This window comes from Spermophilus citellus (assembly GCF_964194105.1).
Source record: "Spermophilus citellus genome assembly, chromosome: 6".
Classification (NCBI taxonomy): domain Eukaryota; kingdom Metazoa; phylum Chordata; class Mammalia; order Rodentia; family Sciuridae; genus Spermophilus; species Spermophilus citellus.
Genome location: NC_138187.1, coordinates 68,206,981 through 68,279,069, shown reverse-complemented (window position 1 = coordinate 68,279,069; position 72,089 = coordinate 68,206,981). Strand labels below are relative to the sequence as shown.

The 72,089-nt window shown below is 35.6% G+C and overlaps 1 protein-coding gene and 1 long non-coding RNA gene across 3 annotated transcripts; one reads left to right on the top strand and one right to left on the bottom strand.

Moving 5' to 3' along the window:
• Nucleotides 1-1,864: 1,864 nt before the first annotated feature.
• Nucleotides 1,865-4,407, bottom strand: LOC308650898. Its single transcript, XR_014022428.1, has 3 exons — nt 4,359-4,407; nt 3,333-3,546; nt 1,865-3,012 (listed from the first exon to the last, which is right to left on the bottom strand). It is a non-coding gene; the product is annotated as an uncharacterized lncRNA (long non-coding RNA).
• Nucleotides 4,408-20,122: 15,715 nt separating this feature from the next.
• On the top strand, nt 20,123-67,843 carry ITGB1 (integrin subunit beta 1). 2 transcript variants are annotated; one of them, XM_081297396.1, is made up of 17 exons: nt 20,123-20,267; nt 38,357-38,423; nt 40,821-40,906; nt 42,456-42,678; nt 44,844-45,014; nt 46,807-47,045; nt 48,962-49,117; nt 50,172-50,267; nt 50,697-50,786; nt 52,267-52,407; nt 52,571-52,770; nt 53,860-54,098; nt 54,307-54,529; nt 56,228-56,460; nt 60,736-60,902; nt 62,000-62,080; nt 66,521-67,843. In XM_081297396.1, the coding sequence occupies exons 2-16, from the start codon at nt 38,357-38,359 to the stop codon at nt 62,072-62,074; spliced, it is 2,406 nt and encodes an 801-aa protein (XP_081153522.1). In that variant the 5' UTR covers nt 20,123-20,267; the 3' UTR covers nt 62,075-62,080; nt 66,521-67,843. The 2 variants fall into 2 exon arrangements, with proteins under 2 accessions (XP_081153522.1, XP_081153523.1); XM_081297397.1 differs by lacking the exon at nt 62,000-62,080.
• The last annotated feature ends 4,246 nt before the right edge of the window (nt 67,844-72,089 follow it).

Below are 72,089 nucleotides of genomic sequence, written 5' to 3'. Positions count from 1 at the left end.
GTTCATCTATGAGGATAACTGAACATAATGTTTAATGTCAGACTTGCATTAAACTCACACAGTTTCAGTCTGTTAACTATGTGTAATTTTGACTTTAAGTTTCTACTGTTATATGACAGAAGAGATATCTCCAGAGAAGCGTCTTAGGAGTTCCCAGAAGAAAGAGGTATTCAAATCAAGTCCAGTGGGATTCTTTGCATATAAAACAGAAAAGAATTTCAGCCTGAGCCAGACAAAGGCATAGACTTTGAGGACAGCAGATACATTCAAGGGAGAAGGCAGGCTGTTTCCAGAGTGAGAAGCAGCCCTGCCTTGGGATGGCGGTCCAATATTTATAAAAGGACTATATCAGGAACTGGACTGGAGGTGGATCCAGGTGGAGCTACACAATTTCACACAGGTTTTCCTTGCCCTTGCTTATTTCCCTCATTTTGCAAGGGCATGGGCTAAGGGCACAGGCCAAGGGCGTGTTGCTCAAGATTTACAACTGTGCCTTCTACATCTCAATGGCTTGTGAGTGCTTCCTTTAAGATTTGGTATTTCTCTCTCTTAATCCTAAATCTCTATCTCAATATCTCTTCAAAATGGAGATAATAATATCTGCTTTCAAGAATCATGTGATGATGAAAGAAGATTACATATTTGCAGAGCATAAGGCATGAAAGAAACAATAAATTTTATGAAGAAGGTCCTTTGGTTCTCCTCAATCAAATCATAAACAACAACAACAACAAAAACAAAAACAAACAATGGATCTAGAGGTCCTGACCATCACCTCTTCCTACTTAACCTCTGCATGCTCATTCTTCTAGGATTAATCCACTCCCTTTTGCTCTGGGAAGCCCACTTGCCCACCTACCATGTCACTAAGCGGAACCAGATGAGAATTCTCAATGATCTAATAACTCTCTGGGGTTGGTACTTATACCAATTATATCATGTAACCTCGGTGTTAATACCTTTCTACTTTACCCATAATAACAATATATGTTTATTATGAAAAATTTTGAAAATACAGAAAAGCCCAAAGAACATAATAATAAGAAAGAACACTTCACTTCCACAACCCCAAAATAATTTTCTTTTTCCTCTCTCTCCCATTCTAGATGTACTTTATTGGTACAGTTTCAGTTACCACTAAGAAGCAACCTGGATTTAATATTCAATTGGTTTCAACAATAGGAAATAATTAGCTCTCATAATAAGAAATAAGGTGACTTCTTGAGGACAGTTCATCAAAATCATTCTTCAATTATAGCAATAAGGAAATGGGTCAGAGACTATTTTAATATCCCTTAAATGATTTTATAAGACGAAATGAGAAACAGTAAACTATTTCTAAGTATTTCACATCTAGTAAATCAGCCTTATAGGAAATTGACTTGCACTAGGTGGATTTTTAGTGAACTGGCTTTTGGCCACCAACCTCCAGCCATTTACTTCAACATTGACTGACCAGCAGATCACAGAACAGCATCTGGGACCTCTCCATTTTTCTGCTTTCTCCTGGCATGAAGCACACAGCTGTGTAAGAGGAGGAGGAAAACCTCATCAAAATTGTGTTGTTTAGGAAGAAAGAGGGAAATAGCATGAGTAGGAAGCCTGTAGGAAATGGGTATAGACAGAAATCAAGTTTCTGCCCTCTTAGTTTTTTTTGACTTGCCATATATACAATTCCCTATGTCAGTAAGTATTTTTGAGAACATGATTTTGACTGAAAACATATTTGTATGAAAGCATCTTTATTTTATAACAGGTTCCCTGTTAGACGGTTAGGGTGATTCAATTTGTCTGTGTCATAAATCACTCAGTGTTTTGTGCTAAAACTGTCAAATTACTGTCCATAAATACATGCCTTGAATAATGCTGTTTCTTTTACTGAAATAAGCATTACCATTTACAGTTAATGGTGACCTTATATCATTAATGAATCAATAAATGATTTTTCAAGAAAATCCTGGATTCGTAATATACATATATACTTTTTCAACCTCACATCCTCCACCCTCCCCCAACACCGAAAGAGCTCTTGACCAATTCTTCTCAATAAATATTTCCAGATAATTTTGCCAGGCCCTATAAAGACCCAATCTCTGCCTATAAGAGCTTATAACTTAACTAGAGTTTTTTTCTGAATAATCACAGCAGATAAAGAGCTTGGAATACCAGAACTGTTTGATCCACACATTTGTTTAATATCTATTGACTATCCTGGAAAACAGAGGTGCAATGCTCTTGTGGAACTTGGTAGTATTAGTACTGAGAAAGAAGTCCAGTGCATAGTTTCAAGTGGTTCTTCCCATCTTTTGTTCCCCAGCCCTTTGCTACTTTGAAAGGAAACATCTGGTCTCCCTGCCTTTTTCTGAATATTTTGGAGAGAATGTTTAATGTTAATTTTCTCACCTTTGGCCTTGTCACTGATGTCATAGATAATGTAGCTATTTCAGCCAAGTCCTAGACCTAGTCAAAGAATATACTTTTACAAACTTTCTTTCCTCATGGAGTCTGTGGCTCACTAACAAGGCAGGAAATGCTGCTCGCAATGAACTTTGCTGGCTGTGCCTGTGAATAACATGGGAGCTCTGGAATATTGCTGACCCAGCCCCTGCATTCTCTCCCAGGGGACCCTGGGTCTACCAGAGTGTGACAGCCACAGAGTGTACTCGATTCTGCTTTAGGAGTGTTGTTCCTTTTGGAATTTTTCAAGATAGAAATTTATCCTTATGGATCTGCCTGCCCATCCAAGAGATAGCTGGGGATGTGGCTGAAAAAAAAAAAGAAAAGAAAGTTCCCTGGCTTCACCTGGACCAAAAGAATCAGATCCTCAAGGCATGTGGGAACTACTGGTCCAAACTTCTCATTACACAGGTGACTAAAATCTAAGCCAAAGAATTCACCCAGGCTCTCCATCGGGCATAATGCACTTTATATCTTCAAACATCAACTTCTTTCTTAGTTACCAAAAACAGGTCAGTGAAGCCATTGGAGGCACTGCTAGTCTTCGGAATCCTCCTAAGGAGATAAAGAGAGGCCAGTCAATAAAAGGAGGCGGGGAAGGAGGGAGATGAGGGGAAGAGAGTCCCGGTTGCTGCTGGCAGGAAGCATCAGCAGAGAGCCCAGGAGTTATCTGTGCAGCCACCTTACATCACGCCGGCCTTTCCTTTCCCAGGGTCCAGCTCAGGGAGCAAGGCCTTGCCCATCCTGGCCTCAGATTCCTGCTCTGCTGTAAGGCATGCTGCTCAAGTAGGAGGGCACTGGAGAATCCGGACAGCACTGAGATCTGCGGCACCGGATCTCATAAACCAGCCCAGGACAAAGAGCAGCTGACTCACTGTTAAATTTTCGATGACGCGGTGTTGGCAGAGCCCCGCTCTGCGCAGAGCTGCTGGCCCCATTCTTCCCTGAAGGCCAGGAAAAGGTGCAGGCACGGCCGGAAAGACGCACCTACAGATGAAGCTCAGCCAAGTAGCCCAGGGCTGCTCTTTTCTACTTAATGCAGATAAATACAGAATGTCCCCAATCCTTCCCTTGGTCCACCTCCAGTGCCTACAGATGGTTTTGTTGGTGGAAAGACAACAAAGAATAATTAAAAATAAATAAATAAATAAATAAAAATAAACTCTTTTCTCCCCCCTTTTTTTTTTGCAGTATTGAGTAAAAAATAAAATAAAATAAAATGAAATAAAAACAAATCCCTGAGGCCTCACTCATGCTAGGCAAGTGCTTTACCAACTGAGCTACTTTCTCAACCCTAAGTGACTTATTTTTAACAGTCGACCTTGAATTCAAGTGAAAGGAGGCCAAATTGCTGGGCTGAATTACCCAATAAGATGCATTTATTCAACAGATATCTTTTGAGTCCTTGTTATTGAGAAACAAAACCAGCAAGCATTCTTGCTTTCTGTAACTTACATTCTTAGAATGAAAATCTAAATCTCTAGGTAATTAATGAAATATATGCAAGAATGATGGTTTCTTTCCCTGACATAAGAGCTTCTTCATATTTATTAAGATCTTCATATTTTAACATTTAAAGAGTGGCAATTTAATCAAATGAAAGTAACTGAAATAAATATTGTGGCATCCTAGCCAATAAGAAAAACTAATTGGGTTACTTTCACTCTTGCATAGTGCAATAAAACTCCTCAAAAACACACATTACCATGAAAAGCAAAATTTAGAAAAGTTCATGATTAAGAATCAAAATCTATAAATCATCATATTCAACTTTTTTTACTCCCATATTAACCTAAAATCTATTGGTTTACGATTTTAATAATATCCTAATAACTATAATCTGTTGAACACTGTGTGCCAAGTATCATGTTAATATGCATTAAAAAAAATTTAATCCTCACCATAAGCCTTTGAGTCAGGTCTTGTTATCTCCATTTTGTAGATTTGGTCCAGCACAGAGAGGTTAAGTAACTTGTTCAAGATCACACAGTTCTGCATCCAAAATCAAACCCAATTTGCCCCGCAAGTCTCTGTTATTAACTAGTAAGTTCTAGTGTCTCCCCAAATATCCCTATGGATCAGTCATAGATTATTGGTGGGAAAAGTATCACATAGTGGTTAAATGCATGGATTTTGGTGTCAAGCATTCTTGATTTGCATACTGATCCTACTGCTATATAGTCAAACAGCACTCACCTCACTGAGTTGTACCAGGGATTATAGGATAATCTGTGTAAAACTCACAGGACAATTGTTAGCTCTTAACTCTCAATTAATGTTAACTATAAAATTGGGACCCTAATATTTTCATCATATGGTTGTCATGGAAATTAAAATGAAATAATAGATAGAGTGCTTAGCACACCATGTGCCTGGTGTGTTATAAACACCAAAGAATAGAAGCAGGCAGGCCTATGCCAGACACAGGAACAGACATAGACAATACTACAAGTAGTAGATACCTCAAGTATTCATAGATGGTTCTCATGTGGGTTAATTTTTTTCTTCACTCTGTACCCATTCTGGCAACTCAGTTGTTCCCTGGAACACATATCCCAAAACTCCAGTTTTTTTTTTTTTTTCAATAATATTTTAAAAGGACTAAGGGACTAGCCTGGGCCAAGCTGTGAGTCATGACAAAAGCATGTACATTCTGGGATCTCAGCCTGCTGTTCTATTTTGCTCTGCAAAAGCATGACCCTAGAACACCACTAAAAATAAGCAGTATAGACATTAATATGCCCTACTAAAAGAAGTGAGTACATTATGATCAGGATTTCATTGTGGCTCAGAATTGTAACTCTCCTTGTAATACCTGGTCAAATTAAACTGAGAAAACACACCTTAAGTAACCTATTTAATCACGGTGTTATTAATCCATTGTTGGCGTCATCCATTTTTCTTCAGAAGTGGGATGAATCCAGGTTCCCAAAAGGGCTGGAGGAGGGGGTGATGATGCACTCTAATAACACCCAGCAGTATGAGTCATATAATACTCAGTGATGGGGCTGTCAGGATGTGCCGCTGAATCACAGTGATAGCAGTCAGCACCCTTCAGGCAACACCCAAAGGCTCTGAGAGCATCTAAGTATTCAAATCATGGTGCTAACATGAAACACAAAGAGGTTCCACTGCTCAAGAGATTTCACTGACTCTGGCACAGGCCACAATGGAAGCACCAATAAAACAAAACAGCAAGATGAGATACCATCAAGATTTTTCTGATGACTATAGCCCTAATATCCTCAGAATGATGAAAAAAAAGTGGCCCCATGAAGCCATCACCTGAGGCCTGCCTAAAATCTCAGAGTAAAAGCTGTCAGAATCCAGATTTATATCAATTTTAAATTTATATCAAACCATCCAATGATAAGTATTAGGGATTATTTTAATTTAGATAATAGCAATGACTATGCTTTGAGGTATCATTTCTTTTATTTGTTTGTTTGTTTATTTTGTAATTGTAAATGGACAGAATACCTTTATTTGTTTATTTTTATGTGGTGCTGAGGACGGAACCCAGTGCCTCACACATGTTCGTCAAACACTCTGCCACTGAGCTACAGCCCCAACCCTGGGTATCATTTCTTTATTTCACTATTAGATCAGATAACAACAAGTCCTGATGTAAATATTTTTAACCTTTCAACTGTGATATGGAAAGCCAAAGTGCTAGAAAAGCATCTGAAACATAATATCTCCATTATAAATATGAAGTATAGCCCCTGAAATGAGGGGAAGTCTTAGATGGAAAATAAACCAGGTAGATGAAAGATGTGAAAGTCATATTAAAAACCCAAATTGGTTGATTCAGTGAGAAGAAAAAGATGGGTGCACTGGCATCTCTAAACCAATGAGAAGTGCCCTGGAATTTACCATTTTCCACTAGTTGGACTAGCATTGTCTAAGCATCTCACTGTCAGTTTCATTGTCACAGAGTGCAGAGAGGTAATGGTGCAGAGCCTTCAGGGGGGAGAAGGAAAGTGCTAGCTTCTAAAACAACTGGGAGAGGGGAGAAGAACACTAAAGGGACAATATGGAAGATAGGACAAGAACAGTAAAGCAGCAAGCAGGGAAGCAAGTAAGTGATGAGGTTTCAGGGGGCTGGCGCTGTTGCTCAGTGGTAGAGCACCTAACCAGCATGTGCAAGGCCCTACGTTCCATCTCCAGCACCAAATCAAACAGACAAAACACCCCCAAACAAAGCAAAAACAAAAAAATAAAAGACTATAGGCTTTCTGTCACACGAATCTGGCTTGAAATATTTCTATAAAACAGGACTGACCGTGTGTATCTTGAACATTTAATGAGATAATATACAAAAAATATCTAGCAAGTTCTTAACTACACAACATACACTCCAGGTTAAAGAAATGAGAGCTGTTAGTATGAGCAATAAGAAAGCAAGAATGATAATTCAGGGCTAGTTTCAACGTGCCAGTCCACTAGAGTCTGAACATTTTCTAAAACCTAATGATAACAATGAAGCACATTTCTACATCTGGATTGCTCTCTTAAAGGGCAAATCTTATTATAAGGGGAAAGTGGAGGTTAATTTGGCAAATTCACAAGGGGCCTATTTTTTATTATTTCATTTGTAAATTGGGATGAAATAAATACTCTAAGGGTTAATTTCATCGGAAGTAATAAAAAATCCCCGAAGGTCTTTAATTATATATTTGGTAAGATTCCAAATACTTTCTGAGCTACTGTATTATTTAAGCCTTTAAACTACATACTTAAAATAAACATTTCTACAGGATAAACTGACATAGCTTTTCAGTAACCTGGTAGCTTGAGGGAAAAAAGAAATGTTGAGTTACTGTTATAGATATTACAGACATAAAGGACCTAACAACCATTGGTGGTATTATGGCTGCTTTCTGGTTCTGGTTTGGATTTGGGGGTATTTATTTACTTTGGGTTCTGATTTGAACAAACTAACTGCAAAAAAAATTTTTTTAGATAATCAGTAAAATATGATTATGGATTTGATATTATATATTAAGGGGGGAAATGTTAAGTTTTTTGTTGTGATGATATTATGGCTATAAAAATGCTCATCTTTTCAAAAATTTGTGCTGAAGAGTGTAAGTGTAAAGTGTACTCTCACAGACTGTTTTTTTCTTCCAAATACTTCAAAAATGGAGGGAAAAAACCCTCAAGGACCTGATAAAGCAAAGATGGCAAAATCCTGATAACTAGGAAGTCTGATGATGAATCCATGATACTTTATTGTATTCTTCTCTTTAATTTAAATGTTTTATATCTTAATATGGTAAACTATATGAAAAGCATTTGAAAACAAGGCAGTTGATTTTATCCCGATATTTTCATTTATTACTAGGAAATAAAAATTCAATTTATTCATATTTACTTTTTTCCCCAAGAAGTTAGATTACACCTTGTCTTTATATTCTGTCAGAAGAAATATGATGTCATGATCTGAAATTTACAGTACTTACAATTTCAAAACCTCTACACTTTTTTTCATTTGAAAGATGGAGACTTTTGATGTCATTAGAAAATCTGGCTCTTACTGAGGAAGTTTATGTACTATGAGAAGTTCTACTAAGATTTTAAAAGTATTCACTTCAAAATAACATAGATAACCAGTAAAGCATATTTTCTATTTCAAGTAGAATAAGACAGACTATTATATCTATTCTTAAACTGATAAATTTATTCTTCAATGTATGTAAAATGCAAAGAAGTTAAAAACCAGGATCCTAAAAGTTCATTTCTGATTTTTAAATTTGGGAGACAGGCCTCTCCTGATCTTTAGAACAAACCTATGTTTTTATTTCAACACTTATTTCTAATGTTCCTTTTTGGGGACAGAAAAAAATCATCAATAGCCTATTAGAAATGTGCAAAATAGCCAGGTGCAGTGGTACACACCTATAATCCCAGCAATTCTGGGGATGAGGCAAGAGAATCTCCAGTTCAACACCAGCCTCCACTATTTAGTGAGGCCCTAAACAAATTAGTGAGACACTGTCTTTAAATAAAATATAAAAAAGGACTGGCGATGTGGCTCAGTGGTTAAGTACTCCTGGGTTCAATCCCTGGTACCAAAAAAAAAAAAAAAAAAAAGGAAAAAGAAATATGCAAAATATGCCTTTTTTGTTTGTTTTGTGTATGTAGTGTGTGTGTGTGTGTGTGTGTGTGTGTGTTAGTATGTGATATTTGCTTCTAATCTGAACCTAGTTTAGTTTCTTCTTTCTGTTCCTTTATCATGACTGAACTATTTGGGATAATTCTGCAGTCATGACTAAATATTTATAAAAGTTCATTGCTTTTTCCTGGGTTCTTTCATGTGGAATCACCCTTCTTTACCTTCTAGCTTATCTTTTGAGCCATCCTCTGTGTCTTTTCTGCCTATGGCTTCATTTCCTTTTTTTTAATCACTCACATACTGTTTCCACCTCTCAGCTTCATTTTAGGATAACTTCTCTGCCCATAGTTTGGCAAGAGAAGAGTGATCAGTACATATTTCTAGTCTGTGAAAGAAAATGCTGTCAGAAAACCTGTTGAGGAAAAAAAATAATGACTAGAATAATACTTAGAATTGCATTTTCCAAGTGAACACATAATAATAGCCATACAAAATTAAGATTAAAATTTAAAAAACAATTTTTCTTAACTAAAAATGCTCTAAGCTGATATAAGCTGAAACAGTTTAAATTGCATATGAATGTTTACTAGGAAAACATTACCCCACAATAAAAGATTTTTATACTGAAATTTGGAGTTCTCTTAATATAAGAGCTGTCAGTATACTCATTGTTCTGGAATTCCATCTCCAGCACTGCAAAAAAATAATTATTTTTCTTTTAATTCTACACTGTAATGTAGCAAGCTCAAAACCAAACTACAGATCTACTTGAAATAGTGCCAATATCGTTCTGTTTGTAAGTAACATTAAGATATAGATTCATGGAAAAGATATATATATTTATTTTCAATGTATTATAAAAGTATCAAAATATAAGAGCAGATATTCAAACGCTCCTCATATCAAAATATAATCAAAATGGAATAGCTGTAAAAGCTATTTCCTTTCCACCTATTTTTGCATAACATCCTGATTGACCAGCTGCAAAACTTTTGATATGCTTGAGATGGTAATGCTAATTTACATGGCAGGCCTGTTTTGGATTAGTCATTCTGTACAGAAAAAAAAAATGTGTCCTCAAATGTAGGCAATATTTTATGCCAATAATTTCATTAAGTATTTTTGTTTTTTTGGTAATATCTGACACAAGCTGACTTCTGCTTTTCTGTCCTAGGGCCAGTCAAAATATTCCTCTTTAATAACCCAAGGAATAGAGCATACCTAATTCTGCAAATCAAAAAGTCTAAGAAGGGATGAGAAATCACTTATCATGTTCCTCCATCTTAAAGTTTGAATTAGTGGTAAATAAAAATATAGCCTGTTTACAAAGATCATCAAAGATGAATGTTCTGTAACTTCAGTGACTAATTCCTCCTTAACAATTATTTTCTTCAACCTGAATCCAAGGCATGAGTTTATTCTAATTTCCTTCACTGCTAAGCAGAAGAGTCACACCCCACCTTTGTCATCACTGGGGTAGACTTGACATTCTCAGGGCGAACGTCCTGAGTTGATCTGAATGCTCCAGTGCTGCTAAAGCATTTATTCTTCTAGAGTCTCAAGGTGCTTTCTGTGTACAAAATCTTAACTTGTTCAACCTCCCTACAGCTGTAGCTCTGGCCTGAGCACTAACCTGCCTTGATTCCCTGCAGAACTCCCTCCCCTCTTACACACTATTCACAGTTTTACATTCTGATATTTAATATGTGGAGAACTTTCATTTTCTGTCTCAGAGCCTTCATCTTTGCGATCTCTTCATTCTCATTATAGGCAAAAATTTCCTACAGGCCGGGGATTTTTCACATGGAAATACCGTTTTATTTTGTTTCTTTTTTTCTTTTATTCCAGTGACTGTTTTCAAGAAAAAAAGGAGAACATTCAGGCCCTTCTGATCTGTGACTGCTGACTGTAACTCAGTCCTGAACACTGTAGGAATCCCAATCATGCCTTGGCTGAGGGTACCAAGTACTTCGTATCCACTCCAGTTGCTTAATGTTGAGAATTGTACATGTTCATCTGTGAATGCCAGCCCGTGGCTTTGAGTTCTTCTGAAATCAAATTCCCCTCACAACTTAGGCTGGCTCCAAACAGCAGAGATTACTCTCTTAGCACCTTAATTTAATGTACTCTTCTTTTTCTCTCCTTTCTCCTATTTTAAGCCTCTTGGTTCATTGAAGTATAATTTCTTTTAAAGTCTTGCCTCTCCCATGCCAATTTTGGTCAGTAGGGTGTGGGTCCTTGGGTGCACCAGGGCATATTTAACATTTGTCAGAGTTCCAGAGAGAAAACACTTGATGTGTTTTCTGCTCTGCTTTACATAATAGGGCAGCCCAGCAGCATTTGGAGGCTGTGATCAGTAACCGGCCCTGGCTCCTCCTGGTTCAGAAATTACTTTTACTCTCCTGTCCTTTGATCTCTGAGGGTCTTTGAATACTCACCAAGTTAAACACTCCCACTGCTTTGAAGAGATTAGCACTATACCCAGCATTCTTAAAAAGCTCTAACTAGTCCACTCACATAATGACATAACAGAGAAAAATAAAAACGTCTTGAGTAGGAAAGGTACTGAACAAGGCCCCAGGGGAATTTCCACTGTCCTGCTGCGCCAATGAGACTGGCCCTGGGGTACCCTAAGTTGTTTTAAAGGAAAGGAGTTAAAATACGTTCCAGCATTATCATTTTCATTACATGTGGCATTTCTGTAAGTTCTTATATCACATATATTGTCTCATTTAATTCACTATCCATAAGAACCCGGAGAAAGAGGTCATTGCTATCTTCCTTTAAGAGATGAAAGAGATAAGGCTCACAGAGGAGGTGTGTAGCTCAATGGTAGAGCCTTTGCCTGGTATGCTAGCTCAAATAAGCTAGGACATTAAGGCACTGAGGCTGGTGAAGGAAGGAGTACTGCTCCATTCATGGCAACAAGAAGTAGAGAGTTGGGGGGGGGTGGATTACAGGGGAGGTGAATTCTTCCAAGGCAGCCCCCAGTGCTCCACCTCCTCCAGCCATGCCCCACCTGCCTGTGGCTAACACCCAGTTAATCCATTCACATTAAGATGGACTGGTTAAGTTACAGTTTTCACAATCCAATAGTTCTACCTCTGAATATTCCTGTGTTCACACAAGACCTTTTGGGGGACACTTCATGTCCGAACCATTACAAATTTTAATTCAATTTCTTTTTGCATAAATATTTCACAGGAGTAGTTTGAATGTCATAATGCATCACATTAAGAAGCACAGATCTGCTGATAGAATTATAGTGATGCTGAGATTGATCTTTGAGTGCAGGTAGAAGGAGCCCAATCCTTCTATTGTAAAGTTTCCAGCAAATTTTATCCTGATGATTTTTAGAACCAATTATCTCAATAGTAATTTTGTACTTTTATCATTTCTACATTTTTTTTTTTGTATCAGGGATTAAACCCAGGGGTACTTCACTACTGAGTAACATCCCCAGGCTTTATTATTTTTTATTTTGAGACAGGTCTGGCTAAGTTGTCTAGGGCCTTACTATTGCTGAGGCTAGCCTGGAACTTGTGATGCTCCTGCCTCAGCCTTCAGAGCCATTGATATTGCCGGGACCACCAAAGGCAACCTATTACTTTATTCTTATGTAAAGAAGAATTTTGCTTAGTCAAATACTGTTACTTAGATATTTGCTAAACAATTTGTATCAGAGATGCAGGATTTGTTTTAATTGCATAATTCCTTCCCTCTAATTACCAATTTCCAGAGCAAGAAGTTAGTCTTCTGGCTGCTTCTAGAGTGACCAAAGGTTTTTGTTTTTAATTGTTTTTCTTTTAAAAAATTCCTGTTTAGTCACTTGGATTTTTTAACCTTTTCTATGTTCTTTTTCCTTTTGAAAAAATAACTCATTCGATCTGTTTGAATAAATTGTAGACATTTTCTTCTTCTGATGTGCAAATTGTCCCAGCATGGACAATAGAAGTCTTTTTCAAGCTGACTGTTGTGTCCTTTTCATGTAAACAAATTAATCTATTTTCCTTTTTTTCCTGGTGTGTACACAACACACACACACACACACACACACACACACACCAATCTGTCAGTCTGTCAGTCCCATTTCAGGTTGGAATTAGCCATTTTTCAAGCATCTGATTGATGGAGGTTAATATTTCCAATGAACCATAATTTCAATACTGTCTGTGCTCATTGCTTTGGGGTTATCACTATTTCTAATTCTTTTCAGTATTCCAAACCCAGGAAATGTGTAATTCTTAAAAATGTGATTAAATATACATAACATTTATCATCATAACCAATCTCCAGAATGCTTTTCAGCTTGTAAAACTGAAGCTTGTATCCCAGAAAATAACAATTCCTTAATCCCTGAGGTCCTCAGCCCATGACAACCATACTTGTTATTTTCTGTTTCTATGAATTTTCTATTCCAAGTAACTCACAAAGGCAATTGTATAGAATTTGTCTTTTGGGGGACTATTTCATTTAGCATAATATCCTCAGGTTCATCCATGTTGTAACATACATCATAATTTTATTCTCTTGTAAAACTGAATACTATTCCAATACTATTTTATTTATCCATTCATCCACTGGTGGATACTTGAGGTACTTTCACCATGTAGCGTTGCATATAATGCTGCTATGAACATGGGTGAAAAATATCTCTTGGAGACCTTGCTTCAAATTTTTTTCAGTTATTTGAAGAACCTCCACATTGTTTTCCATAGCCATTGTGCCATTTTATACCCCTATGAAATGCATAAGTGTTCCAATTTCTCTGCATCCTTGTCAATACTCGTTATATTTTAGGAATTTTGTTTTAAAAGCAGCCATCTTAATGGGTAATAGTTTAAGAGGAAGAGGGGTGGGTGATTTTACTTTAAATGTAAAGAGAAGTAATGTCATCGTGTGTGTGTGTGTGTGTGTGTGTGTGTGTGTGTGTGTATATATATATATAAATAATATTGTGTTAGTCATACAAACACCTAAGATATGGTCACTGCCCTTAAGAAAAAAATCTTTAAGGTGTCTGATGAAAAATATGTAACTGACAAACTTTGATTTGATTGAACAACTTTATGCCCACACACCTGGTATATAACAATTATAATCTGATGTCATCCTTTGTATGTATATAGATGTATATGATTGCTTAGAAAAAAAGAGTACCTAATAGCAATCTCATGCCCATCCAGTTCTGTGTCAACTAAGATGACAGACAAGGAGTAACATACAGACGAAAATGTCACTTAATTACTTTCATAAATGCTGATATGGAAAGCATGGCTTACAGATTACTTATTTTTCTTAAACACCAGGATCAGATCAGTCTGCCATAGTGGAGCTCAATCAGAGCAGACACTATCTTTGCCAGCGCTGACCTCAATTCTTGTGGCCTCAGTTTCAATCTGTGTTCTATAACTTAATGCAGCATGTAGTTACTATTGCATATAGTTATGCAGTGTAGCTGCTCCTGTCTCAGTTTCCTTGGCTATAAAATGTGGATAATACTATAATACTTCACATCAGGGATTATAGCCCAACATATCTTGTATAGCTTATTTTTATTTAAATCTTTTAACTATTTTAGTCCATGGATATATTCAAATTTATTTAATCAATTACAGACAAATTTCTTAAAAGTAATAATTCAGTTTCCCATATTCCATGTACTAGGTATTATAAATCAGCAACATTTATGCATTTATGGGTAAAAAATATATGCATATATATATATATGTGTATATATACATATATATATATATGTATATATGTATATATACATATATATATATATATATATATATATATATATATATTTTCCCAGTGCTGGGGATTGAACGCAGGGCCTTGCATATTCTAGGCAAGAATTCTACCACTAAACTACATCCCCCTGCCTTCTTTTATTCTGAGATAGGGTTTCTTTAAATTACACAGGCTGTGCTTGACTTTCCATCTTCCTACGTCATTCTCCCAACTATCTAGGATTATAGGCAAGCTCCACCATACCACGCTACTGATAAAATTTTGATTGAAGTGTTTCATTTCCAAGAACAATATTCTGATGTCAGAAAAAAAACAGTATAGCTGACATTTTAGGCATATGGAAGTTTTTGGAGAATTTATAACTAAGAATTTATTTTATAATAAAAGAGAAATGGGTAGTTTAGAAATATGGTATAAACTTAGATAAATAAAGGAGAATCAGGCATACAAAGATATTAAAGAGCTAAACCATCAAACCTTTCAGACTAAGATTATTTCATTCTAATTACAATAGAATAACACAATATGCAAAATTCTTTCAGTTTAAAACATTACCCAGCTGGCAGCTACAAGCAGTTCTAAATAGGGAATTCTTGTGATCCTAGAAGGAAAAACCTATGACATCAGCCAACAACCATGTAGAAATCTTAAAGCAGAGTGTCACAAGGCTTGTTTTTCCAAATGCTCTGAGAATATTGTTAGAAAATATGTTTATTTAGAATTCTCAATTCATTAAAAATTTACAACAGCTTTTAATTGATTTTTAGATATAATATAAAGGTATTTGAGTCTCAGTGTATTAACTGGAAATTAATTTGTGTTGATTTGATTTTGGGGGAATGAACCCAGGCCTTACACATGCTAAGCATGCAGTTTACCACTGAACTAAATCCCCAGCCCCTAAATTGGAATTTGGGAATTAAAAAAAAAAATTCTAATTTCTCTTTGAAACTTACTTTACTTTGAAAAGCAAACAAAAACAGCAATCTGTAGTTGCATGATTTGGTTACTTTTCCTGTTCTTCCACCTACAGGTTCAACAACATGCTGTGAAAATCTTATTATAACAAAATACTTGGAAGTACAAACTGATGTTTTGAAACTTGTTTCAAGTAAGACTAATCAACATATGACTTAAAATTTCAGGATAATAACAAAGACATTTGTTTAGGCATTTAGTCCAAAAAAGGGACTGATCATGTATGTGTTTAAAATAGTGGTTTCTAATGTTTTGGGGTTAAGATCCCATTAAACCCATGTATCTATCTATAAATGAAATTTTGTTTACAATTTTAGGGGTTTGTAATATCCCATTTATAAGCATGGAACAAGATCTGGGTGGGGCAAGAACTCTGTCTTAGATAATATACTATGAGGATTAAACTGAACGGTGGGGGGGGGGTGAGTGCAGGGAAGATGGTCTTGCTTACCTATGTTTCCTACTCTTTAATGAAACTGGCCTAAATCAAGCTGTTCCTAATTCAAAATGCCACTGCTGATTTTTCTCTAGATACTCAAGTACTTAAATTAGGAAAGAAATGTTGTTTCATAGTCACTAGCTATAACCCGTTGGTACTCATTTCCTGTACTAAATGACCCTGGTTCCCCAAAATAACTGCAGTGCTATTTAACTGCTTATATTTGGCATATTCTTTATTCTTATTTGGGAAGGCACATTCCCTTCTACAGCTGAAGAAACTCAGTGTTTGAAAAGAGCTGCCCCCAAACACTCTTCCCTCAGGCACTTAAAAATGTTCAGCATCTGAATGTTGGCAAGGAATGCTCACACCCAGTGGAGGCTGCGCTGTGTGGACTGAACAAGAGAAAAAATGGGACACTATATATGGAAAACAGGAAGCTGAGCCAGTGGAGGCAGCCTTACTCATTAGTGACCCACATTCAAAGCTATAATCCAGCCACTGTTAACTATCTAGAAAAGGAAAAGACTTAATGGCTAGCCTAAACTATAAAGGACACATTACAAATCCGGTCAGAATGTTCTGCCATTTTCCACCTTACTTTTAAATAAGTTGAGAAATGAAGCACTAGTTAAGCCCTGTACTTTTCAGGCTGGTCAAGTGCACTGAAATACTATACATACTCAGTTGGTGGCTGCCTTGTAGCAAAATTAATTTTCCACGGGTTTTTAGGCAGAGTATTGAGGGGTGGCACTAAAGGGAAGCCCTGAAACCCAAAACAAAAAGTTGCAAAATAAACAAACTTCCAGTTTCTCTGCATTATATGACTATTTGAACATTATACATTTGGAGACAGAAAAAGGAAGAACTTTAAGTACCGTCACCCTTTCTTGGTATTTTAAAAGGTCAACAATTCCCAGGGCTGCTTTTTACAAGGCATATACATTTATGTTTTAAAAGCAAAGTTTTAGTATCTTAGGAAATGGAATGGAGATACGATTCTGAAGAACTTCTATATTAGTATCATCAGAACCATCTATCCTTGTTCCTTTATTTCCTCTTCCTCCCCCTCCCCTTTCTTCTTTCCATTCTCCTCCTCCTCCTCCTTTTTTAATGTTTAAGAAGTTATATTCTAAGTAGCTGGATGTGACCAATGAGAAAAATGTATCTAGGTCACTCTGTAGACATGGTTCTTGGAAAAGTAGCCAAAGACTCACCTAGTCACCATCAATCAATTTGCTCTAACCATAATCATATTCATTTATAATGGTATTTAAAATCCAAGTTCTGTTGTTTAGCCAGGCTACTTTCAAGATTTTTTCCCCCTAATTAAATCCACCAGTAGGGTCTCTTCATCTACAGGAACTGCCTAATTCTGCACACTCACCCCCATGCACTTTTACTTTTACTATTATCAGTTGAAATTGATCTTTAGCTATAAACCTAGAACCTGATTTGTAATATGTCCCTTCGAATTACCTTGAATTTCTAGTTACTCCTTGCTCTTCATAGTCTGAACATCCTTATTCATAGGGTGACCATATAATTTATCATTCATACCAGAATATAACTTTGAGAACGAAAAGGGGAACTATTAATAATTATGCTTCAGTAACAAACTGGTACTATCTTGGGATACCAGAACACAAGGTTACTCTGCTTATTTAAAAATGGAATTGTGTTATGCCAATCAATGGAAAAAATTTGTTCTTGGGTATGCATCTATTCTCACAATGCAGGTATTCATCCTTTGTTCTAACCCTGGGGTGGGGAGATGGTCTTACCTTCTGAATGTTATTGTGCTTGAAAAATGATTTATAAATGGATGTGCACTCAACTATTGGCTCATAAAAATTTATACTGTTTAAGGAGGTTTCTACTCTCAAAGATTGAAAAGCCTTCAAGTTACCATGGGATGATTTGTGGCTCACTGAAGGGAATAGTATTTGAGAACCTAAATTCCAAGAGTGCTCAGTCCACAAGAGAGAGATAGCTGTCCATTCCTGAAGACAACATTGACTCACTTATACTTCAAATCCAGTGCTGCATAATCACGATTAAATTCAATTTACTAAATTTAAGCTCAGTAATCCACTGTGGTCCCACTGTTGCAAGGAGAAAATAAGGTTTCCAGAGAAGCCTTTAGCTTCTTTTGCATCTTAATAATAAAGGTTTCTTTTATTTGTGGAAGCCTTTTTATAATTTTATGTAGAAATAGGAATAAAAGGCTAATTGAAATAAACCTAGGCATGGCAACATTTTCACTGAACAACTTTGAAACTTAATTTTGGAAAATAGCAGGTTTGAAGAACCTTCTATATTTTGAAGAGCAAGTAATATGATGCCAAAACTAAAGAAAAGGACAACTCTAGTTATTTAACATAATGATGACACATGAGACAGTAGAAAACAATTTATGACAATTGGGAAATTTTGTGGGTAAGGTATGGATTTATCTTGAATTTTATGGTCTATCAAGGTGTGACCTAGCAATGTAATCAGCACTGTATCTACTTAATAGGATTTCCCCTTAAGCATTATAAGGCATATCAACTTTCTATGGAGTATTCATAAATTTCAGTTAACTATGCACTTGTCAATATTTGAATGAGATCACAAGTAGTCATATGCCTGACCAACTACTACTTTTCTTAAAGAATATATTTCTTTAATTTCATTTTTCCTCATAGCTCATGCATTCTGCATGTAAATTGCTATTCACAATTCAGTTTAGGCAAATGCTCTAGATTGATCTCTGGGGAACAAGAGAATCTATTCATTCATTTATCAAATATTAGCTGAAACCCGATTATGTGTCTTGGAACTTTGCTTGATACTTTGAGAGACTAATTTAGAGTTGTGTAAATGTGGACATCATTAAGGTTTTTGTGGCAAAAATTGTTAATAACTCACCAAATCACACATAGGGAAGAAATTCTGGGAAATACAGATCCTTGCAAGTCAAATATGGATAGATTGTGCTTTATCTCAAACTATACAATTTCCTATGCTAAGAATGGACCAATTTTGAACAGTGGTGAAGCCAATACCTTTAAATTCAAGAACGTTGAGTTCTAACAGGGTTGTTAATATAGAAACATCATTTAGCCTCTTAAGCTTGCCAAACATTAGTTAGGAGAAATAATGCTCATTTCTTAAAGGTCTTCAGAGACTGGCTAAACAATAGATTTGATTTTGCTAGTGAGCAACGTGCAGATTTTCCATAGATGGGATCACTTCATCTTCTATTTAATATTGACGGCCAAATGAGCATCCCAGTCTCTAATCTCTTAACAACAGAAACACTACTTCGCAGGTTCATAAATCTGGTAATTTGAGCTCTCTCTGTTCCCAACAGGGTGCTACAGTTCCCCAGGTGGCAACCCACATTTTCTGCTAACCTGATGGCAGCTTGCCAGCCACATAGTCTGTATTACCAGGTTTCAGTATGATGTTGGTTGGTACAGATTTCAATCCTCTATAATCAAAATGTGCCCAGTCAATCTCATAATGAGTGTTTCCCTTTTCTTCTAAATGTTCTTTTTCCAGCCCCCAACTCCACCTAAAGAGGGGAAAAAATGAGGAGAAACGAGAATATGTACTCTTAAATTTGAGAATTTTCCTTCTCATCCTTATTTCCCCACACATGGACTTCCAGATAAATCTACCAAAAGCATCTTCTCAACTCATCAGTTTTTCCTCTAAAAGTTCCTCATCCCTCCCCGCCCCGCCCCTCCCCGCCCCCTCCCCTTTCTTGCCACTCAGCTCTTTTCTAAATCTTCAAGTTTCTTTAGACAAGTAAGGCACACTATTACACCGGAAAAACACTGCTTCTAGCTAATTCCCTTTTGAGAGGACAGTGTCGTTTTTTGTCCACAAGAGGCCCTGCAGGGTGGAGGACTAACCCTCTCATTTGCCCCGGGGGAGCTCCCAGGACTTTCAGGGATCAAATCCCGGAGGTGCGACTTTGAGGAAGCACAACTCAGGGCCTAACAGGAAAGTAGGTCCAGTCTCAGGGAGGCTGTTACAGCTCACCAAGGGCCTGCGGAGCGCTGGGTCACTCCCCAACACCTCCCTCCCTTGGCAGAGAAGGCTATAGAGGCACAGCCAAGGTTTCGACAGGGTCCCTCCCCCGGCCTCCGCCGCCTCCCCAGGCCCACTCTTGTCCAGGCCCGCTCCTTTGTCTAGGCCCGGGTCTCCCAGCCTCCTTCTCCTCCTCGCCTCGGGCTTGGCTGACACAGCCCGGGAGGAATGCGTTTCCGGAGGGAGAGGGCGGCGGCGACTGCCTCAGGAGCAGGAGCCGCCGCGCGGAGGAGGCGGTGCCGCAAGGGTCGCTTCCTGCCGGGAGGCGGCTCGGGTGGCAGAGTCTCCTCCTCCCGCCCCTGAGAAGGAGGAGCCGCCACCGCCCGCCGCGCCCGAGACCGGGAGGCCGCAACAGCCCGCGGGAGAGGCCGAGCGCGAGCGGCGGAGCAGCAGGCCCGAGCCGACCGTGCCGGGACCCGACGCCGCCCGGAGAAGGTAGGGGCTGAGGCCTGCGGGAGGGCGCGCGGCCTCCGGGCTGCCGGGCCGGCAGAGCCTGGCTCGGACCTCTCTGCGGGGCCGGGCAGGGCCGGGCAGGGCCGTGGGGCGGAGGGGGTAGGGCGGGATTCCAGCCTTCAGGCACCAGAGGAAGTCGAAGCCGGCGCTCGCCGCCCGCCCCCCGCCCGGTTCCCGGCCCTTCCTGCCTTTCCCGGCCCCGTCTCGCCGTCCCTTCCCCTGCTCAGGCGGACTCTGAAAGTAGAGCCGGCCCTAGCCCGGGTCCGAGTGGGAGGGTCGCGGGCCTGGGCGCTGTCACGTCGGGGGGCGGTGGTGGCGGAGGACGGGGGCCCCCCCACCTGCCCCTTCTAGCGACCCTTGCGGCGGTCTTGCGGCCCTGAGCTCCGCTGTTAAGGTGTTGGAAACCCCGCATCGTGTGGGAATTGGGACCGCGGGCTTTGGTCCGTGCTGGCGAGAGCGGGTCGCAGCCTCCGAGGACTTGTCTTTGAATGGTTCTGGACGCTTTCTACCCCTTTCTCTCTGTTTCTGTCACTGGCCGCTTTTTCTGTGAGCAACGTGGAGCCTGGTCTTTTGCTCCCGGGATCGGAATTGCTCCCGCCTCCCAACTTTCAGAAGCGGTGAGGCACCTCCGAGCGCCCGCGGCGTGGGAGGGTGCGGGCTAGGCCCGGGCAGAAGTTGGCATCCGCAGCCGCTAGGGAAGGAAGGCGCAGAGCGGGCATGTGTTCTTCTCTTCTGTGTTTAGAAGTACAAAGGACACAAACCAATCAGTCGCCAGCCCCACCGCGGGGTGGCCCCGGGCCCCGGGACCAGGACCAGGACCAGACCAGGACACAGGGCCAAGGCCGACCCTCCTGGCAGGTGTCCACTTGTCCGCAAGACTTAAAACCCTACCTGTTCCTCGTATCACTTCACTGCATGCCCTTTCTTATGCTTCGAAACAAGTTGGATTTCTGAGAATTCTCATATTTAAAACCTGAAGACTTTTTATTTCATCAACTTTGTACTTTGAATGGGAAATCTAACACCAATTACATTGCTTCTGTTTCCTCATCTGTAAAATAGGAACAAGAATAATAATTATTGTAATGACAGTGAGGACCATGATTACCTCTAGGCATTTTGCACATATTATCTCCTTGAATTCTAGAATGGCTCTTCTGAGGCTTAGGTATTGCTCTTATACCTGTTTTACAAATGAAGCAACAGAGGTACGGGAAACATAAGTAAATTGCCTGTGATCATTCAGGAGACCCTGGAGAACCCATGGGATCTAGCTCCAGAGCCTATGTTTGAACCATGTGTAACCACCTTAACTGCAGGATGATTGTGAAAATCAAATGTAAAATGTAAAAAAACACCTACCTGAGAGTAGATGCTCAATAAATATATTGACTCCTCTTCAATTCTCCTTGGTTGTAAAAATGTCTCAATGTAATTGATAGCACCATTAGTAAGGTTTTTTGAGGTCTGTATTCCATATGTTTAGGTGAGTAGAATTACTAGGAAGTTATTTTTTTATTGTTGTTTTGATGGTACAAAAGTAAGTACTAGGTGAATTTTTATTAGACTTTTTTTCTTATACGACACACACCTTTTACAGTAGGTTATATATTAGAACATGATAATAAACTATTAAGAACTATTAGTTGAAAGTTATCTATTTTACATTTGTGGACATCAAAGACTTAAGTCCCCAAGAGGGACTTAAAGAGATTCATGGTGATGTTCATGTTTTTAAGTAATTTTGGAATATTGATCAATATTAAATAAGCAACTGAAGATGATGAAGTGAGAAATAGAAAAGAGATGAAGCAGGATTCATGATGTTCATGTTTTTAAGTAATTTGGGAATATTGATCAATATTAAATAAGCAACTGAAGATGATGAAGTGAGAAATAGAAAAGAGATGAAGCAGATCAGTATTTTTTTTTTTTTGTTTACAGACATTTGTAGAGAGTAATGTTACTAGAAAGACTTATGTAACTAGAAAACACATAAATTCCAATTTAACTCATGTGTGTTGACCTCCCAGGCCAACAATTTTAAGTATTTGGTATATTGGTTTTCTTTTTTAAAGACTGAAATTCTACATTAAGATTTTCTTAATCCTCTCAATTTTCTATGCATGATAGGATGGAATCAACAATTTAAAAAAATCATTGCATTTAGTAATTTCAACCTTCAGGCAGCTTTCTTAGTTTTCTGGTTAGTATAACTTAAATTTGCCCCCAGTTATCATCACTGAATGAAAATGTAGTTTAACTTGATATTTCTAAATTCTTAACTCCAAGAGGGACACTGGGGACCTCTCTTCACTTTATCTTAATGAAAATTAAACTTTTTAAAAAAATGTTTATTCTTAAGCTTTAGGTGGACACAGTATCTTTATTTTATATTTATGTGGTGCTGAGGATCGAACCTCGTTCCTTGTGCATGCTAGGCGAGCACTCCACCACTAAGCCACAATCGCAGCTCCGAAAATTAAACGTTTTTGACCAGTTGCTATTTTTCTCGAGAATGCTTGCCAATTAATGTAATATCTATTTGGCTTCTTGATAAATAAATTGTGACTGTTGGGATGAGGGGAGTGTAGTATTCTCTCTGAAGAAAATGTTCTTTTCACTATATTCTGAAGCACACTTGTTCTTAACTGTTCTGCCATACTGATGCGATAAACAGCTTGTAACTGGCCAAAGTTTCAGAGAACTTTTGAGTTCTGAGATTTTATATTTAGAATTCTGGATGTGTAACAAGCTGAATTTATCTGAGTGAATTTGGATGGACTTGTTAATTTTAGATTTCCCCACTGTTCGTGGGGGTTAGGCTCTGTCAAGTTGTAGGTGGAATCCTAGAGAATTATATTGTGTAAATATGCAGAACTTTGTATTTATTCTGTTCCTGATTATATGTTCTCCTGAGATTTTCATCTGTCCTTTCATATTGTTGCTGCAGAGGTGGGAATCCAGGGGAAGGGAGGGTAAGAGTAGGAAAGAAAGAATGCCTTAGTCTTCTGGATTCTGAAATAATAGCAGTATCTGCAGCTGTAGCATGCTGAAATGTATTGAGGTTAAAGAAGGTGCAAGTCATAAAACTCATAATATTGGTATATCTTAAGATAGTTCAGTAGAGGTCAAAAACGGACCCTTTTCAGGAGCTATATGTAAAAGGAGCCAAGCTATACTTATACTTTGTTAATTTCTCATTGTTTTAAAAATGCTTATTTGTAAGATTTTAAGGACTGATGTTTTGCTAATAATGTATGAGAGAGGAAAAAAGCTGCTTTAAATATATGTACATTCATATATAAACACACAAACATATTTCTTTTTTTTTAATATTTTGGTTTTTAGTTGTAGTTGGAGACAATATCTTTATTTTATTTTTATGTGGTGCTGAGGATCGAACCCAGTACCCTGCACTTGCTAGGCAAGCGCTGTACCACTGAGCCACAATCCCAGCCCCACACATAGACATTTCTTACATGACCAGTCTCCTTATGTGAGTCTCCAAAGTGCAGTTTTCTGATCCTTAGGGATATGTAAAATGACTCACAAGAGTATTAGGAAGAAAATTTTAGGCTTACTATTATGTATGTTTTTAAATTGTATCATTTTAAAATCCAAAAATTTATTATGGTTTACAATATCTTACACTGTTGCCATAAAGCTCTGTGTATTTTACATGCATATTCCAAATTTTTTTAGTGATAAAGGTGAAAAACCAACAGATTTGGCAATCCTGGGTATAGCAGATGGTCTGGGTGGGTACACAAGAACTACAATGTTTAGAAGGCAGAACTGATAAGCTTTGGTGTCTGAGGTTAGAGAAATGAAGCAGCCTAGTGTGACACAGGGTACTGGCTATGTGGTGCCATTCACCAAGGTAGGATTTGTGACCACAAGAGGTAGTCCTGGTTGGCTGGAGGAGGGGAAATGATGATGAATTTATAATGTTGAGGCTTTGTTTTTGTTTTTGTTTTTAAGGTGACCACAGGGCATAGGCAGAGATGTCTAGAGTGTAGCTGAACATAGAGATCAGAAAATAAAAAAGATGTCTGGTTGAGAGATTTAGATTTGGGAATTCTTAGCCTGCAAGTGCTAATTGAAGCTGTACCATGAGGGTGAAAATACCAAAGGAGTGAAAAGGGCCAGAACCTGGGCAGTATTTACCAGTGGAAGGGTAAGTGGAGGAAGAGGGATCTAGAAAAGTATTTCCCTTCCCTCTTTCTTGTCTGAACTTGTGGTTCCTTTGAGTGACATTTTAGTGACTGGGATTTGTGGGGTTTTCCCACAAAATGTTTAATGTAAAGTCGGAGAAACTTAATAATTTATGTCCCTCTTTGGTAATTTATTTAAAGACTAACAGAGGGTAGGAAACCTGGGCATGCTCTGCCACTGAATTTTTTGTGACCTTTGTCAAAATACTCCACCTTCTGGATTTTTTTTTTTTTTTACACCACACTATAAAGTATCTGCTACATTTCTCATTCTGTCATTCTGTGAGTTGAATAGTTACTGTCTGATCTGAGTACTGTAGAGTGCACTTCTTTTTCTTTCCATGAGCAACCATTTTTTTTTTGTATCATCAGAGAGCATAGGTGCTGTGCCAAATTACCACTCTAATATTTGCCAGTGCTGACGGATGAAATTGTTGCTATCAGCTCTTTGTTGGGGCGTAGCTCAGTTGTACATTACATTTTAGTGTATCAGTATATTATCACTTATCCAGAGACAAAAATGGTGTACTGAGTGAGCATGGATCAAGAAGTTGGTGTGGTCTTTGATATTGAGTGAATTATCTAGCTGGGACAAGTAGTTTTCAGCTCAGGATAACAGAACACATACTGAAGAATATTTTACACAACGTACCGAAACAGATAATATTTGCTAATAGTTTTTGAGAAAAACATCATATTGGATTAAGTGGTTTTGAAAGACTTATTAGAGGAGAAGAGGCCTGAGTTTGGAATGGTAAGAGCAAAGATATATACATATTTTGGTACCAGGGATTGAACTGTGTGCCTCGCTGAGCCAAGATATAGATGACAGATGTGTGGCATACTCAAAGGACAGTACAGTTAAAGGGAGAATCCTAACTACTTAGCAAGTATAACTTGGCCACTTTGTTACCCATGGAAAAAATGTGTACCCATATATACAAAATTACATATGAAATATAACATGAAGGCTTGAATTTTTATTCTAGACTGGCATGAATGCATTTAGTTGCAATTTTGAATAAAAATAACACTATGTCACAGTAAAATAACACTGTAATTATTGAACATCATTGAAAGTTCGTCATTCACTGTGCTAGGCAGCATCAGGAGTATGTTTTAAGACCACAGCAGAAGGAGTATTAATTCTGTTTATTGTGGTTGTTGAAGACTCAGAGAGCTAATGAAGACCAACCAAAATAAGTCAGAAAGGTAGAAGACTAATTACTATTCTGTTTTGCTTAAGGACTATATTTTTAGTCTACTAAAAATGGGATCAGAAAAATATATACATGCATAACCAGATATGTACCACTTGAAGTATAGAAGTCATATTTCAGTGTATAATAATTGTTTATTGAATGAATATATAAATAAGCTTTCATGCTCTTTATTAATGATTTATTAGTTTCCCCTCCACATCCAGTATTTTATGATTTATGTATGATTCATATCACATTATTTCTTTGCGTCTCTTAACAAGGAAGTGGTATGGTCTTGTTTGGTTATTGGGGAAGGAGACTTTAGTTTGAGAAAGCACATTTAGTATATTTTATGTTATAGTATAATGTTATGTCAGGAAAATGTAAGAAAAATACAATAGTGAATTTTTTTTTTTTTTTAAATTAAAGAAGCATGGGTTGCATGGGTTAGGGTCTAATCTGGTAGAGTGTAAAGGTTACCATGTACAAGGCCCTGGATTCAGTCCACAGCGCCTCCCTGACCCCTAAAGAAATTGACAGTTATTAAATAGTCGCTCAGAATCTTATTTTAGAAGCTCATGACCACAGTGAATGACTGCAAGCAAAAACAAAAAAAAAATTCAGTAATCTAATAAATTATAACTATAAAGATAATTTTTGGTAAGAGCTTTTATATTTATGATTATATTTTATTCTTCCAACAATTCTGAAGTAGATATTATTCCCAGCTAGTAAAATAAAAAATTGATTTTTCCCTATTTAGTTTGGTTTTAAAACATTTATATATTTAAAATATGCCCAGTGCTTTGCTTATTCCATGCTGGGAGATAAAACAAAATATGTAGTCAAAATTAATGTGATCAAGGAAGAATTTTAGGATAATCTATTTATAAAGTGGACAAAGTTATGCATTTGGGGAACATAGTTTAAAGATTCTCCTTAACTAAAATTATGTAGTGCAAAAGTACTTTTGATTAATCAGAATGGTTAGCTTTTGCTTCCTCTATTCGTAATTACCTTTGTAAATTTCCCCAAAGCAAGTTTTCTTACCCCTAAGTTGCTAACTCAGAAGAATTAAGTTCAGACAATTTTTCATGGTCATCAGTTTGGATTAGCCCTGCCTATTATGGCTTAACAGTTTGCTTACAGTGTTGTTGTTGTTCCCCCCCCCCCCCCCACTTTGGACCTTTAAGTCTATCCATCTGCAGTCTTTGAATTTATTTTGTACCCTACCTCCTTTTGGATTTTTTTTTGGGGGGGGGGAGGGTTACTGGGGATTGAACTCCAGGGCACTTAACCACTGAGCCACATCCCCAGCTTGTTTTTATATTTTATTTAGAGACAGGATCTTGTTTAGTTGCTTAGGGCCTTGCTCAATTGCTGAGACTGGCTTTGAAATTGTGATCCTTCTGCCTCAGCCTTCCAAGTCCATCCACCTCTGTTATCTGATCAGCTTGAATTATTAATTTGAGTTCTGTGTGATTTTTCTTGTTATGTTAATTCTGTTCCTCAACATTTGTCAGTTCTGAAGGAGTCCAATCTAAATTAATCCTTCTTTATCTCTCTATACTTTTCTTCTAGTTTTGAAGTCTTATTGTTTTATGATACTGGGTCTTGAACCCAGGACCTCCAGCATGCTAACCAGGAGCTCCACCACTGAGCTATATTCCCCAGAAAGTCTTACTTTTTTGGAGGTGGTGGTGGTGGTGCTGAGGATTGAACCCTGGGCCTTGTGCATGCAAGGCAAGCACTCTACCAACTGAGCTATATCCCCAGCCCCAAGCCTTAACTATTTTTAATCACTGTAAGACCTACTTGGGGTTTTCTAAATTCCTTGATGAGTATAATAAGTTCATCTATATATTTTTTTAAAATTTATTCATTTATTTTTATTTATTTTTTAATATTTATTTTTTAGTTTTCGGTGGACACAACATCTTTGTTTGTATGTGGTGCTGAGGATCGAACCTGGGCCGCACGCATGCCAGGCGAGCGCGCTACCGCTTGAGCCATATTCCCAGCCCCTTCATCTATATTTTATTATATTTTCATACAAGATTCTTCACTTACTTTCACTTTTTGTCTGTATAAGATTTTCTTAGGTGCTGTCATCCCAACCTTTATTCCTTTCTTCCCCAAGACATTTATCTTTTACGATTTTTTATTCCCCCTAACCTGGAGTATGTCCATTCTGCATAGTTCCTTTGCCCTTTTATTCTGTGTAGTGATGATGATTGATCTCTATCTTCATATTTCTGGAGATGGTGAGTAGAGTAGTTGTTAGTGATGAAGTTTATCTTTATTCTTTTATACTTGTCTTAAAGTATGTCTGACCATATTGTAAGCCGTTTTCAGTTGTTTTCTGAACTTGTCTCTTTGGAGCAACCAAACGTTGTTATTGGAAGTTAGTAGCCTCATTATCATTAGGGAAAAAGGGCTTCAGGTGCCTTAAAATGCCATTTTTCTGCTGAGTGGGAGTAGTGATATTTAGGATGTTTTCTGGTTCAGACTATTTTTGTATTTATCTATAGGGGATTGGAGAAAACACTTCAAATTAAATGTTACTTACATTTTTGTCTTAGATTATTTATCCTCTTCTCTTTTCTAACCCCTTCTATTTACTTTTCTTCTCTATTCTTTCTACTAAATTGTATTAATCATTAATTCTTGAATATTATTTGGTCCATAAACACCTTTGTAGTCACCACCACACCTCTTCCTGCCAGACAGAAGAGATTTAAAGTATACCTTGATAGAGGTATCAGATCTTCACCACCATTGAGGTGAAAAGATTTTAAAATGGTATGATGACAAAAGGGAAGTATTTGAATGGTGAGAACATTTAGCTTTTTGCATTAGATACCTAATTACATTGAAAGCTTGGGCTTTCAAGTAAGGCCTGGGTTCACATCATAGTTCTGTCACTTACATGTCTGACACATGGTAGGTATGCAATATATCTTTGTTGGCTTGGATGTAATTGTAGTGAATACAAATGTGCCCTTGTATAAAGAAAGGAAGAAATCTGGTATATACTTCTTTTTTATATGAGTTTGCTTTTATGAGAGTTGGCTTATTTTAAAACTGAAATAAACACAACTTACTACTTTTTGTAAAAAATTATTTTTTCTCTGAAGTGTAATGTTCCTTCAAAGATAGTATAGATTGAGCATCTCTAATCTAAAATTCTGAAATGCTCCAAAATTCTAAATTTTTTGAGCACCAACATGGCACAAATGGAAGATTCTACAACTGAACTCATGTCACAGATGACAGTCATTTTCAGACACACTAAAAATATTGCATAAAATTACTGTGAGACTATGTGTATACGTTGTATATGAACAATTGTACCATGAAAATTAGCTTATTTGTAGAATATTCTTAAGAACATTTACTGCTCAAGGAATGAATTATGACTCCTTAGATAAAACTAAACGTGATAAAAAATGATCCTAGCATGAAATGCTTCTGTATGAGCAAGACACAAGTCCTGTGTCTATACTTGTGAAATGTGACAATTAAAATAACTTTTGTTGGCCTTCTCACTTTGAATGTCCAGCGAACAAACTCATAGAATATTATAAGCCTGTTCCATTTCTATGTCCTGAGTCAGTTCTAACACTTAGTGTTCTTTCTTTTAAAATAGTGATGAAGTAGGCCTTCAAAAAAAAAAAAAATAACACTTTAGTGAAGCACAAAGTCATCTTTGAGTTACAACTTCTGATTTCAGGTGTCAAGTTTCAATTCTTGAAACTTTTGATTCTGAAAAAATTCTGTGAATTTTTTTTTTTTTTTTTTACTTTTCTGCATTGATTTCCTCATCTGTAAAATGTAAAACAAAGATGATATTGTTCTCTATCTCATACAGTTCTTTGGAGGAGATAGTTAGATGCTATTATTTTTATCATTATTGTTCTAGTCATTGTGTTGAAATATAAATCTATTTTTTAAAAGTAAATGAAATATCTTTTGTTATAAATTACCTTAAATCATTTAATGCCTAGTGTGACCCTCTCATTTGCCAAATAGATCTTCCTTTTTTTAGTAGTCCACAATGGGGAGTAGTCCCTGAATGAAATCAGGCCAGTAATTTTTTTCACTCGATGGGAGTTGAACCCAGGAAGTCTCTCCCACTAGGCTATATTCACTGACCTTTTTTAATTTTTGATTTTGAGACAGGGTCTCAGTGAGTTGCAGAGTCTGGCATCAGACTTGTGATCCTCCTGCCTCAGCCTCTGAGTCACTGGGATTACCCGCATACTCCACTGCTCGAAGCCCAGGCAGGCTAATAGATTTGTCTGAGTAATATGCCACAGAATTTTGATTCAGGCTTCTACTAGTAAACTGTCTTTTCAAGGGTGATTTTCTTCTTTCTTTTAGACTCTGCTAAGTTTGCTTTCCCATGATCTAACAATCCTTAATTATTCTTCCTTATTTCTGTTTTTGATCTTTTTTAAAAGATAGTCTGTGATATTAGCTTTCAGAAATAACTGTTTTGTTTAATACTAAACACTTACTTGGACTTTGTTGCTTTTATTGTTTTACATACAAATTGTTAGGAAGGTAAGTGTGAGAAAGCACATTAAATAGAATAATCCCACTGAAGATGTGGTACCTAAGAACAGCATAATACTTAGGTTTTGATATTGAAGTCATCAGGTTCAAAATGAATAACTGAATGGTTATAATTGACATAAGTTTATCTTTTTGTAGTAGCTTTATTTCTAACCCTTTCACTGTCCTTCTGTATTGTGTCTTCCCAAAAGTGGAACCATCCAAAGTTTTCTATACTTTCAGTTGAAAAAAGCAAAATGTTCAAACATAGTTACTTTATTTAATCTAGTTGTTTTGGAGCTCTTGTGTAATGTTTCTTAATAATTGTAACAAGTAACACCTAGTACTTATAATATGCCAGATATTGTTTTATATGTATCAACTTATTTAAACTTAGGAATCCCTATAAAGTAAATACTACTATCTCTATTTTAGAGATGAGGAAACTGAGATACAGATTAGATCATGTGCTAGTACCAGCACCACCTCTGTTTGAGGCTATGCATCCTGGTTTCAGAGTCCACACACTCATTTCTGTGCTGTCCATCATTATGTAATGGTTGGTACAACACATTGCCTGCTCTTCTGAAATTTCCTGTTTTGTTATGTTTTTTGGTACCTCAGGAAATCTTTGTCTTTATTTTGTTTCTTCACTTGTTAACTATTAAGACATTGTGCTACAGAGGGCATAAAACGACTTTTAGATGATGACAGTTCTTCAGGCAAGTCAACGGTACACATTTACAGAAGATGAGTGCGAGTTCCATACATCTTTATGTTTGTTTTAATATATGTATGTGTGGCTACATTTGAATCACCACCTTATTCATTCTTTCCTTTCCAGTTCTTGCCATCATTAGGATCTTCAAGAATTCGTGCTGATAAAACTTCTCACTATTCTAACAATTATTTTATTTTTAATTCTTTCAACTCCATTGACCTTCATTCACTATATTAGGAATCTCTCCTGCTCTTCTCGCATCTTCTTATCTCCCCTCTAGTTCCAGCCTCTGCTACTGGGAATAGTCCTATGACTCATTTCTGGCTGACTTCATCTTGCCCCAGTCTTGTTTTTCTCCCCTGGGCCTCTCGTCTGTCCTTGTGAGAAGGGGATGGCAACCCTCTGGGCACATGAGCTGCAGTTCTGGGAAATGTGGGGAGTATGGACAGCTTTTTCACCTGTGGAGACTAGAGGTGATGAATTTACTTCTCCTTGTTGACCCTCCCTGGGTCTTTATGCATGATCAAGTTCCTAGGTATCCACTGTGATAAATTAAGTGTCTTTATATTGACCTTTTCTTTGTCTTAGTTCTTCTCTTCAAAGAACCTCTTTCCCTGGAGTCACCTTCCAGATTAAACTGCCTGTACGCAGTCCTTGTTTCGGGCCCTGTTGAAACAATCACTGATATATGTACTTAAGACTTTTCACCTAAGACTTCCTTTCTCTGAAATGTCCAGTTATTCCAGATGTGGAGCACCTATAAAAAAAAAATGAGCAAAAGATATGCCACTTAGGATAACTTCAAAATACTACCTGAATGTTTATTATGTTTCCAGACTTGAACACTTGGGACTTAAACTCTAGCTGGCTCACTTTCCATTTCCTTGTTTTTTAGTGATTCCCTCAGTGTTACCTTCCCATTGTCATTTCTAGTCCTTTAACTTTTTCCCTCTTTGTTGTCAACTTGTTGTCAGCACACTATTTCTTTTTTGTTAACTTTTTTATTTGTTGTTTTTAGATATTCATGAGAGTGGAGCGTATTTTGACATACATGGAGTATAACTTATTCTAATTAGGATCCCATTCTGTGGTTGTACATGATGTGGAGTTACAGTGATGGTGTATTCATATAAGTACGTAGGAAAATTATGTCCGATTCATTTGACTGTGTTTTGTATTCCCATTCCCTCCCCCCTTCCCTTCAATCCTCTTTGTCTAATCCACTGAACAACGTCTATTCTTCCCTTCTTCTCCTCTTGTGTGTTAGCACCCAGACAACAGAGAGAAGATATGACCTTTGATAGCACCACTATTTTTTTGTCCCCTTTTCTTCCTCCTGTGCTTGCCCTGCAAACTGGTGAGATAATTCACTGATTTCAGATTTAGTGTCTTAGGACCCATGGAGATATCCTCAGAGATTTAAACATTTCTACAGGATATTCCTCTGTATTATCTGGTTGGCTACCTTAGAACTAATTATTGTTTTAGTGTTGTTTTTATTTGTTAATAATTTTTTGCTTCATAATGTCTAAGAACCATGAGCATGACACATTTTTATAGCTAGCTTTAAGATGGCTTAAAAATTTGAAAATTATCATCACTAGGGTATCTACAGTAACTCTTTTTATTTAGAAAGGGTTGGCACATTAACTAATTCAGAAGAATTATTCTTACTTCCTGAGTGATATTAGACAAAGTATATATAATTTAATATAGTTCAGTAAAAAATTTGAGCATTGACTTTGTGCCAAGTGATTCTAAGTGCTAGAGCTGTGAATAAGGCACACTGAGGCCATGTTCTCTTGGAGCCGTGACTCCATCAGGGAAGACAAATATTAAAGATAGGTACAAGTGAGATGAGTTTTATAAATGTACTTTTTGTAAGTTAGGGTGTGCAATACCTGCCAGGCCCTCAGCATTGCTCTCTAGGCCTATTATTCTTTTCTAATTTTCTTCACCTGGCTCTTTTTCAGCCCCACATCCTTTTCTCCCAGCAGTTATCCTGAGTGAACTCTTCTCCACCTTGGAAAAAATGTACTGCTCCTGTATTCAGGGTATTATACTTCCCTGGATCTGGATGCCTGGCTCCTTTTCTTCCCTCATTCCTGTATTTTCACCCTTCAAGTCTGCCACCAGCTCTCCTTTCTTCCTGAGCATTCTTCACAAAATTTCTCTCATTTTTCTAATTTCAGTTACCACCTCAGTAATGACACTTCCAATGTCTATATTTCTAACTTTGACCTATCTCTAGAGATCCTGAGCCATGTATCTTTTCCTCTCAGGAGGTGCCTTCACTTCCTTGGGGGTATTTTCCCTAGACTACAAGCAGACATTTCACATTCCACATTTCTCAAGAAAAATACATCATTTTTCTTCCCTAGCTCCATTCCCTTTCCCGTGTTCTTTATTTACAATGCAAGTTTTTAACTATGACAGAGAAAAACAGAACACCATAAATTAGACTGTTGTTTGTTCTAGATTTCTTTCTTTTGCCCCCTTCCTTATTCAAGCAAATTATTAGAGCCCACGTAGCTAGCTACCTCTAGTCACTCCCTTGTCATTTCATTTACTACTGTTGTCTGGATTCACCTCTTAATCAAACCTTTGCGTTAACTGCTATGTCTATCTTCTAGCACCTGTCTCCCACCCATCCTCTTTCATGCTAATTTCCTACCATGTATATGCAGTTATGGTGCTATCCTGCCCAAGTTTTTTTAAATTTTTTGTTTTATTTTATTTTTTAGTTTCCCTACTGTTTATACAATAGAATCTAAACTCTTTCAGCATAGATAGCATTTAAAGCTCTCAGTCATATACCTCCATCTGCCTGCCTGCTCTCCATTTCTGCTGTTTCTAACTCATGTTTTAAGTCTTGGAGTGATTTAAGCACTTCAAGATTCTTTTTGTCCTTTTTAGTGTTTTAAAATAATATAATTTGTACTTATAGCAAAATGATAAGGATAAAGTAATAGCTCATTATTTCATCAACAAGATATAACTACAAAAACACATAATTTTTTTTCTGATCTTTTTCCATAAAGAGAAAAGATGAAACAAAAAATTCTAACTTGGGAATGGACACCTAAACATGTACTTTTGGCAATCAGATTAGAAAGGAGTTGCTATAATCCCTTTAGGACCCACACTGTGCATGCACAGATTTTGGCTTGGAATATCATCTCTCCATTTATCTTCCTACTTGCCTCTTATGTGCCTTCAATTCTGTCTGAAATCCTGCCTCTCTGTGAAGCCTTTACACCTGTTGGGATTTCAGTATCCTCAATGTGCTGTCCTATCTTCATTACAGAAATCATCACATCATACTGTAATTATTTGTATTTTTGTCTTTGAACTGAACTCAAAAGTTCCTTGAGGCAGCAATATTTGTATTTCCAGATATAGCACAAAACCTGAGGAGTGACCTCTAGTGTCGCAGAGTGGAATAACAAGTAGAATCCAAGAAAATAGATTAAGGGTGCCTCAGTACATGTTATAGCCAGTCAAGAATTTATGAATGAAGGGATTCAGGTAGATGAGGCCAAGAAAGAGTTCTTTTATATGGTGAGTTTCATACACATGGTAGGGAGTTGTAGTAGGTTGAGGAGAGGAGAAATGATTAAGAAATGGGGACCAGTGTAGACAAGAAGTTTAGACCTTTGACTATGAAAAAGAGACCCAAATAGAATAAGGACAGCGTCTCAATGGCATTTTTTTCCTGTTGTCTCCTCACAGGCTGTCTTGTGTGGAATGCCATTGGTAGGAAATATTTTAGTACCTTTTCTGAACATAAGAATCACCTGGTGAAAAGGTCCTTCTCCACAAAGACTGTGGTTTTGGGCCTGGGGAGGGTATCCAGGTGAGTCTTATGGGGTTGTTCCCAAGCTACTATGGGAAGTGCTCCGTAAAGAGGTTTTGAAATAAAAGACGCTTGGTGTGTCTTCTTTCCATTTCTCCACACACATACAAGAAGATTTCCCAGTACCTTCCAAAGACTGTTAGGCTTGATAAGTGGAGGCTGTGGCTCTTTACATTAGGATTGATAAGGGGAAGCTGTGGCTCTTTACATAAAATGCTCTACTGCTTGCTTCCCCGGTGGCCTCTCCTAATTACAAGCTCTTCTAATTGTCCTCATAGCACATATTCTTCTTGTGTGTATGTAGGGGTTGGGTACTGGGGATTGAACCAAGGGCACTTTACTACTGAGCTATAGCCACAGCCCTTTTAATTTTTTATTTTGAGACAGTATCTCACTGAGTTACTTAAGCCTTGCTAAGTTGCTGAGATCAACCTCGAATTTGGTGATCCTCCTGCTTCAACCTCCTGAGTCACTAAGATTATAGGTGTGCCTCACTGCAGCCTGGCCATTTTCTTATTCACTATCCTCTTCTTTGTCTTCATAGATCTTTATTCTTAATTACTGTCATCTTCTGCTGCTTCTTCATTTCCCTGAAAGCCTGACCTTGCCTTTTACAGACACCAACAGCCAGTGTCAACTCCTCTCTGTTTGTTCCAGTGTGCTGAATAGTCAGGAGAGTTGGCATTTGTCCTCAAGCTGTTTGCAGCCATCATCCTTGTTCTCTCAGCTGTTTTTTTGTTTGTTTGTTTGTTTTTTTTTAAACCACTGGGGCCTTGAGCCACATTTTTGCTTGCTTTTGGGCTTGGAGCTCTTCCAGCAGTGCCAGGGTTGTGTTGAGTTGTTGTTTGACTTGTCAAGGTTCTTAGAAGGAAAGGAACTATGGCAGATAAAGCAATATTCTAAAGGGATATAGCCTCAGAATATTAAGAAACATTTTATGTTACCTAATAGTTTTATCTCAGTATTATTCTCTGAATTATATATTAGTTTGAAAGATTTCTCAAAACTCTCCAGTGGTCTTTAAAGTAGCCCGAGTAAATATACATTCATCCTTATATGGGACAAATATTTATTCCAACTTTTATAGAAACTGCCCATATATTCTTTACCATAGTGGTGCATTTCCTCAGAAATCTTCATGTTCCAAATTATTTTCATTTTGGCTTTGGAATTGATTACATTATTTGAATTCTTCAGCATTGTAGACTGTATGGATTTACTACACATTAAGCTTTTAAGGCAGGTCCTAAAAGGTGAATTGTGATGCTTAGGTTTTGTCAGTCACTTGGATGTAGTTGCATGTAAGCACAACTGCCAACTTAAGATATAACAGAACTTTCTGGTCTGAGTCCACTTGTGAAGTATGTGACTACACAAGTTGTTCTTATCTGCAGTTTCTGTGATGCCAACATTGAGTGCAAGAATCCTAGGGGTGCTCGGACTAGAGCTTAGAGCCCTCTGTCTGAGCTATCAGACTAACATCATGAAATGTAGGCCCGTGAAGGTGAGGGTCTTTAAAATTTCTCTTCAGTGTTAATGTGGAATTCGATGAACTTTTTCTTATCCAAGGAAATTTACTAAGAAAAAAATTTCACACAGTTAATGTGTGTTTTTATAAGAGAGCAAAAAGAAGAGAAGGAAACACTATAGGAGTTTAGAAAAACAAAGTCCCTATTACCTTTATATTATGCATATAATTCTTTGTCATTCCAGATCTCTTTGGTTACTCTCATATGTTTAGTTATTGGTATTTTGCGTTCCTTTGATATTGGTACATACTTTGCACACAATATCCTGTAAACCTTCTAATATTGCAGCATGTTATTATTTTTATGATTGTCAAATAGTGCAAAAATTTGATGCAATTAGAGTTCACTATTGTCCTATTATATGTTTCCATTTTGCCTAGTATAAATGTACTAGAGTACTATACTGAAAACATATGCATGTGTGTCATCTTTTATCTCTTTGGAGATTTCTCTTCATATTTTAAATTATTTATTCACCATAGGATGAACTCTCCAGTAGCTGATTTGCTAAGTTGGGAGAAATTTTTTTTATGCTTTTTTATTTTTACACATTTTGCGACACATTTTTTACACATTTTGTATTTTTTCCTCAAAATTACACCAATTTACAGAGCTACCACTTTCTTACAGCTATCTGAAATAGGTTTTGGGGAGGTTAAAAAAAAAAAGACTTTTTTCCCCCTCACTAGTTCTCCTTATATTGTGTGTGTGTGTGTGTGTGTGTGTGTGTGTGTGTGTGTGTCTGTGTGTATGAATGTGAATGTTGATAATTAGTAAAGCTAAACTTTTTTGGAGGGTATACATTTGCTTTTTTTCATATTCTTGTGGCAGGGCAGATACTTATGCATAACTATTAGACTGGGTGCTGGTCTAGTAAGTATTTAAAGGGTAGAAAGGTTTAGGAACCTTTAACTGTATCCATCTTTGAGCATCTGGTAAGGTATAGATTGTGAAACTCTGAAAACGTTGATTCAGAGAAAATAGTTATATAGCTAATGATTGGATGGTGAGGTAGTCTATTTAATATACAGAATGTTACCTGATTTTTTTCTGTAGTAATTTTAAGACACTCAAGACTTTTCCTGAGTCTTTTTACTCTCCTTCTTTTTCTTTTTCTTTTTTTTTTTAGTCTAGTTTGTAGATCTAGAAAGTGTAGGGAATTAAACTGAATATTTTACTAATTCCATGCATTTTTTTTTTCTTAACAAAGAGAAAAAGTAACAGGAAAACAAAGTGAAAATTGAGTTAGGGCCTTTACAGGATATTGGTTTTTACCTGAGGAGAAATGAGGACTATTGAAGAGTTGTAAGTAGAGGGATGACTAGAACAGGTTTTGAAAAGTTCATTGAAATTGATGTATAGTAGTCAGGTATCTGAGGCATCTGAATGTACATGTTTTTGCTCCTGAGAGACACAGGAGACCATGGAGATGGGAATTATATGAGACAAAGAAAGACTTTTCATAGTTTTCTGGTGTTGGGGAGTACTTGATCATCTTCTTCTTCTTCTTCTTCTTCTTCTTCTTCTTCTTCTTCTTCTTCTTCTTCTTTCTTCTTTCTTCTTCTTTCTTCTTCTTCGCTAGTTCAATATTAAAACATTTATTTAGGGCTGGGGTTGTGGCTCAGAGGTAGAGCACTTGCCTACCATGTGTGAGGCACTGAGTTCGATCCTCAGCACCACATAAAAATAAGATAAAGATATTGTGTCCACCTATAATTAAAAAATAAATATTTTAAAAAACATTTATTTAGAGAAGAATGAATTATGGGGATCTGGTGTGCAAGTTATTTGAGTAGTGTAAGTAAAAGGTGAGAGCTAGTTAGTGGAGAGAAACGATGGGGATGTGGAGAGGATTAGAGAGGAATGATTTGAGAGGTATTTTGTTTATAAAATCAACCTCAACCAAAGATAAGGAGCTTGGCACCTGTTATGTTTAATATATTTTTTATTATTTTCTTAATATAACGTTACACATTTTTTATATTTCAGATGAATTTACAACTGGTTTTCTGGATTGGACTGATCAGTTCAATTTGCTGCGTGTTTGGTCAAACAGGTAAAAAAACAAAAAAAGGTTTTCTAATTATCTTTTTATCGTATGCCACTCTTTGATCAGTTGGATCCTTGGAAAACCTGAGTCAGACCATGCTGCTCCTTCTAAAAGCCCTGCAGTGGTCACATCTCATCATGAGTGAAGAGCAGGGTCCTTCCAAGGGCCTGCAGTTCCTTCATGGTCAGACTTGACTCTGACCTGCTGCCTGATAGGCAGGTTGACTAGTGAAATGCTGAAATGATAGAGGAACAGGATAGATGACACAAAAATCGTTTGAAAGTATAAAGTGTTTGAGTGAGCAGAGAGAAGGCAAAAGCATGTAATATATTCAGAAATAAATAAAGTAAATCTGTAGAATGCTGACTTATGAACTGCCCATTATTACCTAAAAATGTTAACTTTCTAAATGTTCTTACCCTTGGATGAAAAAGTTTTCCAAAATGTTGGCATCATGTAGAAGAGCAGTGAAACTAAAGCTAAAGATACATTTAATCCTGTGAAGCATGGTGTGTCCACATCTGGAATAGTAGATACCCAATTCTAGTCTCCAAATCTCAAAAAAGTACATTGAATAGAAAAAAGTAGAATTGTTTGCTCTCAGAATCAGAAAGACTTACTACATGTAAAAGTGAAGGAAAACTCCTTTATAAAAGAAACTTGATAAATTTGAGTTATTAAAAATCATTAGTCCAATATCTGTATGTTAGAACACCATAAATGAAAAACTAAACAAAGGCTTAGCTTCTTTAATATGTATGGAAAGCCACTAAAAATCATGAACATGATAATAGAAAAACTTGCAAAAAGACCTAACAGAAAATTTACAAAAAGAAATGATCAGTAAATACAAACAACAAATGTGATCCATTAAATAATTGATAATTGAGTTAATATTCTAATGTATACCTGTTAAATGAATTAAAGTTTTTGATATTTAAGTACTTGGTATAATTGGAATTGTGGCAAAATAATATGTGTATATTGCATGGTGGAATAGAAATTAGTATGTTTCTTCTGTACAAAAATTAGTGTGTATTGAGGATTTCAGATATGTTAATTTACTCTTCAACTTGGTAGTCCTTTTTTTTGGACACTTGTTATAAGAAAGTTATTAGATCTGTACTGAGGTTTATATGTAAGAATGGTCATCAAAGTGCATGTGTATATGGGCATGTGTGTGTATTTGGAGTGTTTGTGTGTGTGAGCAAGCTATTGTGAGCTGTGCACACACGTACTTGGAAACTGTCTCCTTTTGCCCAACACTACCTAGATTATATTCATATAATAAAATATTATATAGTCATTGAAAGCCACATTTTTGAAGTATTTCTAACAACATGAATAAAACACTAGGAATAATGTTTAAAAAGCAGTATATAAAACTGTATGTATGAAGTATATTATCAATTGCTTTAAAATAATGTCTGTATGTGCTTATTTGCTTTCTATTTCTTTATATGTCTGTACAGTAAAAAAGACTACAAAGAAATATACAAAAAATGTGGTTATCTCTCAGTGAGCACATTGTGAATGATTATTTTTGTTATGCTTTCATGTGTTTTCCAATTTTCTATATAGAATATTAGGTTTATAATAAGAAAAGTTACAGTGAATGCAGTTCTTATTTGTGTTTGCCACATGAAAGGCATGTGAGTTCTTAGGTGGAATAAGAAATATTTAAGACTTATTTTGAACACAGAGACTAAAAATTCATGGGATTTTGGATTGGATAAGTGTGGATTTTTCAGTTATTTAACATACTAAAAATGAAAATTACTAAAACATTTGTGGGAGTATGGGTGTGGTATCCTGAATCACATGAAAAGAAGTAATACTTTACCCATTTGTAAGAAAACTCATGTTGTTTATGACCATCCAAATTAATAGATTCTGAAATTATACCTCTGAAAAGAATGATAAATGTATAGTTAGATTAATAGTACCTAGTCTTTGGTATAAAATACAAGAAAGAGATAACTGTGTTCTTTGGGTTTTTTTTTTTTTTTTGGTACCAGGGATTAAGATCAGTGATACTTAACCAACCACTGAGCCATATAGTCAGCCCTTTTTATTTTAAGACAAGGTCTCCCTAAATCGCTGAGAGCCTCACTGAATTGCTAAGGCTGGCTTTGAATTTGTAATCCTCCTGCTTCACCTTCCCAAGCTGCGGGGGTTACAGGCATAGGCCAGCATTCCTTGCTCATAGCTATGTTCTTATATGGCTTCCATTGCCAACATGCATAGTCTCTTGTGGATAGTTCTCTTTTAGTTTGGTAACTAGTTTAGAGTTTTCATATTTAACATATGTATAAATTGCATCATTTGTCATTATAATCTGATTTTTCTTTTTTTTTTCTCTGAAACTTCATATAAATTGGCTTTCTTTCCTTTTTTGGACAGATAAAAATAGATGTTTGAAAGCAAATGCCAAATCATGTGGAGAATGTATACAAGCTGGGCCAAATTGTGGGTGGTGCACAAATTCAGTAAGTAAAGTTGCACTATTGAGTGCTGCCCAATGCTATGTCCTAGTGAAGTACTAGATATGAATTTTCACTTAAGTCAGTGTTTATTGAATAATGTGTGATGGTCTAGAACCGTGTTGTTAAGTACAGTAGCCACTTGAGCACTTGTGATGTGGGTGGTACAAATTAGTTGCTCTAAGTCTCAAATACAGATTTGAAGACAGTATAAAAAAATCAGTGTTGAAATAATTATTTTATATAAACATGTAATAAGTGTTAAAATAAATTTCTCATTTCTTTTTTATTAGTGCGGCTACTAGACAGCTATTAGCTCATCTTTGTGGCACATGTTTCTATTGGGTAACTTTCCAGAAAAAAGCCTAGCTATTTAGTTTGACTATTGTAGATTTTTTTTTCCCCCTTGTTTCAGTGGGGAGGTATAGATTAATCTTAGAAATCTCTATACTGGGCTGGGGATATGGCTCAAGCGGTAACATGCTCACCTGGCATGCACGGGGCACTGGATTCGATCCTCAGCACCACATAAAAAAAATAAAATAAAGATGTTGTGTCCACCGAAAACTAAAAAAGAAAAAAAAAAAAAGAAATCTTTATACCTTACCTAACATGATGCCTTCTACAAAGCCTACAAATTTCATTGAGTAAATAAATGAATATGTAAGAACAAGAAGTAAGGAGAGGTTATTTTGAGGTTATATAATTTATTCAAATAATGAATAAATAATAATAGAGTCAAAGGATTATTGATTATGTCTTCACCTAGGCATTTGGACCCAAATTGCAAATGCCTCACTGTAGGCTTAACTGGTCAAATGTAAAGCATGTCAGATGGTTTGACCATATCAAAGAGAGGTTTTTGTTTTATATCAAACTATTTCTTATGGCTCTTTTCTGTTACCCTTTTTAAAATGGTAAGCTGGTATTAATTTGGAAACAGTGGAATAAAGAGTGCTGTGAGTTTATCTTAGGCAAGGCTTACTTAACTGCACCTCTTTGCTTTCTTCTCTGGAAAATGAGAATTTTGCCCCCTTTATCTGAAGCTTCAATTATAATTGATGACCTTTAGTAGTGTTTCTTTGATGGTTCTATATAAGTAGTAGCTGCTATTATCATCAACATCCATTTCATAAAGGCCATAGTTTATTTGTAGTTGAGGATTATTCTAGCCAAACTATTCCTTAGATAATTTAGTCTTTGAGCTCTGGACGTAACTACTGTTTGATATTTGGATTTATACATGATTAATAGTTGTCAACCATACTGAATAAGTGATTTCACTGAAAGAAATGTAGTTTGATTTGATTTAAATTTGAAGTTTATTATTTAAAATAATACACTGAGATAAGAACTGGGAAATTTATTACTTTCTTATAATTGATTTTACTATTTTAAACAAGAGGACTTATGGTTTGTACAAAGGGAGCTTTTTGTTGTAAAAGCCCAAAAGGAAATGTGTTGGGTGTCATTTATTTTTTGTAATTTGTGTGTTTGCAATTATATTATGTAAAAAGGTTTGCTTATTTATACTAGTATTTTATGTATCTTTTAGACATTTTTACAAGAAGGAATGCCTACTTCTGCACGATGTGATGATTTAGAAGCCTTAAAAAAGAAGGGTTGCCATCCAGATGACATAGAAAATCCCAGAGGCTCCAAAACTATAAAGAAAAATAAAAATGTAACAAACCGGAGCAAAGGAACAGCAGAGAAGCTCCAGCCAGAAGATATTACTCAGATCCAGCCACAGCAGTTGGTTTTGCAATTACGATCAGGTATAGAATCTAACTCTATAGAATCTAACTCTCTTCCTTTTTACTTGGGTATTTTGTTTGTTTGTTTTTATAGTGCTGAGAATGGAACCTAAGACCACTGAGATACACCTTCAACTTTCTACTTGAGTTTTTGACACCATCTTTATACAAGCCTCTTAATTAGTTCTGTGGAAGGCTCCTTTTCACATGTGAACTGGCACTCCAAGATGTGGAATAGGCTTAAGTTTAGGATTTTTTTTTTCCAATGTTAAAAAATATATGTGCAGTGTGTGTGTGTGTGTGTGTGTGTGTGTCTGTATACTTTGAATATTATTAAATGTCTAATGTCAGTAGCAAGTTTTGTTTAATATTCAGAAGGTATTAAATAGACTAAATTAATTTTAAAAATAATTATGTCTATCCTCTGCTATAATTTCATAATATAAAATCAAATTTTTAACAATTTCCTTTGTATTTATTTAGCACTGCAATCCCACAATTAAAAACAAAGAAACGGCAAGCATTCTTCATATCCTTTCTCATTTCTATCCTTTCAGAAAGAATGGTACACATTCCTGTCCCATGACTCTTGTTCTTTCGGCTCTCCAACCTGTACAGTCAGGCCTTAACTTCCACACCTGGTCTTTAAAGTGCCATTATCACCTTGAACTTTCAGGGATCCTTGTCAGAGTCATTCATTTATATATTTATCTAATTTATTTATTATTATTACTTTTAAGCCTTTCTGCACTAAGTGATGCTTTGAACATCTTGGGATGCTTAGCTCTTTAGCTTTTGTGATGTAACTCCTAGTTCTTATCTCACCGTTGCTTTCTAGTCTCTTTTTGTGTCTTATTTTTTTCTTCTGAAGTTCTCTTAAAATTTGTTTTTCCTCCATGGCTTTAAAACCATTCATATGCTGAAACAACACAGAATTTTCTCTTGAGCTCTGTACCATTTCATACAGAAAAATCAACATAATAAAAACCAATAAGTTTTCATCCAGACCTTTATTTTTCTCCTGTAGTGTCTGAGTGAGAGTGTGTGTGCGTGAGTGTATTTTAGGTGCTGAGGATCAAACCCCCACGGTATGGCAAGTGCTAGACACGTGTGTTATCTCTGAGCTACGTCTCCAGCCCCTATATTTTCTGAGTGAATACATTTATCATGTCGTGTGTTTCTCTCCTCTTCTCCTTCCTCATTGTTCAGAGCTTCATTTCTCGTGAATTTTTCTATAGTTTCTTAGCTGGAATCTTTGTATAATTTCTCTTAAAAACTCTTTTTTTGCCATGTTTTCTGAAGTAAAAATCATATTATTCACTCAACATATAGTGGTATCCTATTAGACAGAGATTTGTCACAGCTTCAGTCTCTAAATGTTAGTTGTACCCTGCTTTGTCCTCCCCGGTCTAATAGATGTTATTTTGTTTGTTTTTTCTCTCATAGTTAAAAACTTGTGTTAGTTGGCTTTTTTATTACTATAACAACTACTGGGGATAATTAGCTTATAAGGAAAAAGGGTTTATTTGGGTTCTTAGATTTGGAGATTTCAGTCCATGGTTGAGTGGTCCTGTTACTCTGGGCCTGTAGCAAGGTGGAACAGGATCCCACTGACCCCTTTAAGGGTACAGCCCCCAGAGACCTAACACATGAACCATTGGGGGACATTCCAGATCCAAACTATAGAAAGATTGATTGTGTTGCTGACAGTCAATTTTTGGGAATGTTGTCTTTTTCATTTTTGTTTCTCTAAGATCTGGTGTTTTAAGTATTTGTTGAACAAAATTTAGTATGGTACACATTGAGTTACTTATAGAATTCTCAGGTTTTGTGAAAAGTATATACTTAATATATTTCATTTTATAATGTTTACCATGTAAGTCAGATTTATTTGTTTTTGTTTTGTTTTTTCATTTGCTTTTTTGGTACCGAGGATTTAACCCAGGGACCCAGGGGCTCTTAATCACTGAGTCACATTACCAGCCCTTTTTTTATTTTTTATTTTGAGACAGGGTCATGCTAAGTTTCTCAGGGTGTTGCTAAATTGCTGAAGCTGGCTTTGAACTTGTGATTCTCCTACTTCAGTCTCCCAGCCACTGGGATTACAAGTGTATACCACTGCACCCAGCTTATTTACTTTGGAGTATTGGTGAGCTAATTTCATTTTCTAATCTCTTTTTAATCAGGAGAGCCACAGATGTTTACATTAAAATTCAAGAGAGCTGAAGACTATCCCATTGATCTTTATTACCTTATGGACCTCTCTTACTCAATGAAAGATGATTTGGAGAATGTAAAAAGTCTTGGAACAGATCTGATGAATGAAATGAGGAGGATTACTTCAGACTTCCGAATTGGTAGGACTATTGGGAAAATTAATAATTTTCATATATATATATATATATATATATATATGTCTTGACACTTGTCAAAGTCTTTTTGTTTTCCTCTTATATTCTTTTTTTTTTTTTTTTCTGGGCAGCAGTAGTGGTGATGGTACTGGGGATTGAACTCAGGGGCACTCGACCGCTGAGCCACATCCCCAACTCTGTTTATTTAAAGACGAGGTCTCTCTGAGTTGCTTAGTGCCTGGCTTTTTGCTGAGGCTGGCTTTGAACTTTCCATCTTCCTGCCTCAGCCTCCTGAGCCGCTGGTATAACAGGCGCGCGCCACCACCCCAGCCAGTTTTCCTCCTTTATTCTTGATAACATTCTTGTGAGATAAATTTGCCAGTTTGTAGCTTTTTCTTTCTGAGAGGAAACTGATATTCTTGACATACATCTAATGCTCTTTCTGCTTTCTCATTCTTCTGTTATTTTTTGATACTATGTAATTTGACACAGATTATTCCTTATAGGTAATGAAATCTATGCTTGTTTTCACTGGAATTTATCCATTCATCTGTTGATTTATTTTATAGACATGTGTTGAGTACCCCAGGTTCTATTTCATTATTAACTAGTGTGAGCACACTTGCTTGTATATCATGTCCTAATTTCATTTTATACCTAGATTTTATATTATAGTGATCTCAGTGTATCCCCAAGTGAACCTCTTTCTTCCTGCCACTTTTCACCACTCATCTAGCAGAAGTTTAGAAACAGAACATTAGAAAGACTTGACTATCTTCTTGAGGCTAAAAATGCCTTTCAAAAATTAACTCTGTGTGGAAACATTAAAAAAAAATAGCACTTGGTTAAAATATGCTTTCATTCAGTAAAAATAATTGACCATGGAGATTGGAAGCTTTTATCAAGTTAGTCTTTTGTGATGTGGTCCAAAATCTAGAATATTTTTCCATCATCATGCTGTTACTGAGAGTTGGTACACTAAGAAAATGAATCTGAGTTACTTTCAAAGTGGGTAGACTTACATATTAGTCTCTTTGGGCTGCTGTAACAAAATGCTGTAAACCGAGTAGCTTATAAATAAAGAACTTTTTTTCTCACAGTTACAGAGTGAGAATTCAACATCAAATCAGATTCTGTGTCCAGCGAGGATCTACCATTTGGTTCACAGATGGTCCTTCTAGCTGTATCCTCTTTCTGGGGACTCTTTTTTGTTTTTAAATATTTATTTTTTAGTTATGGTTGAACACAATACCTTAATTTTATTTATTTATTTTTATGTGGTGCTGAGGATCAAACCCAGGGCATTGCATGTGCTAGGCAAGTGCTCTACTGCTGAGCCACAACCCCAGCCCCTCTGGGATCACTTTTTATGAGACTAATCCCAGTCATGCAGGCTCCACCTTCATAATTTAATCACCTCCCAAAGGCTTTATTTTCTAATATTAATTACATTGGGGATTAGGTTTTCAACATGTGAATTTTGGGGGTGGGGCTCACATATATTCATTTCATAGAAACTTATATGTGATAACATTTGTTTTTTTTTTTTTTAATTTTTTTTGAGAGAGGGAGAGAGAGAGAATTTTAATATTTATTTTTTAGTATTTGGTGGACACAACATCTTTGTTTGTATGTGGTGCTGAGGATCGAACCCGGGCCGCACCCATGCCAGGCGAGTGCGCTACCAAATGAGCCACATCCCCAGCCCTGTGATAACATATTTGACTTTTAGAAAAAAATACAAGCTTATCTGTATCTCTGCATCAATTTATGTACATGTGCATTTTTTTTCTCCCAGGATTTGGCTCATTTGTGGAGAAAACTGTGATGCCTTACATTAGTACAACACCAGCGAAGCTCAGGAACCCTTGCACAAGTGAACAGAACTGTACCAGTCCATTTAGCTACAAAAATGTACTCAGTCTTACTGATAAAGGGGAAATATTTAACGAACTTGTGGGTAAACAACGTATATCTGGAAATTTGGATTCTCCAGAAGGTGGTTTTGATGCAATCATGCAAGTTGCAGTTTGTGGAGTAAGTGCATTTATTTTCTACAAGGGGATATCATTTGTATTATTTGTGTGCATTTTAGTGTTACATCAAAAATTACCTTAATTACCATGTCATTAAATTACTCCAGAGAAGTACAGGCAGTAATCTCTTAAATTGCCTCCAACTGCAGGTGGAGGGAAATCATGTTTAATCATTATGTCTCTATTTAAAAACAGGCATAGAGAGTTTTAAAAGCTAGAATTCTGACCATTAATTGAAGTTCTGCATTTTTGGAAGAGGCTCAGTTGTCTCGACTTTCAGACTTTCTACTGGAGATGGAATTATTGTTATCTGAGGCTTCACCAAAAATCCTGAACATGCTCAGAGGGAATAGCATTTCATATCATTTTCTCTGGTCAATTGTCTTCCACTCATTGTCTTTGAAAAACAAATATTTCTTCTGTGTCTTGGTAATTCAAAAGGAAAGAACTTTTAAAGCTTTAGATTATAAGCTACATTTATGGTTTTAGTGGCAAGGTTATAAGTAGTAGCAACTTCATCTCTGATTGGCCAGTGATTAGCATTTTGTGACCCATGTACCAGCCTAGTATTTTGCAATAAACTTTTTTTTAATATGTATTTTTTCACTGTAGTTGGACACAATATCTTTGTTTTATTTATTTATTTTTATGTGGTGCTGAGCAAGCACTCTACCACAGAACCACAACCCCAGTCCCTGCAGTAAACTTTTAATGATAGAATTGAGGCTGAAAGTAGAAAATATTGTAAATACAAGTTTGTCTGGAGGACCTACTATTGTCGCATTTTTTTCTGCTAAGGTGCTAATGGATATTCAAGATAATAAGTGAAACAATATGGTAATTAGTGCAGTAGTTAAGAATTTTCCTATCCTCTCCATCCTAGGCAGTTTACTTAGCCTCTCTAGGATTGTTTCCTTCTTTCTCTTTCTCCCTTCCCCCCTTTTTCTTTTCAGGACTGGGGATTGAACTTGTACATGGTAGGTAGGCACTGTAGCACTGAGCTATATCCCCAGCTCTTTAAAATTTTTGAGACAGGTTCTTGCTAAGGTAGCCCATGCTATCTTCAAACTTGCAATCCTCCTGCCTCAGCCTCCCGAATCTCTGGGATTACAGCAGCATACCACTGCACATAGCTGTTTTCTTTTGAAAGGATAATAATAGTATACTCATGGGGCTATGAAATTCTAGTGCAGTAATCCATTTAATGTACCAGTATGCACTTAGCAAATATTAACTACTGTCTTGGTAATTTTGACTTCTCACTAGAGTGTTTATAACTTAAGATTGGTCTCAAGCTTTTAAAGCTGAAGAAAGTAGTTTCCAGGTAGTATCTGGCCTGCTACCTCTTTTCATTCTGGCTATTTATTTCAATTGTTGTAGGAACAGTATTCTCTGGGCTGCCTTTATCCACCTCTTAACCAGAGGGATCAAACCAATCATAGCATTCATGGTCATGATGGCTATCTTTCTGTGTTTGTCATGCTCTACTTCTTTAGATGTGAAAAAGACAACGTTCTACTTTTAAAAAGATTGTTAACAGTAATAAACTTAATTCCTTTTGACAAGGAGTTTAGACTTGAAGGATATAAACAGTTGTATTGGGTTAATTTAAATTTAGACACAATTATGAAATAGAATATTACTTTACTGCTACTTTAAATTCTTTGTTGACTAGGTACAATAATAAAATAAATGAGCAAATAAATAGTATTGATCTGTGAGTTAAGATGAGTAGAATTAAACAGCAATTGGATAACTTTTTCAGTGGTCTCTCTGCGTTTATCAACAAGATTATTACCATTGTTGAAAGAGAAAGATACAGAATTAGGTTAGTAGTCTGCGTCAAATAAAGATTTATGTCAAAGTATTGTGAGTAGCGTTTTAAAATTGAAATCCTTTTATTTTCATTTGTTTAAGTCATCAATTGGCTGGAGGAATGTTACACGGCTACTGGTATTTTCCACGGATGCTGGGTTTCACTTTGCTGGAGATGGGAAACTTGGTGGCATTGTTTTACCAAATGATGGACAGTGTCACCTAGAAAATAATGTGTACACAATGAGCCATTATTATGTAAGTGCTCAAGTTTTTACATGGTGAATGAATTTATGTTGAGTTTTAGTATTTATAGTGTTCAGTATTGAGGGTGACTGGCTTGTGGGTTTTTCAGCCTTTGGAATAGTGTTTTTTAGGTAAGTATGGGTCCTACCCTGGTGTCCAGGAAAGGTAGTGTTCCTGTTTGTGAAGATGTAGTGCTGTGTTTACTTCCTTGCACGTAGGCAAGGACCTCATTGGGTAAAAGGAGACATAAGAGACTACTTGGACTCTTTGCCTTAATCCATAGCTGTCTCCTCTCACTTGCCAACAACTTATGGTAGCAAAATTGATATTGTTTCAAAATAATTTATCACTTTATCACTGAGCTACATTCCCATCCCTTTTTATATTTTATGTTTAGACAACAGGATCTTGCTAAGTTGCCTAGCCTGACATTAAACTTGCAATTGATCCTTCTGCCTCAGCTTGCCGAGTAGCTGGGATTACAGGCGTGTATCACTAGCCCAGCTAGCTTTACTTTCATTTTCTTCCTTTATATGATTTTTAAAAACAGGCAAATTGTCTTTATTGAAAATAAAGATGGGTGAATGGACTCAAGATTCAAAAGAAATTTAAATGTTGGTGATTCTTGGTCTTAAGTGATAGATGATAGAACCTTTTATTTAATTGTCCTTATAGTTAATGAACATGGATTATCTTACTATTTAAGACATTTTAATATGAAAATTAAAAAAAAATTTTAGTTGTAGATAAACACAATATCTTTATTTTGTTGATTTTTTTATGTGGTGCTGAAGATTGAATCCAGTGCCTCCAAACACTAGGCGAATGCTCTACCACTGAGCCACAACCCCAGCCCTAATATGAAAATTCTTATATAAACAAAAGTAGGATGAAGATTAGAAACCCACATTTACATATAACCCACTTCAGCAATTATATGCATTTGATACTCTTATTTGAAAGTACTTTTGTGTAAGCAGTTATATATGCAAATAATTATTATTTTTAAAAAGTATTAAAAAATTGGAACATATTGGAATATTAAATTTTGTTATTAATTTCTTAGGATTATCCCTCTATTGCTCACCTTGTCCAGAAACTCAGTGAAAATAATATTCAGACAATTTTTGCAGTGACTGAAGAATTTCAGCCCGTTTACAAGGTAAATATGTGTGAGATAGAAAAAAGTTCTAGACTTTTTTTCTGTTTCATTTGTTTAATCATTAGAGGCAAAATTATATTTGAATTGAAATGTATGGACTAGTCCACTGATACGTGGACTAATTTTACAGAGATTTATATTAATTTTTAATTACATATTATAAAACAATTGTCTTTTTCTCAAGTTTGATTCCTAAAAATGTTTACGACATTTGTAGGGAACTAATATTTCTTTATTTAATTTTTTTAGATACACATGACAGTAGAGTGTATTTTGACATATTTTTACATAGGTGAAATATAACATTCTAATTAGGACTCCATTCTTGTAGGGAACTGATATTCAAAGATAACTGTTACTTGCTCAATGGACTCTAATTGTTTAAATGAATAATATTTGTATTTTACCTGTTTTATTTCTTAATTTCAGGAACTGAAAAATTTGATCCCTAAGTCAGCAGTCGGGACATTGTCTGCAAATTCTAGCAATGTGATACAGTTGATCATTGATGCTTACAATGTGAGTACATTAAGTAGATTAAATTTGAACAAAACCCTACTGAGAATACTTGGCTCAAAGAAAGTAAAACTTCCTTTATGAACAATTTAGCAAGCCAGGAAGTCAACAAAAAAACTTAAATTCTATATCTAAAAGAAAATTTTTATATTATCTTATCAGAACGTGGCCTAAGTCAAGAAAAAAATATGATAAAGGCTTGTGGGGAAATTTTTGAGTATCTGTTTGTATGTCATTAAGCAGTAAATGTATGTGTTAGCAAGCAAGTATAACTCACATTTAAATTTACAGGTTGCCCCTAATCTTTTTCTTCCCCAAAGTATCCTTTATAGATTCATCTATTTTGATGAACTATGCTGGAAAATTTTATTACCATTTCTCCTCTTGTCTCATATATTCAGAGGATATAGTTTTTTATTTTTAATAGGTACACACACTCACCCATTTATATATACAGCTATATATATATGCACACATGACATAAAATACATAAAAATGTAAATATATATGTGACTTGCTTAAAAAGATTTATAGGATTGTTCTTGCCTCACATGGGAGTTGATTCTAAAGACAAATTGTTTTTCCCTTTTAGATCTTAGTTCACTACTGAGCATTTGTTAATAATCATTTAAAATAATCTGAAGGCTTTTGTAATACTTTGTAATATTGTACATTGCATTCACTTTCATATATTCCTCCATAACCCTTTGGTAGGTTGAATTTTAGATATTTTTTACATTGTGCAATGGGTATTCCCAAATGTTTTGGAAAGAACTATCTGAGAAGGTTTTTGCAGATTTTCAAGATTCCAGTCATTCTATGTCTTCCCCATAGTTGGTCTCTCTGTGTCTAAACAGAACATTTTCCTAGTTCCTAGTCTAGTAGTGATATGAGCAGGAGGTAGCTTGCCACTGCAACCTCCTTAATTTGAGAGCTGATATTTTAAATAAAGATTCACTTGAATTCACCTCAGGACCTCAGGACCTCACACATGCTAGGCAAGCACTCTGCCACTGTGCAGTGTGATCATTAATATTTTAACTGAAAAATTAAAACAAATGCCCTTTTCAATTGTGTATATTAGTTTGAAGATTGGACCTTTTATTAATTAGAACCTGTTTCTCTAGGTTCTGTGTTTTCTAGTCATTTGGATTTGGTTTCAAAATATTTTACTGAAATGACATTTTTAGCTGGGCATGGTGGCATGCATCTGTAATCAGGAGATTGAGGGAGGAGGATTGTCGGTCCAAAGTCAGCCACAGCTACTTAGTGAGGACCTAAAGCAACTCAGTGAGACCTGTCTCTAAATAAAATACAAGAAGAGGCTAGAGAATGTGGCTTAGTGGTTAAGTGCCCCTGGGTTCAATCCCCAATACCAAAAAAAAAAAAAAAGATTTTTTTTTTTCTTTTTAACAATTCATCTTATATGCATTCAGCTAGCATTTTATTTGACTTCCCTATTTATAATTCATTTTTCTTTTAGTCTCTTTCCTCAGAAGTCATTTTGGAAAACAGCAAGTTGCCAGAAGGAGTAACAATAAATTACAAATCCTACTGCAAGAATGGGGTGAATGGAACTGGGGAAAATGGGAGAAAATGTTCCAATATTTCCATTGGAGATGAGGTATTTTCTAAAAATGTTTTCTATATAAAAGAAAAAAAATTACTTGTTTATAGAAAAGCAAATTTAGTTTCTAATTTTAGAAATATTAAATCAGTGATTTTTTGAAATACTTGTGATATTCATTGCTAATTTGCTAACTCAATCTAGTTTTTCTTTCTTCAAGGTTCAATTTGAAATTAGCATAACTGCAAATAAATGTCCAAATAAGAAATCTGAAACCATTAAAATTAAGCCTCTGGGCTTCACTGAGGAAGTAGAGATTATGCTTGAGTTCATCTGTGAATGTGAATGCCAAAGTGAAGGTATCCCTAAAAGTCCAAAGTGTCATGAAGGAAATGGAACATTTGAGTGTGGAGCTTGTAGGTAAGCTGGGAGTTGTTGAGTGAAAATTATATGAATTTAGAAAGTTATAGGCAGGCTGTATTTGGGATTCCATAGAAAATCTCTGTTTGGAACAAATGAATTATTTGTTCCAACCACTGTTCAAAACTAAAGGATCATTTTGATGGCCTTTTGTGCTGGTTTTTGAAGAGTACTCATAAGTTACTACTAAATTGAAATGCTAAAATCAATGCTTTCATAGCTCTGCAAGAAGTTTACCCAATACACTGTTAAGGTAGTATCTGGATTTTTCTCTTATGATAACATTTGCACTTTTCTAGAGCAAAAAGAGCCTACGTAAAATATGTTTTAGAAAAACATACCAAACTGATAATGATGATTTTTATCTAAGAAGGAAGATTAGGGGGCATTGAAGGATGTTTACCCAGAAAATGATATTTTTAGAATTTAGAATCTACCAGCTTAAAATATATACGTATTTTCATAATGTGGTTACCTTTTTAAATTAAAATATAAAGCTGAATGTACTCCTTAAAAGAACAGGAGAATAAGATATTTTGATTTAAATGTCAGCCTTAGATGACTATGCTTAGAAGAGTTATTGGTCATGAGGAAAATACATGGTTATAATTCACCATCAGTTTTCTTTTTTTTTTTTTTTTTCAGTACTGGGGATGAACCCAAAGGTGCTCCACTATTAAAATAGATCCCACCCCTTTTTATTTTCAATTTTAAGATAGGGTCTTGCTAAGTTGCCCAAACTGGCCTCAAATTTGTGATCTTCTTGCCTAAGCCCTCTAAGTTGCTGGGATTATGGATGTGCACCACTGTGCGTGGCTTACCATCAATTAATTGCCTGTTCTAAGTAACAGTGTGAATGTTATAGTTTTATTTTCATGTTGTACATCTCCTGTTTGAGTCATGAAGATCTATTTTTAATAAAATCTCATTTAACCAAAAATTTTACCTTGAAAATTCTTTGCATAATGTATTCCCACCTAATACATTGGTAGTTTGAAAGGCTTGTTCATAGTTTTGTTTTCTCTCTCATGAATTGTTATTTTAAGTTATTTTTATTCTATCTGATTGCAATTTTGAACTCTTCTTCAGGTGCAACGAGGGACGTGTTGGTAGACACTGTGAATGTAGTACAGATGAAGTTAACAGTGAGGACATGGATGCATACTGCAGGAAAGAAAACAGTTCAGAAATCTGTAGTAACAATGGAGAGTGCGTCTGTGGACAGTGTGTTTGTAGGAAGAGGGATAATACAAATGAAATTTATTCTGGCAAATTCTGCGAGTGTGATAATTTCAACTGTGATAGATCCAATGGCTTAATTTGTGGAGGTGAGAAAAGCACCTGAAATAGTTATAAAATATGACCCCTCTCACATGATAAAACATCTTAGGACTTTACATGTTCAGTAACTAGAAAAGGGTGGCATTCAGGGTCAGTCCATCATTTAGATACACTTTGTTCTCTTCTTATTTTTAAATAAATGATATGGTTTTATATTTTTACCACTATTTTGAGAAATTATATTTTTAATTGCAGGCAATGGTGTTTGCAGGTGTCGTGTGTGTGAATGCTACCCCAACTACACTGGCAGTGCGTGTGACTGTTCTTTGGATACTACGCCATGTATGGCCGTAAATGGACAGATCTGCAATGGCCGGGGCATCTGTGAGTGTGGTGTCTGTAAATGTACAGATCCAAAGTTTCAAGGACAAACTTGTGAAACATGTCAGACCTGCCTTGGCGTCTGTGCTGAGCATAAGTAAGTATTTCCTAATTCTTGAAATAGTTAACATTTACTTTCTGCTGACCTAAATATGTATTGTCATTATCCACAGAACTATAACAGGTGCCAATATGTTATAAATAAAATGTTGACTGCAAAGAAACCAACTTTTTTCTTAAATATTGTTTCTTAATAGGCAGTGTGTATTGCATGATATTGAAGTGTATGTCACATGAGAGCTACATTATTACTTTGATCTGAATTTATTCTATAATTGAATTTGTGTGGTTACCTTTGTTAAATTAGCATTATTATCTTTTTGTTGTTGCTGTTTCTGGGAGTGAAACTATAGCCTTGTGTGTGCTAGGCACGTGCTTTACCTCTAAGCTATACTCCTGAGTCCAATTACTGTTTGTTAACTGTAAAATTAAAGTTTTTTTCCTTTTTCAGGATTCTTATAATAATAGTAGTAAATTGTTTAACTTAAGTTATATGCGCGCGAGTGCGCGCGCGCACACACACACGCACACATTATGTGATAGGGTTAACTTTATTACCTGTATTTCATCTTAAACCCTTATGAAATTATAATTGATTTGGAAAGCTAGCATTTTTTTAATTTGATGGGTTTTATAAAAAATAGCTTTAATGGGATATAACTGACATACAAAAACTTGACATATTTAAAGTATAGAATTTAACAAAACTTTTTTTTGTTTTGTTTTTAACTAACATCTGTTTTTGATCATCAATAAGAAATTATTTGTTTTAAAACACCCAGATGCTGGTATTGTTCAGCAAAGTCTGTTAGAGTTATTTATAATTGTTATAAAATTGAACTGCTAACATTTGTTCATTGAAACATTTTGAATTGCATTAATGCTTTACATCCCTGCATTTATATTAAAAATCCATACATGAATGAAAATGAGAAAACTTGGAATACTTGATTTCTGTCCCTTAGTTTTCCACTCCTAGGCATATTTTTGGGTACTTTTTGACTCCATGGGATGAAAAGTCTTACATTCATAACTACCTACAGCAGGGAGAAGAGAAAATATTTGGTCACTTTGATAATGAAATGCTTCTCATCTTAAGTGGATTTTTAAGCATGTTTTCCATGTATGCCACATGCTAGCTGGATGTCTTTTGGCATAATTATTACACATTTGACATGAATAGCACACAAGTTTATCTTTGTAAAAAGGCTAACCGGATAGGCCTCACTTGCCTCCTGCAAAGCCCCAGATCTGTTTTGAAGTCCTGAACAATTTCTCTTACCAGTCACAGGAAGTGGGAAGTTTTTGAATCAGTACAGTGGGCTTCTGATAGTGCCTGGCCTCTAACAGTGAGTTTTCTTCACCCTACAATAATGGGTACAATCCTATAAGCAAGTTTTGTAGCTAGTTGCTTCCTGGGTGCTTTGCCACTACTTGGTTTGCTGATAGGTTTGCTAGCAATTGGCTTTTTACAAGCCATGTAATACAGGTTTCTTTCTTACTCTGTTCTCCTTCAGCTGGGACTTGGAGAGCCAGGGGTGGTGCTGGGGTTAGCCACTGACAGCAGTGGGGTCATAGCTGCTTGAAACTAGCATTTCTTTTATTAATTTACCATTCAAATCCTTCTTCATTATTTTTGGTTGAATTTGGACACGAGTTTGGCACAGAAAATTATCTTTAAGGAAAATTTATCTTAATACTACATTTTAAATTTAACAATTTATATTTTAAACAGGGAATGTGTTCAGTGCAGAGCATTCAACAAAGGAGAAAAGAAAGACAGATGTGCACAAGAATGTTCACATTTCAACCTGACCAAGGTAGAAAGTCGGGACAAATTACCCCAGCCAGTACAGGTTGATCCCCTGTCCCACTGTAAGGAGAAAGATGTTGATGACTGCTGGTTCTACTTCACATATTCAGTGAATGGGAACAACGAAGCCATTGTTCATGTTGTGGAGACTCCAGGTAAAAAATTTCATAAGGTCAAAAATTCTTTTCATTTTCTTTTATCCCTTACTTTTCAGGTCTGTTGTAGGTTTCCTAAGACCCAGAAACAGCCTTCAGCAGCTCTATTATTTCAGGTTCAATTGGGAATTTTTCCTTTTCGCAAATTTTAAAATTTAACTAAGAAATAAGAAGAAGAGAAATCAAATTTTAAGTTTTCTGAGGGGAGTGTTTAAAGATGAAATGGCAATAATCAGAACATGGAACCATGCCTGACAGGAGATACTCAGTAAGAATGTTGTCACAGGTGATATTTAAATTTGAGCTTGACTGAACCTTGGATAGTGGAAATATAATTTGTTAAAATATATTATTAAGTGTTGAACTTGTTCACCTTCTCAGAAGTTGAAGCATTTTTTTTTTTAATCTTTGTTTTTCTTGTAGCCTTTTTGGTAGATTCTTTGGAATATTCTACAGCAGTGTATAGTTTTTTGTGTGAACATATTTTGGAAGATACGATAAACATGTTTAACTTTATAGGAAACTGACAAACTCTTTAAGTTTCAGTGCTATTTTATATTATCAGGTGGGTGTTTGGCAGATATTGTTTCCTAGTCTACCTCCTTGTCTTCTCATTTTCTTAGCATTGTCTTCTGGATATCAGAAGTTTTATTTATTTGTATGTATTTTGGAGGATAGAACTCAAACTCACTAGGCAAGCTCTCTACTACTGAGCTATACTCCTAGCCCTGGAAGTTTTAATTTTGACAAAATACAGTTTACTGAGTTTTTCATTTTTTAAAAAAACATTTTTTTTTGGTTGTAGATGGACAAAATACCTTTATTTCATTTGTTTATTTTAATGTGGTGCTGGGGATTGAACCTAGCATCTCGCCCATGCTAGGCAAGTGCTCTACCACTGAGTCACAACTCTGGCCCCCAAGTTTTCTTTTATTGACCTTGATTTTACTATTGTATCTAAGAATTCTTTTGCATAACCCAAGATTTTAAAGGGTTTTCTCCTGTGATTTCTTCTAGAAATTTCATAACTTATGGTTTTACATGTAGGCCTATAACCCATTTTCAGTTAATCTTAGTATATGGAGTAAGGGACAGCTTTTTGCGTGATTGTCTAATAAGTCCTGCATCTTTTGTTGAAGATTGTCCTTTCTCCAGTTATGTTGAAAATTTGGTGAACTTAATGTTTGTAGGTGTGTTTCTGACTCCCTTCTCTATTCTCTTCCATTAATCTATGTGTCGGTCCTTTAGCTGTACTATACTGTCTCATAGCTTTATGATTAGTCTCTTTTTTTCCGTTTAAATTCATTTCTTAACTGATACATAAAATATAAAAATGTCTTTAAGTGGGGTAAACATAGAATGTTTGGGGTACATGTATTCGTTTTGTAATGTTTAAATCCAGTTCAACATATCTACTCAAATATTTATCATTTCTTTATAGTGTAAACTTTGAATATATGTTCTTGTAGCTTTTTGAAAAAACACAGGTCATTGTTGTCTGTAGCTGTGCGATAGCATACCAAAACTTCTTGTTCTCACTTTGCTGTAAGTTAATACACATTCTACTCTCCACTTTGATGATCTCAACTTTTTTAGATTTTACATATGTGTGAGATCATGTTAATAGGACACAGACAGATGCAAATGGTGGGAACATAGGTTAAGGGAATAATTCTATTAAATGGGCCCACTGTGCTGACCCCCACATGCTTTCTGTTTTAAGAATCAATTTACCTGTATCCATGACTGACTTACATGGACAGGATATGTCACATTCCTCTATTTCCTTCAGGAAAAATGCAGGCCTGAAATGTCAATAAAAGAAACCCAAGTAACTCTGAAGGGGGAGACTTTTGTGGCCCTTTTCACAGACCAAATCCTGAAACTCAGGGGGATAAGGATAATTCCTCTTTACCAAAAAGTCTGTAAGGACTTACAGTTAAGAATACTATCAGAAAAAGAAAGAAAAGAAAAAAGGAATGATGTTAAAAAAAAAAAAAGAATACAATTAGAACCCATCAGCATGGTCCAAAGTGACCTAGAGTTGTCTTGGTAGTGGGGAATTGAAGGTCTGAAGTCATCTGCTGTTAGTCAAAAGTCTAGAGGTAAACCTGGATGGGACTATGGGACCTTCTCTCTGGGATTCCCAATAAAACTGGAGTGCAGGAGAGGCAACTCTTCCTCTCCTCTCTGAGAGGATGCACTTTTTCCCTTACGAGTGTTTCCTTTTCCTTTTCCTGTCCCTTTAAAAAACTAAACTCATGGCTGTTAGTCTGAGTGACATGTCTGAAATCTTTCTGATTTGATGGCAAGGATTCGGGGTTTAGCTGCAGGGTTGGGGTTGTGTTTGTGCTGTCTCAATTTCCTGGAAGGCCCAAACCCTGTAACAGTGTGACACTTGTATTTCTGTACATGGCTTATTTGATTTAACATAATAAACTTCACTTCCATTTATATTGTTGCAAATGACAGAATTTCATTCTTCTTCATGCCTGAATAGTATTCTGTTTGAGCATATGTATCATACTTTCTTTATGCACTCATTTATTGATAGATACTTAGGTTGTTTCCATTTCTTGACTGTTGTGAATAGTGCTGCAATAAAAATGAGAATGCAGATGTCTCTACCATACTGGTTTTATTTCTTTTGAGTATTTACCGAAGAATGGGGTTGTTGGAATGGTTGTTAGTAGTTCTGTCTTTAATTTTTGAGAAACCTCCATATTGTTTTCCATAATTATTGTACTAATTTAAATTCCTACCAACAGGTTCAAGGGTTGTCATTTTTCTATATCCTTGGCAGCACTTTGTATCTTTTAATAGTAGCTGTTCTTACTGGATTGGAGTGATAATCCTATTGTGGTTTGATTTGTATTACTGTGATGACTGGTGATATTAAACATTTTTTTCATATACCTGTTGTGCAATTTTTATGTCTTCTATTGAGAAATGTCTGTTTAGGTCTATGCTCATTTTTAAATTGGTGTGTTTCTTTTTTTGCTATTTAATTTTTTGAGTTGCTTATATGTTCTGGATATTGATTCCTTGTCAGGTGTATAATTTGCAAACATTCTTTTTCCATTCTCTAGTTTGTCTCTGAATGTTAAAGATTGTCTCCTGTGCAGAAGTTTGATACAGTCTTATTTGTCAGTTTTTGCTTTTGTTTTCTATGCTTTTGGAGCAAAAATCTTTGCCCATTCTAATGTCCTGAAGCTTTTCCCTTCTGTTTTCTTCAAGAAGTTTCACTTTTAGATCTTACATTTAAGTCTTTAACCCATTTTAAGGTGATTTTTGTCACTGGTTCAAAGATAGAATTCTAGCTTCATTCTTCTGCATGAGGATATTCAGTTTTTCCCGGCACAATTTATTGAAAAGACTTTCCTTTCTGCAATGTATGTTTTTAACATCTTTGTCAAAAATGACTTGGCATAGATGTGTGGGTTTACTTTTAGGCTCTCTATCCTGTTTCATTGGTCTGTCTATTTTTAAGCCAAATCTATTTTTCTGCCTTCCATGTAATTTTTAGAATTAGCTTGCTGAGTGATACCTATAAAAATCTTGCCAGAATTTTGATGGAATTGCACTGAGTTTATAGATCAAATGAGGGAGAATTAACATCTTGGCAGTATTAGATCTTCTAATTCGTGAACATGGAATATCTCTTAATTTAGTCAGGTTTTCTCTGATTCTTTTATCATTATTTAGTAATTTTAATGTACAAATCTTGCACATATTTTATCAGAGTTATATGTAAGTTTTTGATGATTTTTGATGTTATTATAAGTGATTTTTTAAAAATTTCAATTTCTTGTAGAAATATATGTGTTGAAAAATACATGATCTTTGATTATTAATCATGTCCGTACCTTGTAAACTACCTGTTCTGTCTTTTTTTTTTTTTTTTTTTTAAGTTTTTGGGGGATAGCATCCTTTCACTTACCGTGTTTTTTTTGCTGGGGGCTGGGTACAGAGAATTGAACTCAAGGGCACTTGATCACTGAGCCACATCCCCATCCCTGGTTTGTATTTTTTATTTAGATACAGTCTCACTGAGTTGTGTAGAGCCTAACTTTTGCTGAGGCTGGCTTTGAACTCGTGATCCTTCTGCCTCAGCCTCCCAAGCTGCTGCAATTATAAGTGTATGCCACCTTGCCCGGCATCTTGGGTTTTTAGTCTTATTTATTTTATAAGATACTGCCCAGCTCTTTGTGGTCATGATTAGACTTTGTACATTTTAGTCCCTGTATGCTCATTATTAACCTTCTGATTTTCCAGACTGTCCCACTGGTCCAGACATCATTCCAATTGTAGCTGGTGTGGTTGCTGGAATTGTTCTCATTGGCCTTGCATTACTGCTGATTTGGAAGCTTTTAATGATAATTCATGACAGAAGGGAATTTGCTAAATTCGAAAAGGAGAAAATGAATGCCAAGTGGGACACGGTAAGTTGTAAAACATCTAAAAAGTAAAATAAATGTAACACTATTTTATTAACTGAAAGACTGATTATTAAAGTCTTCTTTAAATATTTCTTTTTCCCAAATGTTCATTATTCAGAGAGGATTTACATTTAGTGAAAAACAGAAGGTATTGTAAATATGTCCCTTTGAAACAAAACATTATAATAATATGTTTTAGTTACAGAGGCCAGTATTTTTAGTTCTTTAATAGTTTTAATCCTAAGTTTGCTTTTTTGCTTTGTCTATGAAAAACAGAATCCTAAATAATGCTCTCTGTGCAGTAAGCTATTCAGTGGAACCATTCATACGCTCTGTCTTTTTGTGGTACTGGGAATTGAACCCAGGGGCACTGTATCATTGAACTACATCCCCTGCCCTTTTTGTTTTTTTATTTTGAGATAGGTCATCCCTAAGTTGCTATGGCTGGCCTCAAATTTGCAGTCTTTCTGCCTCAGCCTCCCAAGTTACTGGGATTATAGGTGTTTGCTACTGTGCCTGTCGCCCACCACCCTCTTTTTTTTTTAACAAAGAACAAGAAGTGAAGAGCAGCCAAATTCAAAAGATTATCAATATCAATTCCATTTATATGACATTCTGGAAAAGACACATTTATAGAGGCAGAGATCATAATAGTAATTGCTGGTGGTTAGAGTTGAGGAAAAGGTTGACCAGAGCATTTTGGGATGATCTCGATTATAGGTGTTTATGTATTTGAAAATTCATGGACCTCTGCCTGAAAAAAGTATAATTTATATAAAATAAATCTCGATAGAACTTGCTTCATGAGAAAATTTAAAAACTACAGGTGACTGAAAATTTTTGCTTAACATTTAGTGCTTTTGGATAAAGAATCAGAGGGTGGGGTGGCTAAATGATCAGCCCTCATAGATTTGTCTTTTGATACAAGAAGGCAATGACAATCTTAAGTATTTTTAAATTATAAATGAATTTTAGTCATTTGCATTTTACTACTATTTGTTTTTTTTAATATGAATTTCAGAGGGGTAGAAATAGTAAAAATTCTCTTTTGTAGTGTCATTTTCTGGTGAAGTCATTAGAAACTATTTCTTTTACTTTAGCAAGAAAATCCGATTTACAAGAGTCCTATTAATAATTTCAAGAATCCAAACTATGGACGTAAAGCTGGTCTCTAAGTTGCCGTTCGTATTTCCTTTCACTTTCTGTCTTTGCATGTGAACGTTTATCTTTTATTTTTTAATTTTTTAATTTTTTTAAATTTACTGCACTGTGTGTCCTTTTTCACCATTGCTATTCTTTTTAATTCTGGCTTTTTTATATGGCTATCTTCTGGCTTTTCATTTTGTGTGTTAACATCATTTAGAAGCATTTTAAAATAAACTGTATGGTATAGAAGCAACGACTATGTCATAGTGAAAAGAAAATGTTCTTTCCAATCAGATGGACCTAGGTTCAATCCCAGCTCTTCCACTTAGCACTGAGTCACTTCACCACACAGAGATTCAATTTCTCATATTAGTAGTAAGGGATAGGTAATATCTATTCATTGGGGTGGTGGTTCTTGGCAAATGATCTTCATTATAGTCGTATGCCTTTGGTGGTGTTATCTTGAAATAACACATTACTATGTGTAACTTTTAGGGTTGAGTAGTGAAAATTGGGTGTAAAGTCCAAATTATAAAATAGGAAGATCAAGGTAAAATGGAATAATTTTTTTTATGTGGATTACATCTATAATACCATTATTGAGTCTAGAAATATTTTGACATCTTTGGGTTTTGATCATAACTTGAAATTCCAATAAGAGTCATAAGACTGTGTATGTGTATTTCTCTTTAGTTATTAAATGATTCAAAATTTCTAACATTCAATACTAAGATTGAATATTTTTATAACAAATATTTTAGAAAAATCTTTTTACATTTTTAAATAAAAACTTTATTGAAAAATTTACAGTTGTAATAAGACTTGCTTATCCTGTTCTCCATACCTGGGGGACTTGTTTTGGTGAGTTTATGTTTTATAGATGACATGGTTTTTTGGTTTGTTCTGTTTTTTATCATTTTCTCTTATATCAGCAGTGGATAGAATTCTTCCTTATACAAAGTGTTCATATATGGATTTTTATGAAATGCTTCCAGCATTATTATAATTGTGTAAGCCCTAAAACTCTCTAATAAAAAGGTTAATTGAATTTAGAACCAAATTCTCCTGATAATGCAAAATGCTTTTTTCACCAATTGAATGTAATACAGCCTGGAAGAATTTAGTTTTTCTCACTTCCTACTTTGTTGTGTAGGTAATGATGGTGTTGGTAATAATTTTAGTAATAATAGAAAATACATGATAATCCTATGTCTCAGACACACTTTTCAATACTTAATCTATATTTATTTACTAGTAAAAACAGTAGGAACTATTTTTATGTCTGTTTCACACATGAGGAAACTGGGGCATAGAAGGGTTAGGTAACTTGACCAAGTTCACAAGTTAATGGGAGAACTGAGATCCAAACCCAGGTAGCTAGACTCCAGGGCCTAGTTCTAGTCCTCTACATGGTACTGGTTAGCAGCCACTTATCTATGGAAAACTATGTTATCTGATTAGGAAGAGGTAGATCACTATAAAGAATTGTAGCTTTGTGATGATTGTAAATCAGGGTAACTCTGTGCTATAGCAAATGTAATAGGAAAATTACTTAGTTACATGGAATCCGTTCAATGTAGTTTATTTGCTCTGTTGAGAATATATATATATATTTTGGTACTGGGAATCGAACCCTAGGGCACATTACCATTGTTTTATTTTTCTGGCATGTTGGAACTTCAGTGATACTAGGGATCCTGACTTGTTGGATTTGGGGGATTTTTTTCTAAGCAGATTATATTTAAAGTTAATTTTGTTTGCAGAAAATTATAGTCAAATTCATATGTGGGAAAATTGGTATATTTTTGTGTTAGTCTGAGACATGACACTTTTTTTTTTAAATTTATAGGTCAAAAAAGTCATACATTGACCATTTCATGTGTTTTTTTAAATCACATTGAGAAACAATTTCTACTTGTATTAGTAAGATGAAATTTTCACCCTTACTATGTTTAATTTTACCTCGAAATAAATTAGCAACATATAATTTTTATTTATACCTAATGTTTTATTGTTTACTTAATTTCTTAGCTGTAATGTTCAGTGTTTTAACCAAAATTAACATTTCGCATAATTCAAGAAGTAAATGTTTGATAAAAATTTCTGTATGTACTGGTAAATTCTAGGCAAATTTATTGCTAGAGAATATCCTGAAGTGTTTTCTATAAAAAAATTAAAGTAGAAATTCATAATAGAAATTAGTAAATAAGCATTGAGAAATTAAAACAAATCATAGATTGTAACACACTTTTCTGGTATGGGACAGAGGTTTACAGGTCAACTAGTTTACATTATTAGCAGGCACTGTAATTATTTTAGCATGACTACCATGTTGGAGCATTAGGAAAAACCATTAAGTTATCAACTTATAACCATTAAAGTGGGTTAAAAATTAGTTTAGCTTCCTCTGCTGTTTTGCAGATTTAAATGTGGATTTCATATCTCACATAGTTATGCACTGCATGCCTAATGTATTATGGAAAGGATTTTGCAGCCCCACTGTCAGCCATTCCAGAGAACAAGGAAGAGTTTTTAACTGAGTACAGATGACCTTATTTCAGAATATAGCCCTGTTCTCTAGTTATAAAATAAACTTTGATTTTTTTGTAAGGTGGGGTTGCATTCTGAATGACGGACACTAATCTGAATTACTTTAGTTCACCTCCATTTAAATTGATGCCTAATACAGATAGTGAGTTTAATTTTACCTCTAACCTTGCATGTTAAATTTTTTGTTTGGATGGGCTTTGAAATAATATAATAAAAATGTTTGTACATATAGCAAAGCAAACTTTTCTCCAAAGGTAAGTTCCTCCATATAAATTATACTTTGGATTAATTAATAATAGATTTTTAAAAATTTTTTTGTTTTTATAATTCTAAAATAAAAATATTAGGTATGTCTAATTTATTGTTTTTATAAAAACCTAAGTGAATGGTAATTTATCATCACGACTTAAAAAAAAAAAGGCAGTACTAGCGTCACATGCAGATGGAGGGATGGAAATAATAAGTCTAACTTGTTTGTACTCTAAAACTTCCTAAGAAGATAGTTGCTAGAATCCTGTTCCCTGACCCCCTATTTGAAATGTCTCCTTTGATGTCAGTATAATAATGTATAATTTCCAGTTGGGATTGGATTAGATAGTACAATTTGAGATTTTGTATGATTCTAGCATACAGGTCATGTTTTCCTGAGGGATTGGGAAATAACTAATTAAGTTGCATTTTAAGGAGTATTAGGTGAGGGCTAATGTGTAATGTCTTGTTCTAATTGGCATTCATGCTACTTGCTGAGCTGAAATCACAGTGGTTTATTTGATGTCACAGAACCCAGCCTCTGGATGCTCTCCTTTTGTCTTGTCTCCTGTTCTATGCCACCCTACACTCATACTTAAAACTTCTGAATTATATATGTATTTCTATGTACATTTGCCATTGTTTCCCTGTAATTTGACTTTGCATGTATTTGTTTATCTTTCAGTAATTTATTTGTAGTTGGTTTCACTATGAAAGGAGTCCTAATCACAGATATAGTTAACTCTTTTCTAATACTATTCCCATATTACATACATAATTCTATTTTGTACTAAAACAGAGTGTGATATTTTTCTTCACTGTCATTCACAAAACTATAACCCCTGGAGGGCAGAAACTTGGTTGTATGCTAGTTTTCTGCTTAAAACATCATTGTCAGTATATTTTTGGATCATGAAAGATCTCTTATATTTATAGCTTGGAGTCTCTTGCTGCACTTGCAGTACTTTTTACTAATGTATAGTATTGTAGTAAAACGTCACCAAAATAAAAATTTCATGAAAAATGATAATTAACATTTTAAGCAAATTGGCAATGTGGCTTGGAGGAGTACCATCAATGACACCGACATCCTTATTCAGAACTCTAAATCAATAACTTGCTTTTTTTCATTTTGTTTTGTTGTTTTTTTGGTGGTGCTGGGGGTTGAACCCAGGGCTTAGGAGACACTCTACCTCTGAGCCACAAGCCCTCAGTCATTAACTTTTGTATAAGGAACTCATCAAACAGTGAAGAACCCAAGGAATACCATTTTGATAAGCACTTTCTGTGTATAATAAGGGTATAAGAGTCAGGCAGAGTTAATTCTTCCATGACGTGGGCATTAAAAACTTGTTCAAAGGAGAGAATCCACCATGATAGCAGTATAGTTTCTGCTATGGAGGACGTTCTTAACTCAACCCTCCAACAGAGAAGGATTCAGGAAAGGAATAATGTCAGATAACAGAGATATCATTAGACTTGCATAGCAAAGTTTCATTTTTCATCTTTAGAAGCAATTATTAATAATGCCTTCTAAAAAATTGTGATAGCTGAACAGATAAAACAGAAATTACTTTTTAAGATGACTTTAACTCTTAATCTTGTTTTATAAAATAATACTATCTAGTTTTAGCAAAATGATAATTTTTCTCACTTTTTTCTTTTCTTCTTTTTAGGGTGAAAATCCTATTTATAAGAGTGCTGTGACAACTGTGGTCAATCCAAAATACGAGGGAAAATGAGTATTACCTGTGCAAATTTCACAACACTGAATACAAAGTAGCAATTTTCATAGTCACAGTAAGGTAGCTTTAGGCACTATTGCCATGGTTTTATTCATGTGCAGGTTTTGAAAATGTACAATATGTATAATTTTAATTTTTTTTATTATTTTGAAAATAATGTTATAATCCATGCCAGGGACTGACAAAAGACTTGAGACAGGATCAGTATCCTCGTCAGCTAAGGTCACATTGTGCCTTTTTTGACTTTTCTTCCTGGACTATTGAAATCAAGCTCTCATTGGATTAAGCGATATTCCTGGGATGATTGAAAGGGCATAAAGTAAGGAGCATGATTAGAGTTTTTGTTAATCATGTATTAAAACTGATATTTAGCTTTACAGATATGTCAGTTTTCAGTTATACAGAATCCAAAGGAAATGTCCTGCTAGCTAGTTTAGGATTGTTTTTAAATCTTATTTTGCTGTTTGCCTGTTAGACATGACTGATGACATATCTGAAAGACGAGTATGTTGGGAGTTACTGGTGTGAAACAGTTTTGAACAGTTGATCTCCAAAGGCCATGGGAAAAAATCAGAGTTAGGAAGGAAAAACAAATAGCTTTAAAACCTGTGTGCCATTTTAAGAGTTACTTAATCTTGGTAACTTTTATGCCTTTATAAATTCAAGCCTTCTATAAAAGTGCTGGGAAATTTTCTGCTGAAGAGGCCTTGATTTAGCACTATTTACTTAAAGGCCATGATTTACATAGTATATGCTGAATTGGGGACCTTTTGGATTGAGTTTATTTTATTTTGTTATTTTTATTTTGTTTAATTCCTGGTGCTTTTTATCACCTCTTCTAATCTTTTAGTGTATTTGTTTGCAATTTGGGGGTAAAACTTTTTTTTTTAATCAATACATTTTCTTTAAAGTTTTAGCTGTAAATTTGCGTTTTTCATGATTGTGTGATGTTGTACTGTGGCTTATGCGACAGCAGTCACTTTGACAAGTCTTACTTTCAGTTGGTGTCCTAAGAGACCACTGTATTTACTTCTCACTGCTTGAGTTGCTCCTCTTTGTTTCATACTAGTCACATTCTTGTTTTAAGTGCCTTTTAATTTTAACAGTCCACTTTTTACAATGCTATTTACTGAAGTTATTTATTAAATAAAAATGCCTGAAATACTTAAATTGTATGTTTTGGTGCTATATTGATCTACTTTGTTAGTTTGTGTGCACAAAATTTTTTTCAATTAAAGAAGTTGAGGAAAAGCATTCCTGGTTTGTTGGTATTCCACTTGAGAAACGAAAGCAGTTCTTTTTTGGGGGAGTGGGGTGAAATATGGACTTAGATCCTTGTCTCCCTGTGTTGGGAGGTAAGTTTTTTCACTATACTAAGCAGACTCAATTCTTTATAAACATCGTCTTAGAGCTGTTACTAGAAACTGGAAATTCTCTAATTTTAATTTTAGTGATGGGATCGTAATCATAAGATAAACAAGGGGAATTTTTATTTATTTATTTATTATTTTGGTCTTGGTTTATTTTTGTGTAAATGTATATATCCATAGAAAATACTTGTGTGAAAGCCAGGCACAGTGGCTCATGCCTATAATCCCAGAGACTCAGGAGGCTGAGGCATAAGGATTGCAAGTTTGAAGCCAGCTTCAGCATCTTGCTGAGACTCTGTTTCAAAATAAAAAAATAAAAGGACAGGGAATGTAGCTCAGTGATAAAATGTCCCTGGGTTCAATCCTCAATACAAACAAACTAAACTAAAAACTTGTGTTTATTAAAAGAAATATGTATGACTTTCTTGAGCATACAACAGATGTCAGAATGATTTAGGGGGGAAAGATTGTGTTATAGGTTTCTACCTAATCCCATGCATCATTATTAATTGATTTTTTAAAATTATTTCATTTAAATGTGTTTTCTCGTTTTGACTAAAATATCTTTGAGGTGAGGAAAATCATACATTTTTACTAATTCCTAAGATCCATGAAAAAAATTATCCTGTTCATCAAACACATCTCATACCCCAGAATTCTTCTAAAAATTCAAGGATAGTTAAAAGTATCTTTTGAGTGAAAAGTGGGAACACATATTCAAACTAGATGAGATAAGGCTCTACCACTGTGAGGGCAGTATCTCATCTGAACTAGAGCTGGTGAGGTGCAAAAATGCCAGGAAAAGGCATGCAGCATATATAACTCAGTTAAATCCCCAGACTTAAAATTCTATGAAAATTTTAAGGACATAAAGTTTTTAACAAAAAGTTACTCTTCATTCATTTAATTTTATTTGACTTTCTACATATTCTGAGTTTATGGTCTTATTAGGCCTAAATCTAAAACATACTGGCATAACAAAAACTAAGTTAATAATTTATTTGTATAAAATTACTATTCAAAAGATTTAAATTTCATAATTTAATGCATTGCTTTATTGTAAGTTTATAGAAAACAGTTGTATTCAGTTTTATGGGTAAAAGGCAACATGTTGTTTTTACACATTGATAATATTAGTGTTGCTTAATGACTAAAACTATTCATGAGAGAGAGATCAGTATTCAGGTCTCCTGCAAGCGCCAGCTGACTGGTCCCTTGGCAACATTTTAAATGTAAACTTGATCAAATTTTTAAACACCTCCATTCGAGTCTGACTTTCAGATCCTTAAGACTTGCACACATTTTTGTATTAGAACTTTGTTTTATCCTTAGATTTGATAGCTCTATTAGAATAGGAACCTGTATATTTCGATTCACCATTGTGTCCTAAGAACAATGTCTAGCACAGAGTACTTGTTGAATAGATGGATCTGCTTTTTACCACCATATTTACCTATCAGTGATATACTCTGCCTCGCTGCCAGTTCCTGTAGATGGAACTCAATCCTGCACTTGGATTCTAGGTGCCCTCCCCTCTTACCTGCTTAGAGAGGCAGTTCAGTTCTCTCTTGTGTCATCAATCGCCTCCTCTTCTGGATCATCCCTGTCAGAAACAAACATGCTATAGTTACCATTTCTGTTTTCCCTTTCCCTTATACGACTCAAGAGTAATCTAACCTATACATCTCTGGCCATTTGATTGTGTATGCAGTGCTGGATAACTGGAATTCACCCATTAAAAACAATTAAAAAATGAAGTTGAATCCCTAGCTCTCGCTGTAACATAACAAGTAATTAAAAATGAAGCAAAGACCTAAATGTAAGAGCTAAAACAATAAGATTTTTTGAAGAAAATATATCTTCATGCTGTGGATTTGGCAGAAGGTTTGTAGACATGACAACAAAAACAGAAGTAATGATATGATATAAGCTTTTGTTTACCAAAGACATATCAAGAGACTGTTGAGTAAACCTGCAGAATGAGAGAAATATTTTTCCAAAATATGTATCTGTGCCTTTTAATCACAGTAACGGAAAAGCTAATGTGACACATAAGTCTTTAACAATTTAAACATGCTGATTGCATAGTTCTATGTTTCCATGTAGGTCTATGAAAAATGAGTAGGTAAAATATGTCACTTTTAGGGGCTGGGGTTGTGGCTGAGTGGTTGAGCGCTTGCCTAGCACGTGCGAGGCCCTAGGTTCTATCCTCAATATCACATAAAAATAAATAAATAAAATAAAGGTATTCAACTTCACTTGAAAAACAGATATTAAAAAATATGTCATTTTAAGTGAATATACATAGTGCTGTAAAAGTGTATGCTTTAATCATTTGCAGTTTCTTTTATTCAAGTTCTCCAAATATATTTAAAAGTAAAAAAATTAAGAGGCCACCTACACAAGGCAAGAGGCTGTGGGACCCCAGGCAATTCTGTAGGTATCGATTGTATATCTTATTTTATTTATTTATTTATTTATTTATTTATTTATTTATTTATTTATTTATTTATTTTAGTTCTCGGCGGACACAACATCTTTGTTGGTATGTGGTGCTGAGGATCGAACCCGGGCCGCACGCATGCCAGGCGAGCGCGCTACCACTTGAGCCACATCCCCAGCCCTGTATATCTTATTATTATATTCATTCTGTACCTACATTAAAAATATAATTATTGTATGATATAACAGTCTACTTCTGGATATATATCCAAGGGAATGAAATTAGTATTAGTATTCACCGTAGCCAAAGAATGGAAGCAGCCTAAGTGTTCATCAGTAAATGACTAGATAAAGAAAATTTAAACAGCTCAATTTCAAGCAGTGCAACTGGAAAAGCCATGAAAAGCCTACCAATCAAGAAAAACCCACCAATCAAGAAAAGCCCAGGACCAGACAGATTCTTGACAATGCAAGACCTTAAACTATACTACAGAGCCATAGTAAGACTTTCAAGGAAGAATTAAGACCAATACTCCTCAAATTATTCCATGAAATAGAAAAGGAGGGAACCCTTCCAGACTTATTTTATGAGGCTGGTATCACCCTGATACCTAAGCCAGACAAAGACCCATCAAGGAAAGAAAACTGCAGATGAATATCCCTGATGAATATAGATGCTAAAATTCTCAATAAAATTCTTGTCAAATCACATACAAAAGCATATTGAAAAGATAGTGCACCATGGTCAAGTGGGATTCATCCCAGGGATGCAAGGTTGGTTCAACACATGGAAACCAATAAACATACTTCATTGCACCAATTCACTTAAAGACAGAAATCATATAATCATCTCAATAGGTGCAGAAAAAGCATTTCACAAAATACAGCACCCCTTCATGACAAAACACTAGAAAAACTAGAGACAATAGGATCATAATTCAACACTGTGAAAACTGTATATGCTAAACCCAAGGCCAACCTCATTCTAAATGGAGAAAATTTGAAAGCATTCCCTCTAAAAACTGGAACAAGGATGCTCTCTTTCACTTCTATTCAACATCATCCTTGAAATTCTAGCCAGAACAATTAGAAATAAAAGGGATACAAATAGGAAAAGAAGAACTGTCACTATCTGCTGATGACATAATTCTATATTTAGAAGATCCAAAAAATTCCACCAGAAAACTTATAGAACTAATAAATGAATTCAGCATAGTAGCATGATATAAAATCAACACCCATAAATCAAACACATTCCTCAGTGATGAATCTAGTGAAAGAAACATAAGGAAAACTACCTCAATCACAGTAGCCTCAAAAAAGATAAAACACTTGGGAATCAATCTAACAAAAGAAATGAAAGACCTCTACAATGAAAACTACACAACATTAAAGAAAGAAATTAAAGCAGACCTTAGAAGATGGAAAGATCTCCCATGCTCATGGATAGGCAGAATTTACATTGTCAAAACAGCCATAGTACCAAAAGCTGTAAACAGATTTAATGCAATTCCTACTAAAATCCCAATGACATTCTTCATAGAACTCCAAAAAGGCAATCATGAAATTCATTTGGAAAAATAAAGAGACCCAGAATAGCCAAAGCAATCCTTAGCAAGAAGAGTAAAGCAGGAAACATCACAATGCAAGACCTTAAACTATACTACAGAGCCATAGTAACAAAAACA

What these genes read in the sequence shown, in the direction of transcription:
- ITGB1 (XM_081297396.1), top strand. Translation starts at nt 38,357, where the DNA reads ATGAATTTACAACTGGTTTTCTGGATTGGACTGATCAGTTCAATTTGC. An exon ending in GTGGGTGGTGCACAAATTCA is followed by an intron (nt 40,907 to 42,455) that starts GTAAGTAAAGTT and finishes TGTATCTTTTAG; the next exon opens with ACATTTTTACAAGAAGGAAT. An exon ending in TGAATGCCAAGTGGGACACG is followed by an intron (nt 60,903 to 61,999) that starts GTAAGTTGTAAA and finishes CTTTTACTTTAG; the next exon opens with CAAGAAAATCCGATTTACAA.